This window comes from Tasmannia lanceolata, unplaced genomic scaffold (assembly GCF_043159265.1).
Source record: "Tasmannia lanceolata isolate RefF3 unplaced genomic scaffold, GAP_Taslan_0.1 ptg000011l, whole genome shotgun sequence".
Lineage (NCBI taxonomy): Eukaryota > Viridiplantae > Streptophyta > Magnoliopsida > Canellales > Winteraceae > Tasmannia > Tasmannia lanceolata.
In genome coordinates this window covers 24,288,559-24,360,169 of record NW_027518688.1, presented here as the reverse complement: position 1 = coordinate 24,360,169, position 71,611 = coordinate 24,288,559, and the positions used below count along the sequence as shown (strand labels likewise).

Here is a 71,611-nt window from a genome sequence, read left to right as displayed (position 1 = left end):
CATAAAAAATGCTTTTCTTTTCATTTTTGCTTTGAAAACTTCAAGTCTGTACAGATATGAATTGAAAATTTCAAGTCTGTGAAGCGATTAATAGAACACAAATGAAGCTGTTATTACCAAATTGAACCAAATTTATCAAGACTGGTCAGAAATGCCAACCACGGCCCGTGGGGCTGCAAGATGTGATGCCTTAGGTCTTCCAAATCTCCGGTCGAGGATGACCTAGGTGGTGGGCGGTATTAAGGGAATGTGTTGTTTTTCGTTTTCCCCCTTTTGGTTTCTGATTTAGAGGTGAGTCGATTAGCCCTCTTCTTGTAATTTTGCAAATTCTATATAATATTTTGAGGTCCTCGCCGGGGCCGCAATCTGTTCCGGGTTTTAAAAAAAAAAGTGTGTGAAGCGATTGGTGTTCTTAAGAGCTATAGGGTTGGCATGGTCTACTGTTCATTTGAACTATATCCTTAGTTCAACTGTGACCTGATGATCGAAAGCCGCCTATCGTCACCTTCATCGGCTCCCTTGACTCAAGATCCTAAAGGATGCCTTCATGTTTAAGATTGCACACAAGTCTGTCTACTTTAGAGGAGAAATGATATATGTACTCCCTTGTCTTGATAATGGTACTTCTTAGTCCTTGCTTCATTGAACACTTCTTTGATTGGTTGTTGATTTTTTTTTTTTTTTTGTGAATTGTAAGAGCCTAGACATCTAATGAGCTCTCAATCCAAGGAGAGAAAAATGATCTATTATTTATTTTATTTTTTGAACGATAAAAGGGCCAAATAGATTACTTCCCTTTATATAAACCACCAATCATGTGGTGGTATGCAGTCCGGTTAAAAAAAATGTGGTACGCGATAAAAAGAATGTGGTAAGCGATCCGTTTGATGGATTATTTTCTTTCCTAGTAGGTCTATGCAAATAATATATGGCTTATTCGTTGGTTGTACGGTATAGACTCGGAGAGTAGTAGAATATGCAGTCAATAGGAGAATGGTGGAATAGAATTCACCTCGGTGAATGTTTGTGAGTAATAGTAAGTGTTGTTTGGTTGTCAACCTTGTAGAGTAGTGGTAGGGGGTGTTATTACCAATCTAGAGAGAGAAGAGAGAGAAAGATAAAGAGAAAAGGCATCATTCCTAAGAAATCCAAGCTACCTTTTGTGGTTTAGGGCTTGGATTTCTTGTGAAACAACCAATTACTCCAAAAGCTTAAGCTTTTATAGAGTTGGTGTTATTTAATCATTTATACTTAAGCTGTTAGTGTTGGTGTTATTTAATAATTTGTACTTCAACATTTTATAAAGAGAGGGACAAGGGTGATACATGAGCATACATGCAATGGTTAGCCAAGAGGCATCTCTGGTAGTCTCCAGAGATTTCAATGCTATATTGGCAACCAAATAAGGAGCTTTGCTGACATGGCACCTAAATGCCAAGCCAAATCTCAAAGCCATCTTGACTTTTGTGCAGCAAAACACATATAAGGAATTTGTTAGGCAATTTGGCGGAAAGCCATTTCGCGACTCACCTTTGCACGAGAACAGCCGCCTCAGATGAGTTAAATGCAAAAGACAAATTCTGCTAAAAAGTCAACCTGTGTGTATGTTATCTTACCCAAAAGTGAGCCGCGAAATGGCTTTCCGCGAAATTCCCTAGCAGAGTTTGGCTCACATGTCTATGAACAACAACAATGGAGGTGGTGGTGATGGGCAACAAGATGGAGTACAAGCTCACTCTTTCAGGTGTTGGAGATAATGTGAATTTTGCACTCCCTGATAATTTGACAGATTTGATGGAACAGTGTAATGGGGGGATGTAGCGAATTGTGGCCTTGTTCTCCATGTTGTTCTTCGTTGATTATCTTTCCTTCCCCTGAACTAAACTTCTCACCAATAATGCTTTCTTTTTCATTTCCTTCTATAACTTCTGCAGAAAGATTAGTGAGTCATTTTGTTAAGAATAAATGAGTTTTCATTTTTTTCATTGCTGTAAGAATAAAAACAGGGGTAAGAATTTTATTCATTGCTGTAAGAATAATACATCAAAGGGGAGGAGACATCCCACAAATATAAAAACCATTATATCTCCAGTCAGACCCATTACTTAGAGCAGACTCACCGAGCTCCCTCCACTCGCCTTACCCAGCTCAAGCACGATTTTTTATGGTGATTTTGCCATGAAAATATGTAGAAATATGGGGGAAATGGATTTGAATTTGTATTTTTATCTTATTTACAGCCCCATCTAAAGAATAATCATGATTTGAATTTGAAAATACGCAGAAATATAGTAAAAAAGGATTCAATGAATGACTTGATTGATTTGAAAAAATGGATTTGAATTTGTATTTGAACTTGATGGCTATTGTTCATTAGGGATAAAATGGATGGCATAGGTGGAGATGGTGGGCCCCACCCATCAAAACCTGAGGTGTAAAATGGTAGGCCCCATCCCATGATAAAAAGCATGAGGTGTAAAATGGTGGGCCCCACCCTATGAATGGGATTGAGGGGAGATAGTGAGCCCACGACATTGAAACATGAGGTGTAAAATGGTGGGCCCAAGCCTGAGAAATGGCAGACCTCTTATCGGAATTCTTACATACCTCTCTCCACCCCTGCTACAAATCATATGCAGACACAACGCCGACATTGGGAAAGACCTTTGCCCAGGAGATGGTTAACGCTACCGTCTTAATGTAGAGAAACTTTGGAGATTTCACTAGCATTTGAAAACCCTGGCGTTTCTTTCCTTCCAAAGCACCCAGCCTCCCCTTGTGTATTTATGACTACGATCTTTACATCAAATGGGCTGTCCTAAGTAAAAGACGGGGGCAAATATATCAATTCCCTAATTCACTCCAGCGGACCCATATCATTTGTCTTTGTCCCGCTACAGCAGACCCAAATCATCTGGATCCTTCGGTTCATCCATGTCCCTGTTGACATTCTAGGAATAATACACAAGAACGAGGGCATTGTGGAATTAATAAGGTATTTTTGTCAAAGGGAAATGATATATTTGCCTACTTTTCTTCCCCGGGCCACCCGCTTTTTAACATAAAGTAGTCATAAACACACTAAAGCGGGTGGCCCGGGACACTTCCCTTTGTGAAACGGGGAAATATAATTCTCATACTTGAAGGTGTGAGATTTCACAGCTTCTCCATTTAAAACCTTCAAGTTACTAAAATGACTCACACTTCATTTACAATGCTGAAAAGCAAAGGAAAATGTTTAAAAACAGACATAGGAGTGTATCTATCAAATAGGGGGTGGTAAATACCAGTTTCCATTTTGCAAATGAATAAGGGCATTTTAGGAATAGACTATATAAATCCTTTCACATGGGTTGATTCGCGACAATTTCAAAAGAGATGGTCGAAAACGCAAACGACCAAAAAAGGGACAGAGAAGAAAAAGGAACAAAACCTTTGAAAAAATTTACCCAATTTGCATGCAATAAACCATCTCAACATATAAATAAGACTATTCTTCTGTACAGGAAGTCAGGAATTCCACAATCAAGAAGAACACAATCAGAGGAACCACTGAAATCTTGGTGTTCTTGTGGATGTCTTTACTTTTCAATAATTTCCCATTCTTTAACCAACCAGTTGAGACGACTTTGAGGATTAGAGGGTGTTATATCTAGATATATGAAGAAACTCCACAATGAAGAAACATACATGGAAGCTTCTTCTTATCATTCAGTAATCTCTCATCTTTATCATGTTAAATTAGCACTTAGAAAAAGTCTGCACTACTTGTTGGTATTATATATCTTCATGCCAATTGAGTTTTTATGAAGATTAACCAGCCAAATTGAGGGCCAAGGAAGCTGCTTCTTCTCATCCGGTAATCTCTCACCCTTATCATCTTTACATAAGAAAGTTTGGATAAGCTGCACCAATTGTGGGTGTGTTAATCTTCCTGACATTTAAATTTCTTTCTAACAGGAAGAGTGGAAGAGCTCCTTGATCAGTTGGGGGCATTCAAAAAATAGCTTCTAATGGCATCTGTCGATCATTTCCGATGTTTTTCTCGTTGTTCTAAGGCTCTTCAGATGTTCATTTTTCTGGGTTTTATCAGTCAAGTACCTTGCCTCCAGTTCAGCTATCCCAAATTTGACACCAACAGTGTGGGGGATTTCACTTTCATGGGTACTGCAAATATCGCTTTTGATGCTCTGCAAATTACAGCGGATTCAGTCAATCTTGTTTTCATGGAGAACCAAGCTGGAAGGGTTGTATACGAAGATACATTCAAGTTGTGGAAGGGTGGTCAAATTGCATCCTTCAACACTTCGTTTGTGATTAATATTATGCCTATTAACGGATCTGCTGGCGAAGGCTTGGCTTTCATCCTCACAGAAAATAAGGAGCTTCCCACCAACAGCTATGGGCACTGGCTTGGGATCACGAATGAAACTACAAATGGGTTGTCTAAAATAGTTGCAATTGAATTTGATACAAGGAAAACCTCTGCAGAAGATGTCGATGATAACCATGTGGGCGTGGACATAAATGGAATGTCCCTCAAGCAGGTTTCATTAAGTAGCTCTGGTGTTAAGCTTTCGAATGGATCCGATGTGCAAGTTGATATTCGGTATGATGGCAAATCGAGAAACATGATAATCGATGTTTCCAAGGACATTAATTCGAAAGCTTCGATTTCGTTGCCCATCGATCTATCTCAGTACCTCCCAGAGGATGTCTATGTAGGATTCTCTGGTTCCACAGGTATTCTCACCGAATTAAATTATGTAAAGGAATGGAACTTCACCAGTGACGAAGGTACAGTGTGTCCGGACAGGACAATCCAATGGATTTTGCTTGGAATTCTATTGACATTCCTCCTCAGTGTTGGATTTATGTATTTCTTTTGGTGGAGAAAGAAGAACACCGGAGGAAGTCGGGCAAGCCCCGACATAGAATCGTTGCTCAAGGATTCGACAAAAGGGCCACGCAAGTTTAAATTCAAGGAACTCAAATCTGCAACTTCGAATTTTGACCCCAATAAAAAGCTTGGAAAAGGAGGGTTTGGAACAGTGTACAGAGGATTTTTGAAAGAGACCAACGAGGAAATCGCTGTAAAAAGAGTGACCAAGGGATCACGCCAAGGCGAACAAGAATTTATTGCGGAGGTGATGACAATTGGTCGTCTCAATCACAAGAACCTAGTGAAATTAATCGGCTGGTGCTACAAAAAAGATGATCTTCTTTTGGTATATGAGTTCATGCCTAATGGAAGCTTAGACAAGCTCTTATTTTCAAACCAAAGCTCAAAGGAAGAGGTTATATTGAGTTGGGAAAGAAGAAGTAGTATAATTTGTGGGGTGGCTTCTGGTTTGAGTTATCTCCATGACGGGTGCAAGAAGAGGGTGTTGCATAGGGATGTTAAATCCAGCAATGTGATGCTAGACTCTGTATTCAACGCTCGATTAGGCGATTTCGGGTTGGCTAGAATTGTTCAACAGGACGGTGACACTCACCATACTACAAATGCGATAGCCGGGACGCGTGGTTATATGGCACCGGAATGTTGGCTCACTAGTAGAGCGAGCATGGAGGGAGATGTTTATGGATTCGGAGTTTTCGTCATGGAAGTTGCATGTGGACAAACGCCTCGTAACAACCTTTGGAACCAGTCGAACAATGGGACCATCGATTGGTTGTGGAATTTATACGGGCAACAACGGATCCTCGACGCAGTTGATCCTCAATTACATGGGGTGTTCGATAATGAGCAAATGGAAAGAGTGCTCATGTTGGGTTTGTCTTGTTGCCATCCAAACCCTGGTGAGAGGCCGGCCATGAGAGTGGCTTTACAAGTTCTTACTGGGGAAGCAACTCTCCCTCTTCCACCTATTGAGAAACCTGCTTTTGTGTGGCCGGTGGGGGCCATTGCTTCCGAGGGGAACCCAGTTTTCATAGAAGGTTCGTCTGCAAATGGGGGTTATCTCTCTCTAAGTGGTGAACTCAGTGGTAGATGATGGGTTTTATGCATTGTTTCACAATTCCCTGCATCACTATAGTGGCAGTCTCCACTTTTCTCTGCCATGTCAATCAAAACTCGTTTGATTCTCCCGAGTTATGATGGAGTCAACTGAGTACTGGGTCACACTATGCCTAGTCGACCAAGATTTACTTTGGCCTATGTTTTGGCCCAAATCTGCATTTTGAAACACTGGTTTTATGTATGTATTAATCCATTCTTGTACTTCAAACTATCTTGATTTTCTGGTTCGATTGTAGTATGGGTTGATTTCTTAGTGAAAAAAATGGCATCTAACAATCAAGAAATACAATGATCAGGTCCACGAATCTTGTAAAATGGCATCAAGACTTGTAAAATGGCATCTTTACAAGTCCTTGTAAAGATTAGGGTAATTTATTTCTCCTTTGCACAAGTTGAATTTGGATACTATACAGACTAAAGACACTCATTTGATTATGTTGTAAATTATTAAACCATTGGTTCTCCTAAACTCCCCAACGTGCACACTATCCTCAGGCAACTTCCCAATAAATTACATCTATTAAACCTTCATTTTGAATTGAATTAAACAAAAGAATTTTTCACGTTTTTCATTTATTTCCACACTTCAATTCAAAATATTCCTCGACTTGATCAACTAAAATGTTTAATAATTTTGTAAATTTCCACAATGTAATTATTTGAGAAAATAAATATTTAATAATACACTAATTTTACAAGAAATAGATTGATTATTTTTCTTTAAAATATATTCTGATAAAAATAGTGCCCAAGGACTTACGCCAAGGCGAACAAGAATTTAATGCTAGGAGATAGTGGGTATGGGAAAGTGGGGACTTTAATACTAGGATAGTGGGTTTAGAGTTTCAAGTAGGGTTTCAATTTGAAATAGGAAGTAGTGGGAAAAGTTGTAGCAAACATGTGTGGCTCACACATGTGCAAGCTAGGCCAACAAAAGACTAAAATGCCCGTGGACACAAAATACATATTTCTCCTCACTACTTCTCTCAAAATAAAAATAAAATAAAAGCTACCCAAAAAATACACTTTATACAAAGGTGCTTATGTAAAGTTGATGAGGGTGAGAGATTATTGAATGAGGAAAAGAAGCTTCATTGCATCTTCTTTTTGGAAATTTTGCATAAAACTACATTAATAAAACACCCTCGAATCCTCATAGTCGTCGTCAACTGGTTATTTAATTTTGTTTTGAATGGCAAACTGGTTAGTTAATCTTCATAAAAAATGCTTTTCTTTTCATTTTTGCTTTGAAAACTTCAAGTCTGTACAGATATGAATTGAAAATTTCAAGTCTGTAAAGCGATTGGTGTTCTTAAGAGGTATAGGGTTGGCATGGTCTACTGTTCATTTGAACTATATCCTCAGTTTGACTTTGACCTGATGATCGAAAGCCGCCTATCGTCACCTTCATCGGCTCCTTTGACCCAAGATCCTAAAGGATGCCTTCATGTTTAAGATTGCACCCAAGTCTACTTACGGCTGGCAACGGGGCGGGGCCGGGCCGGGCCGGATGTTGCATTCCCCGTCCCTGCCTGAAGGAAGATATCCCGTCCCCGAATCCCCGTCCCTGTCCCGCACAAAAAATCCCGCCTCAAAAAGTGCTTTTTAACGCCCATGGAGAAGAAAAGACAAGCCATTTTTGTGCACTTATCAAAATATAGTAGTGTCAATAGCACTAACCTAAAAGAAATGTTTATTGTTCACAAAAAAAACACTAAAACAATACTAAAATAAGAGGGTATTCATAATATCTTGCATATTGAAACGGGGAGGGGCGGGCCATCCCCATCCCCGCCCGGTCCCCATCCCCATCCTAGCTGAGATTGGGGAATAATACACAAGAACGAGGGCATTGTGGAATTAATAAGGTATTTTGTCAAAGGGAAATGATATATTTGCCTACTTTTCTTCCCAGCCCACCCGCTTGTAACATAAAAGTAGTCATAAACACAATAAAGCGGGTGGCCCGGGACACTTCCCATTGTGAAATGGGAAAATATAATTATCAACCTTGGAAGGTGTGAAATTTCACAGCTTCTCCGTTTAAAACCTTCTAGTTACTAAAACGACTCACACTTCATTTACAATGCTGAAAACCAAAGGAAAATGTTTAAAAACAGACATAGGAGTGTATCTATCAAACTGGTACTAATATAAGAACAAAACTTGGCTCAGGTCGGGGTCTGAGGAACTTTCCTCAGAACCCTATAATAGCAAAGACTGTGGGGGTCAGAAGTAATTGATATTTCCACACCCCCTGCTATTAGACTATCAGCAAGGGGTCCGAGGCAAGTTCCTCAGACCCCGACCTGAGCTACTTTCCTTATACCACGACCTGAGCCAAGTTTCGTTCCTAATATAAATCCTTTCACACGGATTGATTCGCGGCAATTTCTCGAGAACTCAAACGACCAAAAAAGGGACAGAGAAGAAAAAGGAACAAAACCTTTGAAAAATTTTACCCAATTTGCATTAAACCATCTCAACATCACCTAGATAAATAAGGCTATTCTTCTGTACATGAATTCCACAATCAAGAAGAACACAAGCAGAAGACCTACCGAGATTTACGTGGTTAATCCTGAACCACTTAAATCTTGGTGTTCTTGTGGATGTCTTTACTTTTCAATAATTTCTCATTCTTTAACCAACCAGTTGAGACGACTATGATGATTAGAGGGTGTTTTATCTAGATTTATGAAAAAACCCCACAATCAAGAAACATACATGGAAGCTTCTCCTCATCATTCAGTAATCTCTCATCTTTATCATTTTACACTAGCACTTTGGAAAAGTCTGCACTACTTGTTGGTGTTATATATCTTCATGCCAATTGAGTTTTTATGAAGATTAACCAACCAAATTGAGGACCAAGGAAGCATCTTCTTCTCATTCGGTAATCTCTCACCCTTATCATCTTTAAATAAGAAACTTTGGATAAGCTGCACCAATTGTGGGTCTGTTATTCTGTTAATCTTCCTGACATTTAAATTTCTTTCTAACAGGAAGGGGGAAGGGTGGAAGAGCTCCTTGTTCAGTTGGGGGCATTCAAAAAATAGCTTTTAATGGCCCCTGTCTATCATTTCCGATGTTTTTCTCCTTGTTCTAAGGCTCTTCAGATGTTCATTTTTCTGGGTTTTATCAGTCAAGTACCTTGCCTCCAGTTCAGCTATCCCAAATTTGACACCAACAGTATGGGGGATTTCACTTTGATGGGTTATTTGAGAAAATAAATATTTCATAATACGCTAATTTTACAAGAATTACATCGATTTTTTTTTTATTAAAATACATTCCGATAAAAATTCTAATTTGGGCTGATTGATTGTCAAAAGTATACTTGGGATAATTATATTTAATTATCATGCCTCTGTTGGGTTTCCTAAACACACTCAAACTAAATATAATTAAATATAAAATAATTGAGAATTATATAGTTGATTCTTCAACTTCAATCGGTGCATTGCAATGAGACACGGGTAAAGACCGAAAGGGCATAACCGAGACACCATGAGGCAAAACAGAGCAGAACTTGATGAGATGGCACATGGCAAAGACATCTTCAACGAGACCTAATGGGATCATGTTTTCATGAATTCTTTGCAAATCTTTCCTGGTTGAGAGTGCTTCCTATTAGGAAAGGTCCCTTTTTTTTTTTTTTTTGATAGGTAAGCTGGGGTTAGGCAGACCCCGACCAGATATATTAGAAGAAAAAAGGTATTACAATGAAAACATAGAGACAAACCCACCTAGACAAGGGGGCAACACAGCACGAACAAAATAGGCTCAAAAGGGCAACAAGAGAGTAAACATAAACAAAACCAACAGGGGTTAGAAACAAATTAACTTCCATCGGTGAATGAAACCCACAGGAGAGGATCTCTACATTAGAGCCGGCACACGCCCTTACTTAATTTGGAGGTGGCTTTGAAATCGAAGGCAGAACAAAAGAAGGGGGAGGCCGGAGGAGGATGGTCGATTGTTTCCCTTTCTTAGCTTTCTTGTTTTGGACTTCCTTCCAGCTTCCATCACCCGTAGGAGGCCTCCCGAGGGAGGGTGAAGAAATTTGAGTAGACTCAATGGGGGATTGCTTCTCGGGGTCATAAATCGATTCATCTAACACTGAGAATCTGTTTCGACTGGGAATAGATGGAACTTCAGGAACTGGGTTCTCCATTGATAGATTACCCACAACACAACTGGCAAGAGGAGCGGTATCCAACCTTTCAGTAGGCTTGCTTTGAATCGGTCTCCATTCCAGTTTTGTTTCCTTTTGAGGCTCTCTTTTGGGACAATCAGCAGTCTGATGATCGAAAGTTTTACATGAATTGCAAGATGGAGGCCGCCATTCGTAGACAAGTTTCTGGTGGGATGTGCCCGAAGAAGTCTTGAGATCCAGGAACTCAGGGAGTTGCTTACCAGCTTCAATTTCCACACAAAACCTTGCATAACCTAGCCTTGTGCCATCAGTGGTATGAGCATCCATGTAGAGTGGTTTACCAAGCTTGCTGGCTATTTTGCTTATCCCTTGTTGGGTCCAAAATTTTAAATGCAACTCAGGAGCCGGACCCATAGGAATAGTGGACAAAGAAAGCTTTTCAAGGCAGATATCCGGCGTCCATCGACGAAGCACAAGAGGGCGGCCACCGAAAGTTGTATTGGTCTCTAAGATCGTCTCACAATCCTCCGCAACATTAAATTGGAAAAGAAAGAAACCCCCATGAATCCATATGATCTGAAAAGATCCTTTTAGCTTCCATGTTCTATGAAGGTGATTACTTAATGCGATGAAGTAAGGCTTTTTCCCAAGAAAATATCCCACGAGAGAGTTCCCCCATCTATTTTCAGATTTCTGAATAATCTCATCTTCAAAATCAATCTCAGTTTCCTCTGGATCAGTATCTTTAAAAGTGTCCAGATTGGAGGAATGGCTTTGCAGGGGATGCGCAAAGAGGGAGCTCCACGGAGTGTTTTGCATTCTAGGAGGAGTCCCCAAGATATGAGGGTCATTGGCCGAAGAAATATGAGGGGAGCCATTACCAGCAGATATGGAGTTTCCAGCTTTTTCGCTTGGGAGGCCTCTAATTTCTGAGTTTGGGTTTGAAGAACAATCTGCGAGGAGGCCAGGGGCGCATGGATTAGCTATGCCATTCTCCTTGGTACTAATATCATTTAGGTTGGAGTTAGCATGGCGGGAATTGAAATTCAAATTTTCAGCTGGATTGAGAAGGCCTTCATAGCTGCAATGTATGAAAATGTCAGTCAAAGCCTCTGAATTTGCCTGGGACAGCTCACCCTTCCTGCTAACAGTGGACAACACATCAGCACTGTCCATTACCTTTGAAGATTCCAAAGCATTAGAGACTACATTCTCTTTAATCATGGGGACAGCACTAGCTGTCAAGGGATGGGAAGGTGTGGGCCCAGCACAAGACTCTACAAATTTTTCCACAGACTTTTGGGACTTAGGTGGGGACGCATGTGAAGTCTTCTTTTGTAGGGTAGAAAGATGAGGGTGGCCTCCTTTGAAAATATTATCTCCAAGAGTAAAGTCAGACTTAGGGACAGACACAGCAACCGAGGAAACTGCACCAATATCAGAGGCATTTAATGCCTTGCCCCTTTTGGTTTCAACAGCAAGCACTAAGGAGGGAAAACCAGAGGTGGTATTAGAACCTAAAACCGGGGTGGTATTCCCATCCAAAACCGTGATGGTTTTTGCTGAACTGACGTGGGGCTCTTTTGCATTTAATACTGATTTATCTTGCCCAGCAGTAAGAGAGGCTGCAGGTTTTCTTTGCAGGCATGGCCCACTAACAGGATGCACACCAGAGGGAGCACGACCCTTTTCTTCTTGTCCCAAGGTAAGGAGGTAGCTGGCCTTTCCATCTTTGCCTCCCAAGACATTTAATGCAGACAATTCAGGGGCTGCATTTAATGGAGGAGAGGGCTTGCAGGTGACAAGAGAGGGAAAGCACTGCTCCATCATCCCATCAGCAGTAACCAAAAACTGCTGGTTTTCCAGGATGGCGGTTTCGTGTTCTTCTTCTGGATTTTCAGAGTGCTGAATGCAGAATTCATCTTCAGAAATGGACGATTTGGTTTTACCTAGGAACTGCTTCAAACGGTCATCGAAAGAGGCAAAAATGTCTTCTCCATCTTCAATGTGCTGCTTAATATGGGATTTCGCCATTTTCCTTGACTTTTTCGCACCTTTCTTCTTCTTAGTTGAGGAGGAAGACAGTTGAATCTCCTTATCAACAGCTTTTAAAAATTGCATTTTCTCATGAACTGAGGCTTCAATGCAATTGAGCTCCCCATTGGAAATTTGGGTACGAAGCTTTTGAAGAGACCTAGATGGGGAGGGCGTGGAGTCAATTTTGAGCTTTACCAGTTGAGGAAATGAGAGAGTTTCCAGGTCAGATTCGGAGGAGCTGCATATCTCTGGATTCTGAGATATTGCTTCTTCATGAGCCAACTCGGCTTCAGTGTTGACTGTCATGGCCCCTTCCTTGTTCAGAACAAGATGAAGCCCCGGGGACCAGTTGGTTAAACCTCCAAACTGATGAGGAAGGGAATCCCCATCAGAACCATCAAGAGATGAGGGATCGAGAGCATCCATTAAGGAAAATTTCACAGAAAGTTACTTTTCATTGAAAACGAGTCAAAAAAAAGGGAGGAACAAGAAGGGCTTGGGCCCTTGCTACTTCGCCGGCCGCCGCCGGCTCTCGCCGGAGAGAGGGGGGGAAGAAGAAGACTTTTCTCTCTCCACAGACTTTTCTTCTCTAACACGGTCTTGCCAGAGGACCCGGACAGATACTTCCAACTATCATCCTTTACAAATCATTTTTGATTGTGAGAAACCGGGACCGGTTGGAATGAGTGGTCTTATCTTAAGATGAACCAGGAAAGTTCCCTTGTTTCCTGTTACAAGATTGTTACATTTTGTGAGGGGAAATTAATTAAGAACGGTTTTTTAGGTTTTTGGAAAACCAAGGTATGAAGCCCACCTTTCTTTCAACGAGAAAGAGAGTGGGTTGGCTCAAGGCTCTTTGTGTGTCGGCTGCAAAGTGGAGGGAAAGGAGGGTGGGGGAGTGCTTTGGGTTTAATCCGTTGTAATCCTTGTATATTATTTTTCTCTTGCCCGTGGACTATGCATTGACCAAACGATGTAAAATATCAGTATTCATCTTATGGCTTGTGTTTATTTGTACTTTTCCATTTATTTGTGCACAATCATATCGGATTTGCCCGATGGATTTCCTCGACACTTCCAAGGAGGAGAGAATTTGACAATCGGCCTAATCGTTTTGACACTTACAGGTACAAGGGAAAAATAAAAGGCACCACACACACAAAAAGATCCCTAATCTCATCCATCCCATAGGCCCTGTTCGTTTTTAGTAGTTTTTATATGGTGGCCGCCGTGAAGTCCTCCGTGGTACCATCCTTGAAATTTGATCTATGTAGGCTGGTGTTGGATCAAATATCGAGGATGGTACTTTCCTCGTACCGCCCACAAAGGACTTCACACCTTCAAGGGCGGTCCAATACAATTTCTCCATTTTTAGATTGCCGCATTAATCCCTTAGGCCCTGTTTGTTTTAGATTGCCATAATCAGTTTGGGGCCCACAATCGGTTGTTACAATCTAAAATGTATGGGGGATTAGGCTATAATTAGCCAGAGCCCATTAGTTTCCTTTGTCTCTTCCTGAGCAATGTATAGAAGACGACTGAGGTCCCAGTCGAATGAAGGCAATGAGCTGGCATAGTAGTGGCTTACCCGATCAACAGAGCTCACTGCCATAAAGTAAAAATGCAAAGTAGACTATGAGAACCTAATAGATCGATTTAGCCATAAAGTGAACAGGCACGGTAGACTATGACTACCTGATAGATTTATTTAGCAAGCAGAAAGTTGAAAGCTTTCAACTCATCTCTACAGAGCAGAAGTTAAAAAAACATTTTATGAAGACTAACCAAACAGTTGACGACAACTATATATGAGGATTAGACGGTGGATTTTATTGAGAAATTCCACAAACAAGATGCATGCGATGACACTTGTTTTCCTCGTTCAATAATCTCTCACTTTTTGACCAGTGGCCGACAGTAAAGAAACTAAGTTTTGGGAGAAGAGAAGTCTCTATACATTTAATTGATTTGAGTCTTGTTTTAATACAAGGGTGAATAGGTTGCCGTACAACCCTCCTGACAAAAGGAAACTACACTAGTCAATTTAATAATAAAAGGGAAGACAATAAAATAGCAATGAAATAAGAAATCCTAAAGAGAGATGCAATAAACAAACATGTTTTGAACTCGAACATGTTTTGATACATGCGTGACTACCTTGTCTTTTAATATTTAAAGAGCTGTGAAAAACAACTATTTGAAGAAATTTATTTTATTATTTTATTAGACAACTATGATCATCAGTGGGGTCTACCTAACCCCAGCTTACTTACCCCCTCCCCCCTAAAAACAAAAAAAATCCCACATGCCTCCAATGCACTGCGGTGCATAAAAGTATTGACTCCAAGTCAATAAAAAAGGTCATAAAAGTGGCTCTGAAGTAAAAAAATTCCCCACCTCCAAAATAAAATAATGAGGATTAGAGTATGTTTTATCTAGATTTTTGAAGAAATTCCACAATCAAGAGACATACAAGTAAGCTTCTTTGGAAAAATCTGCACTAATTGGTGTTATCTTACTCCCACTTGAGTTTTTTTTACGAAGATTAACGACCCAAATTGACGACTAAGGAAGATGCTTCCCTCATTCAGTAATCTCTCACCCTTGTCATCACACCTTTGGGTAAGTCTGCACTAACTGTGACTGTGATATGTTCCTTCCATTTTAACTTTCCTTTCTAACAGAAAGGGTAGAAGAGCTCCTTGTTTAGCTGTGTGTGTGTGTGTGTGTGTGTGAGGAAGGAATTCAATGAGACTTCCCTTGGAGAACCAAGCTGGAAGGGTTGTATACAGAGACACATTCAAATTGAGGAAGGGTGATCGAATTGCATCCTTCAACACTTCGTTTGTGTTTGATATTAGCCTTGTGAATGGATTGGCAGGTGGCGAAGGCTTGGCTTTCATCCTCACAGAAAATAAAGAGCTTCCCATCAACAGCTATGGACAATGGCTCGGGATCACATATGAAACAACAAATGGGTCGTCTAAAATTGTCTCAATCGAATTTGATACAAGGAAAAGCTATGCAGATGATCTAGACAATAGCCACATGGGCGTTGATGTGAATGGTATGACCTCCCTCAAGCAAGTTTGAATGAGTAGCTATGGTGTAAAGCTTTTGAATGAATCCAATGTGCTAGTCGATGTTCAATTTGATGGTAATTCGACAAACTTGACCATTGATGTTTCCATGTATAATGGTACAAGGCCCAATCACTCAAATGCATTTATTTCATTGTTTTTAAACCTGTCAAAATACCTCCCAGAGGATGTTTATGTAGGCTTCTCCGCTTCGACGGGTGATCTCACCTCATTAAACTATGTAAATTTATGGAACTTCACCAGTGAAGACTTAGGTACAGGACATGACAAGACAATCCTATGGATTTTGCTTGGAATTCTATTGCCAATCCTCCTATGTGGGATTTATGTATTTCTTTTGGTGGAGAAGGAAGAACACCAGCCAGCTCTGAGGAAGTCAGGCAAGCCCCAGCATAGAATTGTTGCTCACAGATTCGACAAAAGGGCCACGCAAGTTTAAACTCAAGGAACTCAAATCTGCAAGTTCGAATTTCGACCCCAATAACATGCTTGGGAAAGGAGGGTTTGGAACAGTCTACAAAGGATTTTTGAAAAAGACTAAAGAGGAAATCGCACTAAAAGGAGTGTCCAAGGACTCACGCCAAGGCGAACAAGAATTCATTGCGGAGGGGATGACAATTGGTCGTTCAATCACAAGAACCTGGTTAAATTAATCGGCTGGTGCTACGAAAAAGATGATCTTCTTTTGGTATATGAGTTCATGCCTAATGGGAGCTTAGACAAACTCTTATTTTCAATCAAAGCTCAACCAATGAGGAGGTTATATTGAGTTGGGAGAGAAGGCATAGTATAATTTGTGGTGTGGCTTCTGGTTTGAGTTATATCCATGATGGGTGCAAGAAGAGGGTGTTGCATAGGGATGTTAAAGCTAGCAATGTGATGCTAGACTCTGCGTTCAACGCTCGATTAGGCGATTTCGGGTTGGCTCAAACAGTTCAACAGGATGGCAACACTCACCATACTACAAATGTGAAAGCCGGAACGCCTGGTTATATGGCTCCGGAATGTTTAGTAGAACGAGCGTAGAGGGCGATGTTTATGGATTTGGAGTTTTCGTCATGGAAGTTGCATGTGGACGAAGGCCTCATAACAACCTTCAAGAACCAGTCAAACAATGGGATCATCAATTGGTTGTGGAATTTATACTGGCAAGAACGGGTCCTCGACGCAGTTGATCCTCAGTTGCATGGAATGTTCGATAACGAGCAAATGGAAAGAGTGCTCATGTTGGGGTTGTCTTGTTGCCATCCAAACTCTGGTGAGAGGCCCGCCATGAGAGTGGCTTTACAAGTTCTTACTGGGGAAGCAACTCTTCCTCTTCCACCCATTGACAAACCAGCTTTTATGTGGCCGGTGGGGGCCATTGCTTTAGAGGGGAACCCAGTTTCCGTGGAAGGTTCGTTTGCAAATGGGGGTTATCTCTCTCCAAGTGGTGAACTCAGTGGTGGATGATGGGTTTTATGCATTGTTTCACAACTCCCTGCATCACTTTAGTGGCAGTCTCCACTTTTCCCAGCCATGTCAATCAAAACTCCTTTGATTCTCCCGAGTTCTGATTGAGTCAACCGGGTACTCGGTCGCACTATGCCGAGTCGACCAAGATTTACTTTGGTCTATGTTTTGACCCAAATCTGCATTTTGAAACACTGGTTTTATGTATGTATTAATCCGTTCTTGTACTTCAAACTATCTTGATTTTCTGGTTCGATTGAAGTATGGGTTGATTTCTTAGTGAAAAAAATGGAATCTAACAATCAAGAAATGCAATGATCAGGTCCACGAATCTTGTTGTCTGTCAGAAGTCCTTGTAAAGATTAGGGTAATTTATTTCTCCTTTGCACAAGTTGAATTTGGATACTATACAGACTAAAGACACTCATTTGATTATGTTGTAAACTATTAAACCATTGGTTCTCCTAACTATCCTCATGAAACTTCCAAATCAATTACATCTATTAAACCTTCATTTTGAATTGAATTAAACAAAAGAATTTTTCACGTTTTTTGTTTATTTCCACACTTCAATTGAAAATATTCCTCGACTTGATCAACTAAAATATTTAATAATTTTGTAAATTTCCACGATGTAATTATTTGATAAAATAAATATTTAATAATACGCTAATTTTACAAGAATTAGATTGATTATTTTTCTTTAAAATATATTCCGATAAAAATAGTGCCCAAGGACTTACGCCAAGGTGAACAAGAATTTAATGCGGAGGTGATGACAATTGGCCATCTTAATCACAAGAACCTGGTTAAATTAATCGTCTGGTGCTACGAAAGAGATGATCTTCTTTTGGTATATGAGTTCATGCCTAATGGAAGCTTAGACAAACTCTTATGTTCAAATCAAAGCTCAACAAAGGAGGAGGTTATATTGAGTTGGGAGAGAAGGCATAGTATAATTTGTGGTGTGGCTTCTGGTTTGAGTTATCTCCATGATGGGTGCAAGAAGAGGGTGTTGCATAGGGATGTTAAAGGTAGCAATGTGATGCTAGACTCTGCATTCAACGCTCGGTTGAGCGATTTCGGGTTGGCTCGAACTGTTCAACAGGATGGCTGAATGTTTGCTCACTAGTAGAGCGAGTGTGGAGGGCGATGTTTATGGGCTTGGAGTTTTTGTCATGGAAGTTGCATGTGGACGAAGGCCTTGTAAAAACTTTCGGAATGAATTGAACAATGGGAACATTGATTGGTTGTAGGATTATACGGGCAACAACATATCCTCAACGCAGCCGATCCTCAATTACATGGAGTGTTCGATATCGAACAAATGGAAAGAGCGCTTATGTTGGGGTTGGCTTGGTGCCATCCAAACCCTGGTAAGAGGCCCGCCATGAGAGTGGCTTTACAAGTTCTTATTGGGGAAGCAACTCTCCCTCTTCCACCCATGAGAAGCCTGCTTTCGTGTGGCCGGTGGGAGGCATTTCTGTTGGAAAATTTGCTGTGGAGATGATGGAAATAGAGAATAGAAGAGATGCTTCATGGCACGACGTTGCTTTCCTTAAGACAATATTCACCCCCGCTAGTAAGTGTGCAAGGGGTATCACGAATTTGCCTCCAAGATACAATGAAGCCTGGTGTTGCATGCACCAAATTGTTGTTGACGTTTTGCACTGAGTGGAAATTAACCTAAGAATCACCTTTAGAAGAACAAGTATTTGAGACCCTAGTTACTGTTTCTACAGAAAACAGGCTTTTCAAGAGTGTAATTTCTTTGGAAATTCTAAAATTCAAGTCCCATGAGTGAATTTTCGAATTTTGTCAAGAATGAAACGATTCTGCTGTTTTTATACACCACTGACACCCTTTTTGCTTGATTTGCACAATTATAGAGCCCCTATTCAGAGCGGGTTTGATTCTGGCCGTTTGATCTTGCCCATCTGCGACTCTACGGTCAAGAACATCCTGGAGCGACTGTTGGTTTGAATAAAACATCCCTTGAACCCCGTAACCGCTAGATCAATCATCCACGGTGCGGATCACACCCTTTGGCCTTATGACCGTTGGGAAGATGGGACACTATCTAATGGTCCTCATCACACTCGATCACCACTAGCCGTTACTACACAATCTGACGAACCAGATTGCACGACCGATCCAATCAACGGTCCAGATCTAATCTGGAAAAATTAATGTGCTCCAATTGTTCCTTGTGACGATGCATCATGCGAAGTGCAAAGTGCGCAATAAAAAAGCACCACTAGCGCCCTACAGCCCATAGCCGACGCCGCGCGTGTGCGAACGGTGTGTTGCACCATCTTGCGGGTCCACGCAATGGGGACCTGCAATGGCTAAAACCCATTGTGCCATAAAGCAATAGAGAGAAGTTTCAAAAGCTATATAAACCTCTGTCCAACTTTTTGCCTCCCAGATGTGAGACTATCTTTTCAAAGCTGCTTTACTCTCTTTCCTAAAAGCACCCACTTTTACAAAACAAAAACACCTTTCTTTATAAACTCTTTTCAAAAGGTATTTATATTTTGAAAATACATTAACAATTTCTTCAGAGGTGAACCAACTTTTCTTAGAAGGGTCATCTGCAAATGGGGTTATCTCTCTCCAAGTGCAGAATTTAGTGGCAGATGATGCATTTTATGCGCCGTTTCAAAGCTCCTTGCATCAATGGTCGACTCTGTTAAGATTTGTCAGATCTAGACCGTTGGATTATCTTGGAGTAGATTAAGCAAGTTGGTTGGATTTTAGAATAATATCAAATCTTCTAAGATTTGATTGTTAGGTTGATTGGGTTAGATTAAGTATTTGGATTAGATTAGGCAAGTGAATTTGATTAGGATAATCTCTTTCTATTATTATATTTATCTTTCATTGTTTATCCCTTGAGTGATCTATATAATCACTCATTAGGGTTGATTGTATGGCAACCAAAGATTCATGAAATCTTCATTATTTTACAGACTCTTCTGAGTCAGGCGTGGCATCGTCATGCCGTGTACCCGATGGACTTTGCATTGGGCTCCAAGGCCTTATCTTCGATGTATTCGTGATGCAGGCTGATCATGAGTGTGGATATCTAGAAGCGCATATCAAGATCTGAGCCAAGTAGCTTGTTGAGCAGCTTAGTGAGTCTCCACTTTTCCCTACCATGTCAATCAAAACTCCTTTGATTCTCCTGAGTTATGATTGGGTCAACCAAGTACTCATGCCGAGTTGACTAGGATTTGCTTTGGCCTATGTTTTGACCCAAATCTGTATTTTGAAACACTGGTTTTATGCATGTATTAATCCATTTTTTTTACTTCAAACCATCTTGATCTTACGGTTCGATGGTAGTCTGGGTTGATTTCTTAGTTTTAAAAAAAACTAATTGTCGAACAATCAACAGGTTCGGTGATCGAGTCCATGAATCTTGTCGTCTATCACCTGTCCTTGTAAAGATTAGTTTAATTTATTTCTCCTTTGCACAAGTTGAATTTGGATACTATAAAGATTAAAGACATTCATTTTATTATGTTGTAAACTATTGAATTATTGGCTCTCCTATAAAGCCACAATATGCGCACTATCCTCTGATAGCTTCCCAATCAATTACATTTATTAACTCTCATTTTGAATTGTGTTAAACGAAAGGATTTAACCGCATATTTTTTCCAATTTTTTGCTTATTTCCACACTTCAATTCAAAATGTTCCTCATCTTGATTCGCTAAAATGTTTAATCATTTTGCAAATTCCCCCGTCATTATTTGAGAAAATAAATATTTCATAATACGCTAATTTTACAAGAATTACATCGATTTTTTTTTTGATTAAAATATATTCCGATAAAAATTCTAATTTGGAATGATTGATCGTCAAAAGTTTACTTAGGATAATTATATTTAATTATCATGCCTCTCTTGGGTTTCCTAAACACACTCAAACTAAATATAATTAAATATAAAATAATTGAGAATTATATAGTTGATTCTTCAACTTCAATCGGTGCATTGCAATGAGACACGGGTGAAGACCGAAAGGGCATATAACCGAGATACCATGAGGCGAAACAGATCAGAACTTGATGAGATGGCACATGGCAAAGATATCTTCAACGAGACCTAATGGGATCATGTTTTCATGAATTCTTTGCAAATCTATCGTGGTTGAGAGTGCTTCCTATTAGGAAAGTTCCGTTGTTTCCTACTACAAGATTGTTACATTTTGTGAGGGGAAGTTAATTAAGAACGGGTTTTTTAGGTTTTCGGAAAACCAAGGTATAAAGCCCACCTTTCTTTCAACGAGAAAGAGAGTGGATTGGCTCAAGGCTCTTTGTGTGTCGGCTGCAAAGTGGAGGAAAAGGAGGGTGGTGGAGTGTTTTGGGTTTAATCCATTGTAATCCTTGTATATTATTTTTCTCTTGCCCAGGGACTATGCATTGACCGAACCATGTAAAATATCAGTGTTCATCTTATGGCTTGTGTCTATTTGTTCTTTTCCATTTATTTGTGCACAATCATATCGGATTTGCCCGATGAATTTCCTCGACACTTCCAAGGAGGAGAGAATTTGACAATCGGCCTAATCGTTTTGACACTTACAGGTACAAGGGAAAAATAAAAGGCGCCACACACACAAAGATCTCTAATCTCACCCATCCCATAGGCCCTGTTCGTTTTTAGGAGTTTTTATATGGTGGCCGCCGTGAAGTCCTCGGTGGTACCACCCTTGATATTTGATTTGTGTAGGCTGGTATTGGATCAAATATCAACGGTGGTACTTTCCTCATACCGCCCACAAAGGACTTCACCATTCAAGGGTGGTCCAATATAATTTCTCCATTTTTAGATTTCTGCGTTAATCCCTTAGGCTCTGTTTGTTTTAGATTGCTTTGGGGCCCACAATCGGTTGTCACAATCTAAGATGTATGGAGCTTAGGCTATATTAATAGCCAGACTCCCATTAGTCTCCTTCGTCTCTTCCTCCGCAATTGTATAGGAAATGACCGAGGTCACAGTCGACCTGAAGGCAATGAGCTGGCATTGTAATGGCTTACCCGATCAACGGAGCTCACTGCCAAAAAGTAAACATGCAAAGAAGACCATGACGACATAATAGATCGATTTAGCCATGAATTGAACATGCACAATAGAGTAGTAGACCATGACAACCTGATAGATAAATTTAGCAAGCAGAAAGTTCAAAGCTTTCTAGTCATCTCTATAGACCAGAAGTTTCAAAGCCAAAAAAAAAGAAGCAAACATTTATGAAGACTAACCAAACCATTTGACCACGACTATGAGGATTAGAGGGTATTTTATCTTAGTTTTATAGAGAAATTCCACAAACAAGATGCATACAAAGAGACTACTTTTCCTCCTTCAATAATCCCTCACCCTTTAACCAGAGTTTTGCGGAAGAAAAGTCTCTATTCATTTCATAGATTTGAGTTTTCTTAATACAATGGTAGGGTTGCCGTTCAAATCTCTCATGACAAAAGGGTTGTACAAGGAACATACAAGGAAGCTTCTTTGGAAAAATCTGCACTACTCCTACCCACTTGAGTTTTTATGAAGATTAACCAACCAAATTGAATACCAATTGATAGGGGAGAAAATGAACTACCCATTCATAAAGGGACAGCTGGCGAGGGCAATCATCCCTCAAATGTGACTAGAGGTAAAAATGTAATCTCCTCTCCAAAGAAGCTTCCAAAAACAAACTCTGCCTAACCACAGGTTGACATAGGGGTGCAAGTTTGGCCCTGTCAGCCCTTACCCGCCCTGAGCCCGAACAGGGTCAAGGCTGGATTTTCTAACCCTGAGGGTGGGTCAGGGTTCATTTTTTTAGACCCTGACTCAGGTCGGGCGGGTTTTGGGTTAATGCCTCGGGTACCCTGACCCGGCCCGACCCTGAGTTTTCTATTATAGAATTGAACCATCTATGTATGTTTCTTTTGCAAATGTTTTCTATTATCTTGGATTCATGTTTCTATAGATTATTATCATTAATTGTCTTTGTTGCCCGTCATGTTGTTGAATTCATATTGTCTTATTTTGTTCCCTTTCTCTGTTTATTGATCATTTTGTTCCATATGATAAGTGGTTGCTTTATTTTTGACACTCTTAACAGGTATTTGCACTAGGGTCAATTAGGGCCGGCCCGGCCCGGCTCTGCCCAATCAGGGCCAATCAGGGCGGGCCAGGGCCAGCACAATACCCTGTAGGGCGGGTAATGGGTTGAGGTTTTCCGGCCCTGACTCAGGGTCAGGGCGGGTCAGGGCCGAGATAATGGGATCCAGGGTTGGGCTAGGGTTTTGAAAAACCCAACCCTGTTGCAGCCCTAGGCTGACACTTGTCCCAAGGGGTAAAAGGGTAATCTGATACCCAAACATTCACTATAAATAGCCCTCATAAAGACAAGGTAAGGGACCGAATCCCAAAAAAATCACTATTCATAGCTTTGATTTCCTTATTTGTGCCCAATACTGACTTGAGTGTCGAAGGGCTCGTCCGGAGTTACGACTCCGGGTTCGTCTTCTGACTGGGTGCTCATCCATGCAGGGCATATTCTCCTAACCAGTTTAGCGACCAGAACTTGCCAGCTCATCAGATTTCGGGCGTAACACCAATTAAGGAAGCTGCTTCTCTCATTCAATAATCTCTCACCCTTATCATCTTTACATAAGCACCTTTGGATAAGTCTCTAACTGTGGGTGTGTTATCTTCTATGCATTTTACCATTTCTTTCTAACAGAAAGGGTAGAAGAGCTCCTCGTTTAGTTGGGAGGCATTCATAAAATAGCTTTCAATGGCCTCTATCGATCATTCATAATTTTCAGTTGAGAGGGCATTTTGGTCATTTCCACCTCGCCGTCTACTCCGTCCCGTTAAAAAAACTTCAGGGGGTGTACTTGTCACGTTTTGAAAGTCTGGGTTAGAATTGAGTGTGAGAAACTGGAGGGGGTGTATCTATTTTTTCCTAACAAAAAAATGATCATACATGAGAAAAAAACCCAAAACAAAACAAAATAAATAAAAGAGTTCATAGTCACTAGTACATATGAAATAGAGAAGTAAATCCACGAATGAATAGTACCAAATTGGAATCAATGTAACTCTTGATTTGAATTTTGGAATAGAAAAATCCCTAATCTGCCACCACTGCTGTACTTTTCTTCCTCCCCTTCCTGTTTTTGGTTTCACCCGAAAAAGCGGGGATCCACCCCGCCCCGCCCCGTTTGGGGAGGGGATTCCCCGATTTGAAAGGGAAGGGGAAGGGGATGGAGTTGTCCCCGCCCCGCCCCGCTAATCAATGCCATTTTTTTGCAAATTTTTAAGTGTTTTTTTTAAGGAAAACTACTAGAAACTCTGTGGATCGGCTACAAGATTCCCCCAAACATAAACTTAGCTTGTCTTTTTCTTTTAATTAGCTTCTGAGAGCATTTTGGGAACTATAATAACCTTTTCACAGATGTTGAAATAATAAAGACAAGCTGAGAGCCTGAGACGCTGAGTGTATGCAATTATCAAAAAATCGTAGTGCCAACAGAATTTTAGGGTTGGATTGCAGGTTTTAATTTTCAACAAGAAAAATTTAGCTACTAAAAATTTGTTTCATGTCAGCACTAGACTGAATTGCAGTTAAAGAAATAGTCATTTGTTGATTTTGTTCTCTTCTCCATTCTCATTTCTCATGCTCATCTGAGGGTTAACATGCTATACAGAATGAACTAATGAACATTATTTTGCGTGTGTGAGCGCCCACTTATGGACTTTTAAAGTTCATTGTGACTACTGAAATAGTTACTTTTTGCACATTGGCTGCATGTTAATGAAGGTAATCCTGGTGCTCATTTCCTATTTATCATTCCATAATTTATGCAGAAAATTGCTGAAAGATGAGGTCCTGTTGTTATTTATGTTTGTTGTCTCATCCATGCATTTCTGATTTTGTCCATCTATTTGTTGATCACATGAATAGAATCATAGCATTCATCACAATATTGTCTGTAATGGACGTAGAAGAAAGAAGCTCTGTTTGCTGGTTTGGTTGGGTTCCAAAGAGGGGGCGGGGCGGGGATTTTGTCCCCGAAGGATGCGGGGAGGGGAAGGGGAAGGGGATTAGATATTCCCCGCGGGGAGAGGAAGGGGATTCCCCACCATCCCCGCAGAGGGGAAGGGGAAGGGGAGGGGGAAAATTCCCCGCAGAGGGGAAGGGGAAGGGGACCCCAACATCAGGCCCCGACCCGCCCCGTTGCCACCCCTAATCAATATAGCTAAAATCATTCGAATCTGTATTTGCAAAAAAGCATGAGCAACTCGTGCATAATTGAAGTACTAGATTAATTAGGTCATTCAGACGGATCCATGGATCTTACTAGGGGTGCAACTTGGGTCGGATCGGGTTGAGCTTTTGCGAAAAAATAAATTGGAATGAACCTGAACCCGACCCGTTCTTAAGGTAAAATCTCAACCCGAATTCCAAAAAATAAACCCAAGTTGCTTCCACCCCTAGTCCCTAGATCTTACATTTTGTGTGTGTGTGTGTGGTGGTCCCATTAAGAATTAGAGCGTCGGATCCATGGATCTTACTATGTGTGCGTGTGTGTCGTGGTCCCATTAAGAATTAGAGTGTCGGATCCATGGATCTTACTTTGTGTGTGTGTGATCCCATTAAGAATTACAGCGTCTTTGACTTAAATAGGGGTGTATCTATCAAAAGGGGGGGGGGGCATAAATACCAGTTTCCATTTTGCAAATCTATTGGACGAGGGTATTTTAGGACTAGATTATAGAAATCCATCTCAGATGACTGATTCGCGGCAATTTCAAAAGAGATGGTCCAAAACTCAAACGGGCGTAAAAGGGACATCCAAGACAAAGGAACAAAAGCTTTGAAAAAATTTGCCCAATTTGCCTATAATTCTGAAATTCCTCGTAGAGGAATTTTTATGGAAATGGTCAATAAGCCATCTCAATATCATATAGATAAATAAGACTTGTTCTGTACAGGAATTACACAGTCAAGAAGAACACAAGGAAACTTCTCATCTTAGCCCATTCAACACATATTCCTTGTGGGTATATCTGCCCTTCTTATAATTCTTCCTATTTGTAAGCAAAGATCTCTAATCTCATCCGTCCCATAGGCCCTATTCGTTTTTAGGAGTTTTTATATGGTGGCCGCCGTGAAGTCCTCGGTGGTACCACCCTTGATATTTTATCTATATAGGCCTGTGTTGGATCAAATATCAAGCGTGGTACTTTCCTTATACTGCCCCCAAAGGACTTCACACCTTCAAGGGTGGTCCAATACAATTTCTCCATTTTTAGATTGCCACGTTAATCCCTTAGGCCCTGTTTGTTTTAGATTGCCATAATCAGTTTGGGGCCCACAATCGGTTGTCATAATCTAAAATGTATGGGGCTTAGGCTATGTTAATAGCCAGACTCCCATTAGTCTCCTTTGTGTTAGATTTTGATTTTCAAAATCTTATTTTTTGGTCAAAACAAAGTGTTTGGAAAATATTTTCTAAGTGTGTTTTGGAAAAGGAAAAACTTTTCTTTGGAAAGATTTGATTTTTTCAAGAGAAAGAGAAGAGTGCAAGAGAAGAGTGCAAAAGTAGTGTGAAAAAGATAGTCCGGTACCAACTCATAAAAAAAGAAAAATTGGGCTTATAAAGCTTTACCTTTTTCTCTTATTTATTATGGTGCACAATGGTCTTAGCCTTGGGTTGAACCGCGGGATGGTGCAACGCACCGTTCGCACACGCGCACTCGCGGCGTCCGCTATGGGCTATAGGGCGCATAGTGGCGCTTTATTGGCGCTTTTTTAGGCGCACTTTGCCCACGCCGCTTTTGGAGCCTTTCATTTTCTCGATTTGATCCGGACCGTTGGATCAAGATCGACTTGGATCGGTCAAGTGGGTAGACAGAATGGTTCGGTCGGGTTGGGCCTGAGTTCGAGCCCAACGGTTGGCCTAGCAAGCCTAAGGGCTCCAATGGATAGTGCGTGCCATCTGAACCGTCGGATCGTGGTGTAACAGCTAGTTGATGATGACCATTGGATTGTGTCTCTTCTACACAACGGTCAAGTTCCTAAAGGGTGCAATCTGCGCCGTGGATGGGAGATCTAGCGGTAATGGAGTTGGAAGGGTTTTTACATAAGCCAACGGTCACTCCAGGATTGATCTGAACCGTAGAGTCGCGATTAGACGCGATCTAACGGTCAGAATTCAAACCCGCTGAAAGGATGTCCAGAAAGGGTGTTTTCCAATGGGAAAAGCCACCAGAAGCTTTATAAAAACAGTAGAAAATACTCATTCTATACAGAGTTCGGATTTCTACTTTGGTATACCCAAAATTGCTATTGCCAGCACAATTCTCTCTCTCTAATCCCCTACAAAGTTTCTGTTTTACTGTTTTTGTTCAAGTGTTCTGTTTTCTGCAGAAACAGACACTTGTGTCTCAAATACTTGCAAAATTCAAAGGTGATTCAGGGTTTGATTCCGTTCAGTGCAGAACGTCGTCAAGCAATCGGTTTGGAACCGGGCTTCATTGTATCTTGGAGGCGAGTTCGTGGTCCCCTTTGCACACTAGTGGTGGGGGCGAATATCGTCTTAAGGAGAGCGTTTACGCGCCTTAAAGCATCTTCCTATCTTCTTCTCAACCACTACACATATTTTCTCCAACACTTTGTCTCTTCCTAAGCAATTGTATAGGAAACGACCGAGGTCACAGTCGAACTGAAGGCAATGAGCTGGCATTGTAATGGCTTACCCTATCAATGGAGCTCACTGCCATAAAGTAAACATGCAAAGTAGACCATGACAACATAATAGATCGATTTAGCCATGAATTGAACATGCACAGTAGACCATGACAACCTGATAGATAAATTTAGCAAGCAGAAAGTTCAAAGCTTTCTACTCATCTCTATAGACCAGAAGTTTCAAAGCCAAAAAAAAAACATTTAAGACTAACCAAACCAGTTGACCATGACTATGAGGATTAGAGGGTATTTTATCTTAGTTTTATTGAGAAATTCCACAAACAAGATGTATACAATGAGACTACTTTTCCTCCTTCAATAATCCCTCACCCTTTAACCAGAGTTTTGCGGAAGAATAGTCTCTATTCATTTCATAGATTTGAGTTTTCTTGATACAATGGTAATGTTGCCGTATGACAAAAGGGTTGTACAAGGAACATACAAGGAAGCTTCTTTGGAAAAATCTGCACTACTCCTGCCCACTTGAGTTTTTATGAAGATTAACCAACCAAATTGAATACCAATTAAGGAACCTGCTTCTCTCATTCAGTAATCTCTCACCCTTATCATCTTTACATAAGCACCTTTGGATAAGTCTGCACTAACTGTGGGTGTGTTATCTTCCATGTATTTTACCATTTCTTTCTATAGAAAGGGTAGAAGAGCTCCTTCTTCAGTTGGGAGGCATTCAAAAAATAGCTTTCAATGGCCTCTATTGATCCCTTTCGATGTTTTTCTCCTTGTTCTAAGGCTCTTCAGATGTTCATTTTTCTGGGTTTTATCAGTCAGGTGGCTTGCCTTAATTTCAGCTATTATCCTCAATTCAATGCCGGCGATTTGGGGCATCTCACTTTCAATGGTACTGCAAATTTCGCCAGTGATGCTCTGACAATTACAAGGGATTCAATGAGACTTCCCTTGGAGAACCAAGCTGGAAGGGTTGTATACAATAACGCATTCAAATTGAGGAAGGGTGGTCGAATTGCATCCTTCAACACTTCGTTTGTGTTCGATATTAGCCTTGTGAATGGATGGGCCGGTGGCGAAGGCTTGGCTTTCATCCTCACAGAAAATAAAGAGCTTCCCATCAACAGCTATGGACAATGGCTCGGGATCACAAATAAAACAACAAATGGGTCGTCTAAAATTGTAGCAATCGAATTTGATACAAGGAAAAGCTATGAAGGTGATCTAGACGATAACCACATCGGCGTGGATGTGAATGGTATGACCTCCCTCAAGCAAGTTTCAATGAGTAGCCATGGTGTAAAGCTTTTGAATGAAGCCAATGTGCTAGTCGATGTTCAATTTGATGGTAATTCAACAAACTTGACCATTGATGTTTCCATGTATAATGGTACAAGGCCCAATCACTCGAATGCATTTATTTCCTTGTCTGTAAACCTATCAAAATACCTCCCAGAGGATGTTTATGTAGGTTTCTCCGCTTCAACGGGTGATCTCGCCGCATTAAACTATGTCAATTCATGGAACTTCACCAGTGAAGACCTAGGTACAGGACAGGACGGTACAGGACATGACAAGCCAATCCTATGGATTTTGCTTGGAATTCTATTGTCAATCCTCCTATCTGGTGGATTTATGTATTTGTTTTGGTGGAGAGGGAAGCACACCTGCCAGCTCCAAAGAAGTCGGGCAAGCGTCAACATAGAATTGTTGCTCAAAGATTCGACAAAAGGGCCACGTAAGTTTAAACTCAAGGAACTCAAATCTGCAACTTCGAATTTCGACCTCAATAACAAGCTTGGGAAAGGAGGGTTTGGAACAGTCTACAGAGGATTTTTGAAAGAGACCAACGAGGAAATCGCTGTAAAAAGAGTGTCCAAGGACTCACGACAAGGCGAACAAGAATTTATTGCGGAGGTGATGACAATTGGTCGTCTCAATCACAAGAACCTGGTTAAATTAATCGGATGGTGCTACGAAAAAGATGATCTTCTTTTGGTATATGAGTTCATGCCTAACGGAAGCTTAGACAAGCTCTTATTTTCCAATCAAAGCTCAACAAAGGAGGAGTTTATATTGAGTTGGGAGAGAAGGCATAATATAATTTGTGGTGTGGCTTCTGGTTTGAGTTATCTCCATGATGGGTGCAAGAAGAGGGTGTTGCATAGGGATGTTAAAGCTAGCAATGTGATGCTAGACTCTGTGTTCAACGCTCGATTAGGCGATTTTGGGTTGGCTCGAATTGTTCAACAGGATGGCGACACTCACCGTACTACAAATGTGATAGCCGGAACGCCTGGTTATATGGCACCAGAATGTCTGCTCACTAGTAGAGCGAGTGTGGAGGGCGATGTTTATGGATTTGGAGTTTTCGTCATGGAAGTTGCTTGTGGACGAAGGCCTCATAACAACTTTCGGAACCAGTCGAACAATGGGATCATCAATTGGTTGTGGGATTTATACGGGCGACAACGGGTCCTTGACGCAGTCGATCCTCAATTACATGGAGTGTTTGATAACGACCAAATGGAAATAGTGCTCATGTTGGGGTTGGCTTGTTGCCATCCAAACCCTGGTGAGAGGCCTGCAATGAGAGTGGCTATACAAGTTCTTATTGGTGAAGCAACTCTCCCTCTTCCACCCATTGAGAAGCCTGCTTTTGTGTGGCCGGTGGGGGGCATTTCTTCAGAGGAGAACCCACTTTTCTTAGAAGGGTGGTCTGCAAATGGGGGTTATCTCTCTCCAAGTGCAGAATTTAGTGGCAGATGATGCATTTTATGCACCATTTCAAAAACCCCTGCATCAATGGTGGACTCTTCTGAGTCATCTTGGCCTAGCTCTTGTCCGAGTCTCCACTTTTCCCTACCATGTCAATCAGAACTTTTTTGATTCTCCTGAGTTATGATTGGGTCAACCGAGTGCTCATGTAATTCAAAAGTATACTTAGTGTAATTATATTTAATTATCATGCATCTATTGGGTTTCCTAAACACACTCAAACTAAATATAATTAAATATAAAATAGTTGAAAATTTTATAGCTAATTCTTCATCTTCAATCGGTGCATTGTAATGAGTCCTGATGGGGTCCGAACTCAGTACTAATGGGTCCGGACTCAGTACTGATGGGTCCGAACTCAGCATTGATGAGGTCCGAACTCAGCAGCCAATTGGTTATTGACGAGTGGCCCTCACAGGGACCGCTGGAAAGCCAACACCTGTCCCTGCTAGGTGTGACACCTGGACCAATCAGGGACTTCCACCTACTCTTCCTAGGTATGAGACCTGGTCCATACAGAGGCCACCACCTGTCCTGGACAGGTGGCTTAGAACTACCACCTGTCCTGGACAGGTGGCTCAGAATCACTATAAATAGCCTTCACTTGTGCTAAGGTGAGGGATCTGAAAATCAAAGCCCTAAGCTTTTGCTCTAACATTGCTTTGCACTCCTGCTCATACTGACTTGAGTCTCGAAGCGCCCGTCCGGAGCACCACTCCGGGTTGGTCCTCTGACCCTTTTTCTTCTTGTTACCAATTTTAGACCTAACAAGTCCCTTTGTGGACATTCGTCACTCTATCTCGTGTAGTGCTCTATGTCCCATATGAAAGAGTCATCAAAACGATTTCTCTAGTTAAGTATATTATATACCCACTCGCATTACCGTGCACGTAATTTAACGTGTTTTAAAAAAGGGAAATGATAATTACCCCTTTTATCACCAGGGACACCCATTTGCTAGTGTACTTTACAATCAAAGCCACTGGATTTTCTGACATTAAGTAGAGTAGCCCCCTTTTTGCCATTGATACACTGACGTTGGGTGTCCCTGGTGATCAAAAGGGGCGTAAATATCACTTCCCTTAAAAAAATGTACATAGGCCCAATTTCGATGAATTACTTGTCGGATCCCTCGCACATGTGTGTGAATGAGTACATTCCAATGTGAGACACACCAACACACATTCCATGTGCTTCCGAAAACACATAGGGTCAGCAATATTCAGAGTTGATCCCTTTCAGACAAACCCTAGCTAGCAAGTTCAAGGGCTAAAATTCCATCTCCAAGTTTCATGATCCCAGCACCACTGCAATATGTTATATGGTCTTATCCTGGCACTAACTAGCTCAGTTCACACTCCTAACACTCTGCTTACTGTGGCAATATAGGTCCAAGTAGAGCAGATTTATCCAAAGGTGCTCATGTAAAGATGATAATGGAGAGATATTACTGAATGAGGAGAAGAGGCTTCCTTGTATGCTTCTTGATTGTGAAATTTCTTTATAAAACCAAGATAGATGACCCTCTCTAATCCTCATAGTCATCGGCAATTTGGTTGATTAATATACGTAAAAACGTTTTTTATTTTTGGTTTGAAAACTTCTAGCCTGTAAAGGTAAGAATTGAAAACTGAAACTTTCTACCTGGTGATATGTCTAGTGTGGCACATTTCAAATGTGAACTGATTGGTGTTCGTAGGAGCTATCAGGTTGGCATGGTCTACTGTAACTTTGTACTTTATGGCGATGAGCTCCGTTGATCTGGTAAACAAGGGTGGAGGAACATATAGCGTGCGGGTGGCCACAGCCCCCCAATGACTTGCAAAATCTCTTTTATAGTACTGATATGTGCAGAAATTATTACAGAAAGTTAGTAAGCAGGATGGTACAAGCTAAACTTTGATGGATGCTCTCTCGTAAATCCAGGTAAGGCGGGCATTGGGGGAGTCATTCGAGGCTCAAATGAGACAATTCTGATGTCATATTCGGGACCGAGGGGAGTGTGTGATACGAATGAAGTGGAGGTAAGAGCAATTCTTTTTGGATTACGATGGTGCTATGAACACAATATGGGACCGCTCATTGTCGAAGGTGACTCTTCAAATACGATTGCATGGGCATCCACAAATTCCAAATGTCCATGGTGGTTCCATGTCCTAATCCCGGAACTTAGGGACCTCATACATGTTATTAAACCTACACTAGAACACATGAGGAGGTCGGCTAACGAGATGGCAGACCAATTGGCGAAAAAGGGTGCCACAAGGGAATCGATGGTAATCCACACGGCTCCGGCACAACCAGATATCTAAATTTTGATACCTATGTTGTAAAGACCTTGGGATTGGGACGGTTTAGGGACATCTTGTCCCTTACTATGTAAACTTTTTGGGAATAGTATAAGTCAATTTTCAAAAAAAAAAAAAAAAAGGTAAGCGGGCACCCCAATGACCAATGCAGGCAAACTGTAAATTAGTCCGATCCCCAAGTGTAAATTCCTGGCTCCACCCCTGCTGGTAAGGCACTACTTTTCCTGCCCATTGCCTTCAGTTCGACGTGAACTGCGACCAGACGATCGAAAGCCGCCCAACGACACCTTGATCAGCTTGTTTGACTGACGAACCTGAAGGGATGGCTTCATGATCAAGGTTGTACAAAAGTCCATTCATACCGACACCGAAATCGCTATTACCCGAAATGGTATTTTATTTCGGCCGAAATTTCACCCAAAAAACCTGTTTTTTTTTAATTATTTTAATATTTTACCGAAACTTCGGTAATTTCAACCGAAATTTTATATCAAATAAAATACTATTTTTTGTTTCGCCGGAATCTGGCGGCCGAAATTTCAAAAATTCATTTTTGGTGGGATCCGAAACCGTTATTGAAACCAAAATTTAAAACCTTGCTCCTTACTTCATTGAACACATCTTTGATTTAGTAGTTTCTTGTGAATTGCAAGAACCTACAACAAAGGCTTTAAATTTTGGTCCGAAATTTCGGGTTTCAGTCGAGAACGAAACTGAAATTGGGTGAAGTTGAAACGTTACAAAATTTCGCCCGAAATTTCGATCTTCATTTTCCCAAAAATTTCGGGCCGAAATTTAAGGAATATCACCAAAAAAATCTGGATTTTATTCATTATTTAATATTATCCTGAAATTTCGGTAATTTCGCCGAAATTTGCACGAGATATGAAATTTCGAAATTTCGGTTTCGGTGGTTTCGGTGAGGACCGAAACGCATCCGAAACCGAAATTTAAAACCTGGTCTACAACATCTATTGAGGCATGTGCAGGAAAAGTAGTGGCTTTAATTAACCTTTGGGCCATTGACAGCGACTTATAAAGTCGCCGTTGTCTTATAAAGACGCTGTCATTGATCAAAATATCAAGGCGGTGCATTGATTACGTGCAGTTGCACCAGACTGTAGTTTGAAAACTCCCTCACGTCATCTTTGAATTGCCAGTCGATTCTCTTTTACCTTACCCCATTCTTGCCGAGTCTGCATTTTACCTAGCAAAGTCTATCAAAATTCCTTTGACTCTTTCTATTACTTGATCGCTTCAACCAAGTACTCAGTCATGTTAATCGATTAGTCGGCCGCGCCAACCAATTACTCAGCCGTGTCGATTTGATTTTGGCCATGTTTTGACCTGCATCCGTGTTTTAAAATACGTACGCGGGTCAAAATAAAAACTTCGTTTTATGTCGGGCAATGATATATTCACCCTTTTTTCTTCCCCTTTCCACCCTCTTACAATGTAGAAATGAGTAGTCACAGATAATAGATAGTACAGCTGAGCCATTCAAAAAAAAAAAAATCATACAAGAGAAAAAAACCCAAAACAAAACAAAATAAATAAGAGATCATAGTCACTAGTAGATATGAAATCGAGAAGTAAATCCACAAATAAATAGTACCAAATTGGAATCAATGTAACTCTTGATTTGAATTTTGGAATAGAAAAATCCCTAATCTGCCACCACTACTGTACTTTTCTTCCTCTTCTTAACTGTTTAGAATTTGAATATGGAAAAAAGAAAGACCAACTCGCCCATAATTGAAATACCAGATTAATTAGTGACTATGTCGTGGTCCCATTAAGAATTAGAGCTTTTGCCCATTTTGGAAATTTATTGCACAAGGGCATTTTAGGAATAGATTATAGAAATCCATCCCAGATGACTGATTCCCGGCAATTTCAAAAGATGGTCGAGAACCCAAACTGCCATAAAAGGGACAGCCAAGAAAAAGGAACAAAACCTTTGAAAAAATTTACCCAATTTGCCTTTAATTATTACATTCCTCAGAGAGAAAATTCCATGGAAATGGTCAATAAACCTTCTCAACATCATCTAGATAAATAAGACTTGTTCTGTACAGGAATTACACAGTCAAGAAGAACACAAGGAAACTTCCCATCTAAGCCAATTCAACAGCTATTCCTTGTGGGTATATCTGCCCTTCTGAGAATTATTCCTATTTGTAAGCAAATAGTATTAGTTTCTCTTTGTTGGGTAATTCAGAAACTGCTTATCATGTCATCTCTCCATCATTTTGCTCTTAGGGTGTTCATGCTTACAAGCATCTTCATTCAAGTGTACAGCCTCCAATTCAATTATAACAATTTCAGTGATGGTGATTTATCCGACTTTAAACGGAGCGGTGATTCAAATATACGCTTTGGAGCTTGGCAAATCACGACGGATACAAACAATCCTAACGTTTCAATGGTGAATTCCAAAGGGAAGTTTCTATACAAAGACACCTTCAAGTTATGGAGGGACAATGGATCTGTTGTTGCATCCTTCAACACTTCCTTTAAGCTGAATATTGTGCCGCAAAATGGAACTGGCGCTGAAGGCTTAGCTTTTATCCTCACAAAAGATGTGGAGGTTCCAAACAACAGCTACGAGCAGTGGCTTGGAATCACGAATGAAACAACAAATGGGTCGTCTACCATAGTCGCAATCGAATTTGATACAAGGAAAAGCTATGCAGATGATCTAGATGATAATCATGTTGGTGTGGACGTAAATGGAATGATCTCCCTCAAGCAAGTTTCATTGAGTAGCTATGGTGTTACACTTTTGAGTGGGACCGAAGTGCAAGTCGATATTCGGTACGACGGCAATTCGAGAAACATGAATATTGATGTTTCCATGGCCAATAATGCCTCGAATGCGGTTTCGATTCCGATGTCCATCAATCTATCTCAGTATCTCCCAGAGGATGTTTATGTAGGATTCTCTGGTTCCACAGGTAATCTCACTGAACTAAATTGCATCACGTCATGGAATTTTTATGGTGATGATATAGGGATGGTAAATAATAACTTTCCATTTATATGGGTTTTAATTGGGATTTTGCTGCCAATCCTCTTCTCTATTGGACTTGTATTTTACCTCTGGCGAAGGAGGAGAAGCATGGACCTCCGAAAACATAGGCCAAGCCTTAACATAGAATTGATGCTTCAAGATTCAGCGAAAGGGCCACGTAAGTTTCAACTCAAAGAGCTCAAATCTGCAACTGCGAATTTCGACCACAAGAACAAGCTTGGGCAAGGTGGATTTGGGACAGTATACAAAGGAGTCTTGAAAAAGACCAATGAGGAGGTTGCTGTAAAAAGAGTGTCAAAAGACTCACGCCAAGGTGAACAAGAATTTGTGGCAGAGGTGATGACAATCACTCAATTGAATCACAAGAACCTGGTGAAATTAATCGGGTGGTGCCACGAACGAAACGATCTTATGTTGGTATATGAGTTCATGCCCAATGGGAGCTTGGACAAGCTCATATTTTCCAACAGAAACTCCACATTGAGTTGGGAGAAAAGGCACAACATAATTTCTGGGGTGGCTTCTGCTCTAGGTTATCTACACACAGGGTGCAAGAAGATGGTGCTCCATAGAGATGTGAAATCTAGCAATGTGATGCTTGATTCCAACTACAACGCGCGGTTAGGAGACTTCGGGTTGGCTCGAACCGTCCAACAGGACGGGAACACTCACCATTCTACGAATGTGATAGCTGGAACAATTGGTTATATGGCACCAGAGTTTCTTCATACTGGCAGGGCAAGCGCGGAGACGGACGTGTACGGGTTTGGGGTTTTTGCCATGGAAGTTGCTTCAGGAAAAATGCCTCAAGACATCAACATGGTTGATTGGTTGTGGAATTTGTATGGAAGAGAGAGAATCCTAGATGCAGCAGATCCACAATTGTATGAAAAGTTTGATAAGGAGCAAATGGAGTGTGTGCTCAAGTTAGGGTTGGCTTGTTGCCATCCAAACCCAAATGAGAGGCCCTCCATGATGGTGGCTTTCCAAGTTCTCAAAGGTGAAGCTCCTCCACCTACTCCACCCAGTGAGAAGCCTACTTTTATGTGGCCAGCCTTACCAGTTTCCCTGGAGAGCTTCATATCCATTGACCTTGATGATTGCTGATTTATGTCCATTTGAGGCCATTTCTACTTTTCAAATTCTCTTCATAGTAGTCTGTATTTGTTATTAGCAGATGAATTTATTTCTTTTCTATTTGTGAAGATTACCGTATATGTAAAAACAAAAGTTCATTTTTGTAAGTAAAGATTACACTAGTTACTTATAAGAACATGTTCCTTTTCCTTTTATAAACAAGTCACTCAAAATCTTGTGTGTGTTATTAATAAGAGACCATTTGAACTGACATATGTTGCATCTCCCTGTGATTATATTATGAACTTTCATAGCCTTCATAAAAAAATATGAAATTCACTGTTATAGAGCTAGCGGTAAGGATACTCTTGATTGAGGGTGGTTTGCTTTATGCTATTTGATGGATAATACAGGTGTTCAACAGTCCAATCTCTCTTGGAAATTAATTAAAAATTTCTTAGAGATGAAGGGAAATTTTCCCTCATACTCTATCAATTACAATACGAGTGAAGGAAATGAGAAGGCAAGAAAAACTCGCAAAGGGAGCTGACACTTGACCCCTTTGTTTTGATACCGTAACCTCTTCTGTTCTAAACTTACCTCATTAACAATTGGCAATTTGTTTGGAATTGTAACAGCCAATGAGAAAAGTTTCACTGTAAAATAGTATAAGGGGTGCCATATCCAAACAAAGAGAGTATACATACTAGTTTCAATTGGGAAACAATGGTGTTAGTTGCCACTCAGGCGTTCAGTAACGCAACTAGGTTCATGCAATACTTTCGGTTGTCCTGTAACAATGCAAGTCATCCGAGAAAGTTTGCAGGGATTTAACCTACAAAGCAAGCATAGAGGGAAGAGCACACAAGAAACCAAAGGGGCACATGTGAGGGAGAGGAAAACAAACAATCTTTAGTTTGAACTTGATCTATGTACTAGTTTCCAAAGCAATAGGCTACAACTCTTAAGGGGACCTAGTCACCCATTGACTAGAATAGAATCCTACTAGGTGTGCACTAGCAAGCATCACTCAGATGGCCAAGCAAGCTCTTATGTTAGTAGGTGGAGGTACCTTCCTAACATTAACCGGAGTGCCCACCAAAGGTGTTGTATAATCATACTACTTTTTGGTAATACGTGCACCGGAGTTCCAAATCATTATTTGCAACCTTACATATAATATAATCCATGGGTTATAGGTCATGCGAATCGCTAGACGAAATGGCCTCATGACACTTCACCACCCGATTTGGTTGACACCCTTTTCGATTTCTTCAAATAAGCATTAACTTGATTTTCTGATAGGTATATCTTTTTTCGGATCCTCAACTGGCTTCAGAGTTTGTCTTGCTCTTCCACTTCATGAGGTACTTTGTTGTCAGCATCCCTTCCTCGTGCCAATATGCAAACGACCAATATGCTCACCACCTTTCTTACAAAGGACATTGCATATGACTCGTCATGCGTTCTTGTCTGTCTTCTTTATCGGCTTGACAAGGCTTCAAACAGCTTGCATGGAAGACAGGACGGATCTTCAGTCATGTCGGGGGTTGGACTTTGAAAGTGATTTTCTCAACTTGTTCAATGATAGGAAGTGGACATTTATACTTTCGAATCAAACCATTTTATGCCTTACATGTGAATCTAAGCTGGTTTGGATTGAGGTTCACTAGCACCAAGTCTCCAAACTTGAAGTTCATTATTCTTCGATCTTGATCTGCTCAGATTCACGAAGTAGGCTCCAGCAATGTCTATACTCATGTGTCATTCCTTGGGCAAATGATAAGTATAGAGATGCTTTCAATACAAGCTTGGGCAAGGAGGTTTTGGCACTGTCTAGAAAGGATTTTTGGAAGCGATCAACAAGGAAGGTTCCATAAAAAAGGGTCGAAGAATTCACGTCAAGGCATACAGAAATTCATAGCAGAGGTACCAACAATCAGCTGCCTCCATCACAAGAATATGGTAAAATTAATCAGGTGGTTCTACGAAGGAAATAAGCTGCTTATAGTGTATGTGTTTATACCTGGATTCTTCTGAGTCAGAGACGTACCCGTGTCGGATTCCCACTCTAGGATTCACTACGATACTTAAAGATCTCTTTAATCTATCTAGATCTATACTCAAAATACTACAGTAAATTTACAACTATAACTTATTTTGAGTTTTATCTATCCAAGTAGTAAGTTTTTTATATGAAAAACAATTATATTTACTGAATCTACCAAGATTTTCAATATATAACCATACATCTAAAAGAATAGAAATTAGCCGAATACATGAATCCTTTTTTGAGCTTAGCTGAATCCGACATTCAGTACCCGTGTCAGGTTCTGACACTGGTATCTGTACTCATGCAACATAGGCCCAATGGAAGCCTCAACAAGCTCATATTTTCAAATGAAAAACCCACAGAAAAGAAGGCCTTGTTGGCTTGGGAGAGAAGTAAAAGGATAATTTGTGGAGTGGCTTCCGCTGAGTTTTCTTCACGTTGAGTGTGAGCAGAGGGTACTGAATAGGGTTGTGAAATCCAGTAACGTGATGCTTGATTCTGAATACAACGTCGGTTAGCTCAAACTTTCAACTTTGATAGTGAAACTCACCATTCGACAAACCATTTCAAAAAAAAAAAAAACCCTCGCCATTCAACAGATGCGATAGCTGGAATGCCGGGTTATATTGCACCAGTGTTTACTTTGATAGTGAAACTCACCATTCGACAAACCATTTCAAACAAAAACAAAAAAAACCCTCACCATTCAACAAATGCGATAGCTGGAAGGGTTTTCTGTATGGAGGTTGCATGTGGATGAAGACCAGGTAATAATCTTCGGAACAATGACAACAACATCATTGACTGGTTGTGGAATTTGTATGGAAGACAAAGGATCCTGGAAGCAGTGAACCCACGGTTACATGGGGAGTTTGATGAGGATCAAATGGATCATGTAGTCAAATTGGGATTGGCCTATTCCCATCCAAACCCAAATGAGAGGCCTTCCTTCATAGTGGGGATGCAAGTTGTCACTAGTGTAGCTCCTCCATAATCCCACCCACTGAGAAGTCTACTTTATGTGGCTAGTGGTCACTATTTCTGAGGTTGATCCAGTTCCTCAGAGGAGTTTTCTGCCAATTGGGGTCATCTCACTCCAAGTACAGCTCTTAGTGGTAATCATAGAAGTAAATGATCTCTATCCATGTTAGTCCATTTCAATCCTTGGTTGTCATTCTTAGCATTGGTATTCGTCTTCCTTTAGATTTTCAACACAAAAACCCTCTTGGTTAACACATGCCAACTAAACATAGCAAAGACAGTGAAGCTGTCCTTTAACTCACAATTCCAATATTGAGGACAATGGTTGTTCCACCTATTTCTTTCTTCAATTCAAACTTAGAAGGCAAAGATACAAACATAGTTTCAAGGAATTCTACATGCACAAGCAGGTTCCAAATTCAACACATATTGTTAGGCCCTTTTAATTGCAACTGAAATGCCAAAAGCCATGATCACATTGCAAATCGAGTTTTTTTTTTTTTTTTTTTGAATTGTCAATGAAGTGTGTGAGTCATTTTGGTAACGAAAAAGTTTTAAACAAGGAAGCTGTGAAATCTCCCACCCCTCAAGGTTGAGAATTATATTTTGCCTTCTGACAAATGGAAGTGACATAGGAATTGATGGTCAAGCTTTGTTCGTTCAATCCCAGCTTCCTACCAAAACAAAGAGGGAAGTGACGTATTCACCCAAGTTTCTTACCTGCGCCACCCCTCTTTAGTCCTTTTATAACAGCTTTTACACTAAAAGTAGGTGGCCCCGGAAGGAAAAGGCAATTTTGCCATTTTGTGGCTGACTTTTGCATGAGAGAACAGCCAAGCAAGCTCAATTTTGTGTGGTTCACTTTTTAGCCGATTTTGTCTTATTAATTTAATTCAACTGAGGCGACTATTCTCTCATGCAAAAGTCAGCCACAGAATGGCTTTCCAGGAAATTGCCTAGCAAATCCAAAAACCAAAGTAAAATGTTTAAAAACAGACATAGGGGTATATATCTATCAAACTGGAAGGGGGTAAATACCAGTTTGCATTTTGCATTTTAGGAATAGATTATGTAAAACCTCTCAACTGGATTGATTCACGGCAATTTCAAAGATAAGGTTGAAAACGCAAATGGCCAAAAAATGGACAGCCAAGAAAATATGAACAAAACCTTTGAAAAATTTGCCCAATCTGCCTTCAATTCTCACATTCCTCCAAGAGGAAGTTTCGTGGAAATGCTCAATAATATCACCCACCTAAATAAGACTTCTTCTGTGCAGGAATTCCAGAGTCATGAAGAACACAAGAAACTTCTCATCTAAGCTAAACCCACGCTCCTTGTGGCTATATCTTCCCTTCTGAGAGTTCTTCCTGGTTTGTAAGGAAAGAAGATTGAGTTTCTTTTGTTGGGTAATTCAGAAGTTGCTTATCATGACATCTGTTCATCTTTTCCCATCATCTTCTGCTTCTGCAAAGGCTCTTAGGGTGTTTATGTTTTCAAGCATCTTCATTCAAGTGTACAGCCTCCAATTCAATTATAACAATTTCAGTGAAGGTGATTTACCCGACTTTAAACGGCCCGGTGATTCAAATATATACCGTGGAGCTTTGCAAATCACGACGGATACAAGCAATCCTACGATTTTGACGGAGAACTCCAAAGGGAGGATTCTATACAAAAACATGTTCAAGTTATGGAGGGACAATGGATCGGTTGTTGCATCCTTCAACACCTCTTTTGTGTTGAATATTGTGCCGATAGATGGAACTGGGGGAGAAGGCTTAGCTTTTATCCTCACAAAAGATGCGGAGCTTCCGAACAACAGCGATGGGCAGTGGCTTGGGATCACGAATGAAACAACAAATGGGTCATCTAAAATAGTCGCAATTGAATTTGATACAAGGAAAAGCTATGCAGAGGATGTGGATGATAACCATATGGGCGTGGATATAAATGGAATGATCTCCCTCACACAAGTTTCATTGAGTAGCTATGGTGTTAAGCTTTCGAATGTATCCGATGTGCTAGTCAATATTCAGTATGACGGCAAATCGAGAAACATGAGCATTGATGTTTCCATGGTCAATAATTCGGCCTCGAAAGCTTCGATACGGTTGCCCATCAATCTATCTGAGTACCTCCCAGAGGATGTTTATGTAGGATTCTCCGGTTCCACAGGTAATCTCACCCAACTAAATTGCATCAAGTCATGGAATTTTTCTGGTGAGGATATAGAGAGGAAAAACAACTTGCTATTATGGATTTTAATTGGGACTTCGCTGTCAATCCTCTTCTCTGCTGGACTTGCATTTTACCTCTGGCGGAGGAAGAGAAGCATGGACCTCCGGAAGTATCCGTCAAGCCATGACATAGATTTGATACTTCAAGATTCAGCGAAAGGGCCAAGTAAGTTTCAACTCAAAGAGCTCAAATCTGCGACTGAGAATTTCGACCCTAAGAACAAGCTTGGACAGGGTGGGTTTGGGGAAGTATACAAAGGGGTCTTGAAAAAGACCAATGAGGAGGTTGCTGTAAAACGAGTGTCGAAGGACTCGCGCCAAGGTGAACAAGAATTCGTGGCGGAGGTGATGACAATCAGCCAATTGAAACACAAGAACCTTGTGAAATTGATCGGGTGGTGCCATGAACGAAAAAATCTTCTCTTGGTCTATGAATTCATGCCCAATGGAAGCTTGGACAAGCTCATATTTTCCAACAGAAAATCCATGGATGAAGAGGTAAACTCCATGGATGAAGAAGAGGCTGCATTGAGTTGGGAGAGAAGGCATAACATAATCTGCGGGGTGGCTTCTGCTCTATGTTATCTTCACATGGGGTGCAAGAAGATGGTGTTGCATAGGGATGTGAAATCCAGCAATGTGATGCTTGATTCCAACTACAATGCGCGGTTAGGAGACTTTGGGTTGGCTCGAACTATTCAACAGGACGGGAACACTCACCATTCTACGAAAGTGATAGCCGGAACGCCTGGTTATATGGCACCAGAGTATTTTCTTACTGGCTGGGCAAGTGCAGAGACCGACGTTTACGCGTTTGGGGTTTTTACCATGGAAGTTGCTTCAGGAAAAAAGCCTCAAGACATCAACATGGTTGATTGGTTGTGGAATTTATATGGAAGACAGAGAATCCTAGATGCAGCAGATCCACAATTGTATGAAAAGTTTGATAAGGAGCAAATGGAGTGTGTGCTCAAGTTAGGGTTGGCTTGTTGCCATCCAAACCCAAATGAAAGGCCCTCCATGATGGTGGCTTTCCAAGTTCTCATAGGTGAAGGTCCTCCACCTACTATACCCACTGGGAAGCCTGCTTTTATGTGGCCAGTCATGCCAGTTAGCCTGGAGGACTTATCCATTGACCTTGATGATGGCTGATTTATGTCCACTTGAGGTTATGCCGGTAGTCTGTATTTGTTATTTGTTGATGAATTTATTTATTTTCTATTTGTAAACATTACTGTACATGTAAAATAAGTTCTTGTTTTTTTTTTTTTTTTTTTGGGTAAAGATTACACTAGTTACTTGTAAGAACAAGCTCCTTTTCTTTTTGTAAGTACCAGTCATTCAAGAGTCTGCGTGTTATTAATAAGAGACCATTGTACTGCTATCTTTGTAGTAACAGTCATTCAGGAGTCTTTCGGGCCGCGTTTGAGTGCTTTGACTATCTACCTCCTTGAATTATTGTACTGCTATCTTTGTTCCTTCAGGACCACCTCGGTTCTGTTTTTACATATATATATATATATATATATATATATATATATATATATATATATATATATTCTGTTGCCCTTTTCAAAAAAAAAAAAAAAAGAGACTATTTATGTTGTCATTGTAACCCTGAACTGACATATGTTGCATCTCCTTGTGCATATATCATGGACTTTCAGAGCCCTCATATTGAAATATGAAGTCTGTTATAGAGCCATGGGTTAAGGATACTCTGGAGTCTGGATTGAGGTTGGTTTGCTTAATACTATTTGATGAATAATAGGGGTGTTCATAGTCCAATATCTTTAGTAAATTAATTAAAAAACTCTAAGTGGTGAAGGGGATTTTTCTCTCTTACTCATATAGTTGCATCTTACAGTGAGAGGGAAGGAAATGAGGAAGCAAGCAAAACTGGCAAAGGGAGCTGGCACTTGCACCCATTTTGATATTGCAACCTCTTCTTCTATAAACGTACCTCATTTACAATTGACAATTTGTTTGGAATTATAATAGCTAATGAGTAAGTTTAAACTTTAAAAAAATTGACTGCCATGTGTAGATATAAATATAAGTTTCAGTTGGGAAGCAGTGGTGTTAATTGCCAGCCACCTATACCACGGGGTTTCAGTCCTGTGACTTGGTTCATGCAGCACTAGTGGTTGTCTCGCGGCAAGGAAAGCAGCCTAGAAAGTTTGCAGGGCTTTAACCAACAAAGCAAACATATGGGAAGCTAAGTTTTTTTTTTTTTTTAAGACCTGTAGACACCCCATTTTGACTGAACCCTAAAACACTTTTTTTTTTTTTAATAAAAATCCCATCAAACAAATGAATTAGTGTCCCGGACATTACTTTATAATAGTCTAGAATCCTAAATAGGACCTTGTAAATTTTTGTAAAAATATGCTTAAAATAGGATGAGCTGTGTTTGTGTCACCTTTGCATTGTTGATAAAGACAGGAAGGGGAGTGAATTATACACAGGGGGGTGCGCCTGTACCAATTTGATAGCCACCAAAGACTTCTTTTATTTGCTCTCCATTTTTACCCCAAGACCACCCCGCTGTAGAGTAAAATGAGTAGCTTTTGAATGTTTAAATGACTTTGGAATGAACCATAGCTGATCTTGCCCAAACACAAAACTTACAACTAAACCCAAGTTGGAATTTGAATTTGCATATCTAATACACTGTGGCCAGCAGAAATCCCACCACTTCTATAAATGATTCAACCATCAATCAGAGAGATCCAACCCATATTATAGGATAGATGCAATCAGATTATTACCGTGAGAGCTCCATCTTATGGGATATCATGATTGGGGCCACCTCCAGGACATCAGTATGATCTGGACCATTCATTCAATGGGCACCACACCATTAAGATCTCATAGCCCAAGAAGCACACCGGTTAGATGATCCTAACCATTCAACCACTACTCCACAATCTGGACAAGTTCCTGTGATCGGAGGGTTAGGATGAAAGCACCCACAACCCACACTCTCCCACAAACAGGGGAACCCCAAATAGAATGACACCCTTGAGAAGTAGCAAATAACAAGCAATCCCAAAAACAAAACAAAAAATTATAACTCTAGCAGAAAATAAAAAATGGTCAATGTACCCATATAAATATCAACGTCGAACTCATCGTCACGCCATGTAGATGATGACAAGGAATCTTCAGCCCAAATAGGCAGGCTGTTGATTGGAGTAGCAATGACAGAACCCCATTTTCCACCTAAGTGTCAGTGCTGACATTTGGTCGCTTTACCCGTGACTCATTCTTCCTCCCAATGGCAAAAAATACAACTCATTTCAACAATGCAAATGATAATCCACAGCAAAACCGCGGGTATCAGAAGGGCCTGCGCCTGGTCTGCCAAACATGACAAAGAAACAATCAGAAACACAATTGCTATAGAAGTTTACAAGTACTGAGTGCAAAAATAAAAATTAAAAAAAAAATAAAAAAACCCAGCTCTTTTGACTTGTTTTTTAAGTGGTTGCACAAAATTTTGAGACTGGCCTCAATAGCAGTGCTCGCTAAGAATTATAATCATCAGTTTGTAAATAGCACGAGACCAATATTTAACAAAAAAGTTATAACATTCGAGAAGCGAAAATGCTAACACAAACTGCGATGGACCTGGCTCCCGCTTGTCAAATTAAAGAAGCACTACAAATCAAGCGACCAATAGTCCATGCAAACAAACACGTCCGAGAACTGCTCATAAAAGTGAAGGATAATGAACGTTCTAAGACCGCACTTGCAAGTCTCCAACGAGGATGCCTCCAACATTAGAAAATTGTTGACTTCTGTTTATTGTGTAATAGGGGCATAAAAGTATAACTTTAATCTTAATTAAAGTCAAAGAGTAGGGGATCACCCTCTAACTCTCATTTTCCCAAAGCTCTCTCTCTCTTTCTCTCTCTTTCTTCTCTTTTACTATTTTTTCTTTTGAAATGATAAATATTTTATCAAAGCAAAAGATAAGGGCCAGTGACCCCTAACTCTTTGACTTCAACAGTCATATGGCCTTGTAGTTGTCTCCTATTAAATTTTTACACTTAAGTTCCCTGACTAATAGAAGTATGAAGATCTAAAAACAAAATCAGATATTGAGGTCTAGGTTCAGATGTAATCAATCTGAAACTTTTGGTGATGATTGTGGTTTAGATCTGGATATATTGCAACCAGTTATGGAATTTCCCATTCCCCACCATGGCCAGTTGCTTGACAAGGATACTTCATCCGATTGAGAGAAACATCGAAAGCAGGTACAGCAAAATAGGATTTTCAACTTCCTAGCCACACTGAACACTGAATATGAGATGACAAAGTGTGCAGATTTTGGGAAGAGATGAACTTGATCTTGATATGATCTACTTTTTCAGGATGAGATGAGCTTCTCGCCCGATCAGGAGTTGATAGGACAAGATTGGAGATTTTTGACGTTCTCCCTCCTCGATTCCTTCTGTTTGTATTTTGTCTCTTAGCTCTGTTTCTTTCTTGTAGTTTCAACTACCTCAGGCCCTTCACTTTTCCTCATTAAGAAAAGTAACATCATTTCAAAAAAGGTAATTTTTATATCTCATAGGATATGTGTTTTGGATTTGTTGAGGGAGACTCGAAAGATAGGTGCCCACCCAGCAAAGACTCCATTTGATCCTAATCATTAGCAAAGTGAAAATAGTGATCTTCTTCCAAATAAAGGATCCCATGGAGAAACAAGATGATTCGATTCAGATTCAGAAAAGTCAAAAAAATGGGGGCAAAGTCAACTTAACCGCTTACCATTCCGTAAGCCGCGCACTTCAGGCCAGGCCTTACTATAACTAACCTCACCAATCTCAATCAATATTTTACACCAATGTATCATACTCTCTCGACCTTTGATATACTTGTCTGTAACCCGACCTTATATTGCCTATGTAGTAAGTGTGGTTAGTCAATATATGCATGCCCAAGATCATCTCAACTTGGGCCACAAAGATGGTAATGAGATACCTGAAAACTTATCCCTGGAGAGGTAATAGACGGGGCTATGGCTCAAGGAGTTACAGGGATTATCTAGTTGAAGATTTTGTTATGTGGGATAAAGATGAAGGCAGGTAGTCCTTTGAAGCTGTATTGTGATAATATAGTTACCATAAGCATCACCACAATCTAGTTCATTATGATCGAACGAAGCATATTGAAGTGGAGATGATGTTCTTACAAATGGGGTGATAAAAACAAAGTTGGGCAAATTCTTAGGCAAGCTAGGCACGATTAATATATATGTCCCACTTAAGGAGTGTTGAGTTATGTTTATTATGTAATCGGGGATTACTTGTCGTTATAACAAGTAGGACTTGAATCCTAAGAAAAGTCGAAGAGTAGGGTATCTCCCTCTAATTCCTGTTTTTCCAAAGCTCTCTCTTTCTATCCTTTCTTCTCTTCTATTCTTCTCCTCCTTCCTCTTGCCCTTTCTCTCTTAATCATATCATCAGAGATAACAAAAAATTATTTAGTAATAAACAATCCATATTATTCTAGGACAAAGGCATTTTAGAATCAAATTGGGGTTGTGCATCGGAAATATGTTGTTCCTACTCGGTGTTTAAAAACTCCCCAATTCAACAATCGACTTTCAGCAGTCAAGTCAGTTTTACTCGGCCAACTTTTCATCCAAATCCGAGTTTGACCCTACCAACCCAACCTAAAAACTTCTTTGACTCACCCAAGTTACTAAAAATTTGGCAGTGCCAATCATTGACTCACCCGAATCAATTTGTTTTTACCATGGTTGCAAAAAATATCAACTTATAGCAATGAAATCAATTGATATTGGTCATATCTACCAATGTTCAACTGTCATTATCTAGGAATGTGGCAACATTTCACCAAAATCAGGTTAACAAGAAGAGGACCCTGGAAATTGTGGTCCACCTGTTCTTATTGCTGGAAGTGACAAGGCCCATACTTTACAGGGGTCCCAAGGCTTCCACCAATGTGAGCAGACCAACCACAATTTCCAAGGTCCCAGCGGAACACCTGCCATTAACTAGGATCTCAAAGAAACAAAAGTGAAGGTGCATTTTTTTATTTTTTTTTAATAATAAAAGTGCATTTTGTTAGTCCTTCAAAACTAGAAATGAATTTCAACTTCCTCCAAAGAAGTGACTTTAGTAAAACCAGAAATATGTTTATATGTAAAACTGTATACCTCTTATTTATGATACAGTAATGAGATCTAAATTTGCCAGCCGTGACATCTTCAATGTACTGCAGCCACAGAAGATATGAACAAATAGAATAATCGTTAATCTTTCTGTAAGGAACTTCAAAATACATCCATTTGTTATCTTTTCCTAGTTCAACTTTACAATTTCAGGAAATGATAATGCAAGTATAACAAAAGCAGAGGACTGAACTGACCCATGAGATCATCACCAAAAACCTCATGAGACATGAAATCCAAAAAAAATGTATTATGGTAGGCAACGAAATAAAAGGAGGGTCGCATTCAAATCACCACATACCATTTTTAAGGTCACAACAACTGACGAAAATGCCAAACAATCAAATGGTATTTCATCCAGAGAAAAAAGTGCGCACTCCAGAGACTCGGGGCCAGGCGAAAAAAGGGGCTTCTTCAGCTTTGCTCGGAAAATGATGTAAGTCTGTACTGCATACAACATCCAGAATTACACAAAAATCTTCACAAAGTTCATATTAAGCCAAATATATCAAGTGGTAGGAAAATGTAAACAAGTTTCTCACTTGGCCAATAAGTGGAATATCTAGCTGAGCAAATGGTGAAAGAATTTCCACTTCAGCGTTTGCTTCTTCCAATGTTTCCCTGGTTGCCCCTTCTGCTGCTGACTCACCAATTTCCATGTAACCAGCAGGAAGTGTCCTATGGATATATAGTGATCACAAGCAGAGTGTCGACTGTGAGGATAAGATTAGAAGGTTTTTGAGTAATCAATATAGAAATCGACCCAGTATTTAGAAAGCCAACCTTGAATTGGTACCAAAACAAGAATGGATTTGGCTCTCAATGGGTAGTACTAATATGGTAATACCCAGTGTTTGAGAGGGGAGTAGAAACTGGAAAGGTATACAATATGAAAGCACTTGATAGATAATAGCAAGGAAAGGAAGCAAAATGTTTAATATAAATGCATTTTTCAATTTCCTAATTTAAAGTACTCCAAGAGTAAGAATGATTATTCTTCTCTCTGGAAAGGTATACAATTATTACAATACCAAAGAAATGGTGGATCAAAGCAAGGAAAGGAAGCAAAATGTTTAATATAAATGCAGCTTTCAATTTCTTATTTCAAAGTACTCCATGAGTTAGAATTAGTATTACAGGGTACTACACAATACAAGGTGTTGGCATATCCGATGGTAGCAGACTCTGCAGTCTTATGATTTCCTTTAGCAAACTCACATGGGAGTATGAGACAGTCAAGAGCAGACAAATATGCCAGCTTAAATTCTAAAGTTAAGTTTAAGTGATTGTTGGGCCCATTTTCTTTCTTAGACGACTAGTGTTTGCAACCACACCCCAAACCCACCAGCAACTGTAACTGAGAACCGATAAGTACGGCGGAGCTATTTTGCCAAAAATTTTACTCCACAAATACATGTATACCCATCCTGAACGGTGAAGTTATTTGACATATGACAGTATCTGCAGACAAATGGGATGAATGATGATGACCAGCAGCAGAGTATTACTGTTATATAAGTTGATAATAAATTAAGATGTTAGACTCATTTGTGTTTAGGTATGGATCGCCATTCCACTAAAACAAACTGGAGTGACAAAACTAAAGTAGGCTTAGGGAAAACGGAACAACCCAACCCGTGGTAAGTAATTCACAATGGGATAGAGACTGATTGTGAAGAGTAAGAAAGCCTTTTTTTTTTAATGGCAAGTAAGGAAGCACAACTGTAAGAGCGCTGAAATTGAGTTTGATTTGGAAAGCTTGGTCACATGACTGGTCCGATCGCTCGTAATGGCAATAGCATACTAATCTTCTCTTAATTGGGCATCTTTAAATAGATGGCAAAGCATCCCTTGATCAATGGACACACCCCTTTTGCAAGTAACATGGAGAAGACATTATATGCAACCAGTAGTGCCTTGGGCAGTAGGGCGCAACTCCTCATTGTGGTTTTACTACCATTTTCACCTATGGCCGGTGTGCAAGGCCAAAGTAGTCATTCACAGAAACATAAACTGAGACTTATCGAGGACAACTACAATGACGATTGAACGAGATTTTAAGCCACTAGATAAATATATGTAAAGATAGCTATATAAAACAATTGCATATGATACTATCAGCTGATTCATTTTCTAGAGGTACGATTGTATGAGTTAATTTCTAATATTGAAAGAGAAATAGCTATTTCTTAAGGTCTGTCCCTATTCAATCACATGTCGTATGTATGTGTTGATACATTATTCAGAAAAATGTAACTTGGTTCTCATAATTTCTCTTACAAATCAAAACCGAGCTGATTATAGTTACTTGCTGAATCTAAAAAACAGAAGGGGGAAAGGACGATGATATATACCAAAGGCCATAGGATGGCTGGATCTTCCGTTTGCAAAGAAGAACCTTGTTATCATGTTCAACTAGGCAACCAACAACCTGTAGACATATTTATGAGGGTACAATGTTGCAAATATTAATGAAGTATCTAGGGGCAACGGTATAAATATTGAATAACTGAGAAGCATGTGAACCACAGATTTATGAGGGCACACTGTTGCAAATATTATAGAAAAATATCTTATCTATGCTTGTCAATCAGAGAGGAATATATGCAAATGCTGTATCCATTAGTGTCAAATGCTTCCAAAATAATAAAGAAATATAAGTGCTAATATGAAAATATATCCATGTAATCATGAATCTAGTGCACAAATAAAATCAATGTGATCCGGATGGAGATAACAAAGTGAGAGATATAAATATTATCTTCAAGCTTCAATCACTTCTAACATATTTTATCAAACAATGATCAGCAAGATCATAAAAAGTTATTATAAATTCTCTTATATTGAAACTGTAGCCAAAGTAGACACATAAAATCATGAGTAAATAGCATGAAATTACGATGCAAGACCAATAAACTAATGAGAAAGATGCCCATTCAATCATGCATTCCTCTTAAGTGAAATATGCAAGGAAAAAGGCAGTCTGGAGTAATTTAGCTTCAAAGGTAAAGTCGTAGGCGTATAAACACATCATCTCAGATTCCATCAAGCTTTCCAAAATCTCCAGTTTTTTCAGGAGGCCCAATGGTTCAGAGAATGAAAGAGTTACTTTGGTCTCTCAGCAAAGGCCCAATGGTTCAGGAGGCCCAATGGTTTATATAAATTGCATATGAAATGTGGTATGTACTGAATTATCCTGTATACGCGACAGCGCATGTCACTAGGTGTTCGATGTTGTCAAACCATTATGAATTGTTAAGAAGAAAAGAAACAAAGAAAAGATTGTTTTCTTTCTTAGGGTTGATCTTGTAGCTCAATGGTTGAGGCTTTGTATCTCAACCTTGAGGTCACAGGTTCGACCCTAGCTTACCTAACCAAAAAAAAATATTGTTTTATTTCTTATGTGATGGTTTCTAATTGTGTATTTGTTCTTATTCTAACATTTTTTGAACTTTCATCTCAAAATTCTATCGTCTGCATATGGTTCCATATGTTTTCATGATTTTACAGGATTTCTACCAAAATTTCCAACCAAAACCGAAATGTTCCATTTCCGTAGCAATGAAAACCAAAATTTAAAACAGAAACACAAAAGACCTAGTGCGTTTCGTATAGATCGAGACTTGTAGCTTGATTCTTGACTCATTCTATACTGGGAAGAATTGAAGGAAATTGAATTAGCCATGAACAAGTGGAAGGAAATTTGTTTTACTGCTAGTAGTACCTCAGTTTACAATGTAGGAATCACTTGAAGAAAATTTCTCCTATGGATAATAGTAACTCAGCCTATAATGTAGGAATCACCGGCTTAAAGTTGACATTACAGATAATAAGAATACGTGAAACAAGAAAACAAACAGTGGAGAAATAAGACGACGTGAGATGGTTATACAGGATGCCAAAGAGAAATGTGGAAATCATAGCTACAAATGGATACACTGTGCTTAATCAAAGGACCCCACCATATAGAAGCAGGACAAGACAAACAAATCAGAGACTAAAATAACTCCGATGACAACTAATATAAAATAAGCAATTCAACATGTCATTATTTTTTTTTGAAAGATGACAATTTTATTGATACTATGGAGATTACATTGGGGACCAGAGGTCCCAACTAGCAAAACATAGAATCAATTAAGGATGGCCAGAAGCATACTCCTAGACCAGTTAAAACAAAAGAAGAAAATCTACTAGTTCATCAATTACAGTCAGGACCACCAATCCATGCACTGCCATCATGCCGAGTAACTAATTTACCTCCCCTACTATCTAGAAACACAGCCTAGAGAGTCTTCACCACTCCCCGAACACTCCAAAGCATTACCCCAAGGCCTTCAGCAGATCGGAACCAACGAAAAGTGCCATATTTGGGGGCTTCTCATGCAAGGCTTTCCTCAAAACAGACTTGTCATCACCATTTAGATAGTCATTTAGTTTGGTGATTTAGGCAAGCCATCAAAGCCAGGAGAGACTCAACCATACTATGCTGAGTCAGGGACTCTAGCAGATATACAACCCCAGAACACGGGATCAGGACATCCAGACGGTCGGTGATCACCAAGCTTTTCTCCACCATACAGCTACCCACCGCCTTAGTGTGGAATCGTTTATGTCTCCATCCAAAGCAAAATCCGATCCCCCAAATCCTGGTGTAATCCCAGAGCAAAATAAAGAGAGAGAGCTGGCTACTTAGGGAATCTGATCTTCCCGGCTCCTCAAGGGAGGCCATTCCTTCTTTGTTAAGGATCATGTGTTCATAACTAGATGGAGAGGGCCTCTTAATAGCTAAATTAAGGAGAATAGAGCCTTGGAACCTCCACCCCTAGGGAGAAGAGCTAAGTATGACAATACGCCTCCCTAGCTACCAAGAAATATAAAATACAATACATCTAACTACTTTTAATTGTCATAGCCTTTTCCTACCCCGGGAACCCCAACTATAAAATTAGGTATAGGTGGGGCCAGATCTAGGAGGCCAGGAATAGGACTTTAAAAGTCTAAACAATCTGCTAAATTTCTTCTTTACACCCGGTTTGGAGCCCAAGATAGAGCTCATCTTATTCGTAATGAGTTGATCTTGGGAACTTAAACCCCTAACTGGGAAGGTTGAATCTTTGTAAAAACCGTCGGGGGCGCGATTGATATAATTCTTCCTGACGTATGGAGCATGCTTCCGTCTAATGTGGAGGGTAGGTTTATTGGGACTCACCAACGATCCTAAAATATCTTCATACCTCTGATCCGGTCCCATCATACCTTTTTCTGAAATAGCTAATGGCTCCATCTCAGGCCTCCCAGCAAAGACGTTTGAATTTGAATTTGAATTTGAATTTGAAATCCCAAATGGGATCCAACGGTTCGCCAGGCAAGGGTCTTGGGGTCGCAGGAGGCCGATCCGCCGCTAAGGAGGAACCTAAATTCTGGATGGCGGATTCAGGGGTTTCCTTCGAGAGCTCAACCCCAATGGGATAAACCTGGTCATAGATTTTGAGCTTTACACCAGAGTTAGGGAAGAGCCATCGAAGCGCTAGGTTCTTAGCCGAAACGAAGCTCATACAATTTTAATGGTTGCCCTCCATCTTGGTTTCTACAACCTTGCCAAAAAGGCCCCCTAAAGCCTCCACCGTAGAAACAACCCAGGCATGCAAAGGAATGCCATAAAAACGAATCCAAAGCGCCTCCTCTCCTTGAATAAATTCCTTTTTCCATGGTTAGAGGGAGAGAAGATGGTTGTCCAAGGCCATAGGTCCCTTAGCAATGATCTATGAAGCCTACAATTCTGAATCAAACATAAAAAGGACTTCATCCTTTGGGAATAAAGACGGGCAATGTAACGATGGGAGTTCCCAGGACACTTGTGCCCACTTCCACAGTTCCTGCAAAGACTCATTATGGTTTTTCTTTTTCCCGATCAAACAGGATCGGAGAGAACTTAATAGCACATCTAATTCCTGCCCTGAAATAGATAAAATTGGAATAGCGGAGTTTCTGTTGCGAGAAATTTTGCCCGAATCAGGCCACAAGCTATCTCCATCATCCTTAGATTGCGCCCCAAGTCGAAGGATCCATTTTAATGATGATCTGGTCGAATGACACCAGCGACATTCAACCCGCCATTTATAATTTAGGTATTGACAAGGAGAGCAAAACCATGCCCCAAGCCTTTTATCTTGGACATGGGTGGGTCTCCCTGGAAATACTCCTTTCCCACTCCAATGAGGAAGAGGGGAGGAGATCAATCTAGCCTGTGGGCATCTTCTGCATCTAAACCGTCATCCAAAGTTGTGATATTAGAGTGAGATGCCCTCACAATATGTTACCCATCTTCAATATATTCAACAAAATTCATCCAATGACGTATAAATTCAGATCACAAAGTCAATAATGTTTGAGTTGGAATTGGTAATAGAACTTGTAGAATCATGCAGAAAAATGTTATAATATGGAAGTTGTGATGTTTGTATTGAATGATGGAATCTAATTTATTGTCACATGAAATTGACTAGACTGTATTATGGAGAAATGTTCCAAGAATATTGTAACTATTTCACTGAATGAAGGAGAAAACAACTTCATCAAAACAAAGTATGAGCAACTTGGATACCATTTTCGGGTTCTCATAGAAGACCCTCTCACAAAGTGTGCAAACGGCTCTCATCCTCTCCTCTCCTTCTGGTATAACTTGCTTCGTAGGGCCTCCACAAGATTGACAAAAGCTGATTTTTGGTTTATGTGCCTACAATTAAACAATTTAATAGTTTCAACTCATGCAGAATTTAGAAACCAAATGACAGCCAGCAAAATAGGTTAAGCACATGGTTCAATTCATCTTGTAAGGATTAGTTATTGTATTTGGCCTTTTCAAAGGGTGCATGAATTGGTCTCATATGGCAAAGAAAAGCCAATCCAAAAGGAGAAAAATAACATGAGAAAAGCAAAAACCCAGTTCCATTCTAACACATTTCTTTCTGATCATCAAAGAAAGAAACCCATTTTAATGATAAGCATGGAAGTCCACTTCCCCCAATATGTAATTAAAAAAAGTAAAAGATCAAACCCATGAAATTGAATTTAAACAACCCAAAAGAAATTTTTTTTTTTTTTTAAAAAAAAACCCATTTCACTACAGGCACAGAACTCCATCTTCCCTCACTCTCCAACAAAATATTTAAACAAGATCAAACTCACAGAACTCAATTGACAATAACCCAAAAGCCAGAAAAAAAAATCAAAGAAATTCAAAGCCATATAACTAATAGGACTTACCGTTGAGGGCAAGACAGTTGATGAAGAAGAAGCAACATCTGAATCTAGGTTCGATTCTGAAAGACATGCAGACATTTGAAATGATCTAAAATAACGGCTAGATTGAGATGAAACAGTGGGAAACACTTCAAAAGGGGCTCCTTTTGATTTGGGTGAGGACACGATCTTTGGCAATAAGGGTAGGGAATTGGGCTTCCATTTGTGGAATGGAGAGACCCCAGAACCAAGAAAGTGAAAAGCTCTGAGCATGTTATGATAAAATCTAGCTTTTGGGTTTTTTCAACTAAACAAAGATTTAAGAGATTGTGGTTGCAGTTTTTTTTTTTTTTCCACCAAAAAAACAAACTGCGGTATAGACCAGATGGAATTACTAACCATTTTTTATTGCGTCTTTTCTTCATAGCTTATTTGGTCAGCTTGAGCTGGCATTATCCAAAACGTTGGTGAACCCAACCCATGGGCATATTGCTTTCTAGCCGTCCATTCTTAGGCCATTGACGAGATGGTTATGATCTTTGTCATTAACTATTGGTATGCACACCTCTCTCTCTCTCTCCAGTCCCTACATACTACAAGACCAGCCATTAAACCAGCAAGACCAGTCGAGGCTGCAGTAAACCTTTCACGAAATGACAAAAATACCCTTCATCTAAGGGTATGTTTTCAAAATAATACTAATGGTTATAAGCTATTTTATTTTAGGTATTTGCTAGGACCATCACACAAGGCATTTCGTGGACCGGCTGTTGCATGAGACAGCAACCACATAGGCCTATATTTTGCCTCATTCATTTAATCCATCTGAAGTGGCCGCTCTCTCATGCAACAGCCTGTTCACAAAATGCCTTCTGTAATGGGAGCTAGCAAATCCCTTTATTTTAGATTGGCTTTCGCATTTTTTGTGGAGAACTTTTCTTCAAAGAAGACAACATGGGCTCATGAACGCACACCTTTGGCTAATTTGATTCGATGGAGGGATAAATCCATGGCAGCGTGGCTCTTTCCATTGTACCCTCACTCATTACTTATTACTCTACCGATAGGTTCAGGTCATTGATTTGATTTATCAATTGAATCAAATTAATAGTCAAATTCAATTGTAAGATTCATAACTTCTCAATAATATCTCATGATCTAGACAATTGGTTGAATCCTATGAAACTTTATTTTTCATTATGGAACTCGAATCATATTGAATTTGAATGTGTCTCACAACCCGAATTCCTTTGGGGGAGGGGTGAATTTTGGATCTGGGAAATGCCGAATATGTTCGAAATGGAAGTTTAGGCTCTAGAGGATTTGGTGTTGCTCATAGCAGACTTGGTTCCTCGGCCCCTAGCTATTTCTCCATTCAGTTCTCCTAGTTGGTCCATGCTAATGAGATGTGGGTTCAGTCCATTTGTGGTTAAGGCAGTTTAGACACTACCACTATTTGGAAACATTCATTTTTTGATGAAATAAAACCCATACTTACTATTCCCACACCCCCACCAGGGAGGAGCTTTTGATTGATAAGGAGAAACATCCACTTCTTTCCCCTTATGCTAAGGGTCAATAACGCTACCAATGCATTTGTTCCTCTACTTGTCCACTACCCCTAATAATGCCTTTCGCCAATGAGTGAGCCTAACTCCCGTCCTTCCTAAACAGCAATGGTTCTAATAAATTCAGCACTGTCACGGCTTGTTAGAGTTAGAATTCATAAAGGTCGACAGAGGCAGTAGACTCTTCCTACCACTATTTCAAAATCCTTCATGTAAATCAATCATGAGTCGACTCTTTTTCACCTTGGCTGAGTGCCCGAGTTCGTGTTCTGTTCTATCAATTCAATCAAAACTCCTTTAACTCTGTCATATTATGACCATATTCTACATGCTTTCCATTTGATGCAAAAATATCCAAAGCCTCTAAAGACCCATGAGGACCTCCAATCTCTCTCTTCCTCGTTCTTCCCATAATCTCCCCCGCCTCTCTCCCTTTCCTTCATTTACACCTCGCAGGTATATTGATTTGGGGGGTGGAAATATCAATATCATCTCCCTGAAGAAGAAAAGCACAAACCCTTTTAGTTTTTCTCTCTCTGCTTCAAGTTTTCTTTTTGAATCTTTGGCTCTTTGAAATTGCAGGAGGATTATCTCAATGTCTACAACAGACATCAGAAACCCTAAAATTAGTTTGGAATCAATGGCCATAAAGCCTCCTTCTCACCCCACATATGATCTTAAGGCCGTTATCGCTCTCGCCCTAGCTGAAGATGCTGGCAATCTAGGTTTGATTCCCCTTATTCGAATTCTATTGCCTTGTTATTACCCAAAAGAAGAACTGAAATGACTTTGAATTGCATCTATGTTTTTATTTGCTTCTGTTTTGATGAAAATTATTGAATTTTAAGTGCTTTATTTCACTTGGTGATTTGTTAAAATAGCAGGAAATCAACGCTTGCCTTGTGATCATACAGTTTCTATGTATTTCTATTAATTTGGATGCATTTATTATATATTGCATACCTGTTTAGACTGATAAACAGGTTGGAAGTGGTCTTAGACATCTCATTTTGAGTCTTCAAGCCCAGTTATGAATTTATTTTCATTGGATATAAATAAATTGGATACTTCAAATCTTCCAATTGAGTACTTGGAAACTCGATTGAGTACTCGAGAGATACGAAATATTCAGATTAGAGATAAGCTTAAGAACCCAGTTGAGTTCTAGGCTGAATTTTGATTTGATTTGGATTGGGTTCCTCATTAAGTCCAAGTTGGGTTTTGATACTGCCTTTCTTTTTGTCATTGTTCAAAATTCAGATTAGACATAAGCTTGAGAACCCAGTTGAGTACTCAGACTGAATTTTGAGTTGATTTGGATTGGGTTCTTATTCAAGTCCAAGTTGGGTTTTGATACTGCCTTTATGTTCATCATTGTCAAAATTCAGATTAGACATAAGCTTGAGAACCCAGTTGAGTACTCGACTGAATTTTGAGTTTATTTGGATTGGGTTCCTCGTCAAGTCCAAGTTGGGTATTGAGACTGCCTTTCCTTTCATCATGGACAATGCAACTGGTTTCATCAGCATTCAATCATCTTTTTTCAAGCCCCAATTAGTTTGATGGCATACTTTTTTAGCCGAATTCACATATGTCGATTTGTTTTAATTGCAGGGGATGTCACTTGTATGGCCACTGTTCCAGCTGATATGGAAGTGGAAGCTCATTTCTTAGCGAAGGAGGATGGCATCATTGCAGGAATTGCTCTTGCAGAGATGATTTTTAATGAGGTTGATCCTTCACTACAGGTATAACTTTTGAGTTTGGGACTATTTTGATCCCCGAAATCTGCTTCCTCTATATTTTAAGGTTAGAGTTTCTAATTTAATTGGAACAGGTCGAGTGGTCTCAGAAGGATGGGGACTGCACCCGCAAGGGCATGCAGTTTGGCAAAGTATATGGTAAGGATCTTGTTGTAGGAGTTGATTACTGAATTTTATTAGGTTTCAGTTGTACTGATTTTCCTTTATTCTTTTGTTTCTGTTTATAATCTAAAGGGCTTGCACACAAGATTGTCGTGGCAGAAAGGGTGGTGCTCAATTTTATGCAGAGGATGAGTGGAATAGCGACACTAACGAAGGTACATTTCTTGTGGATCTTTTTAGAACAAATGCAATGAGATATTGTTTAGCAGTCTATGTGATGTTATGATGTATGATATCAAAATGGCTGATACTCTGCTGATTTGAATCAAATGATTGAGATTCAATCAGGGATTTCCATTACCATTCAAAAAAGAAAAAAGAAAAACGTCAGGGATTTGCATGAGAAACATTTTGTTCATACTGGTACATTTATTAAGTCATGCAATTTCCATGAAAGGATGCTAAGGCCAATCATATTTTCTTGATTTCATAGACACGGGTTACTTACTTTACGCTAATATGCTCCCCTTGCTGCAAGGACAATGTGAAGGCTGTTTGTTTAAGATTACGTAACCGATTGTTAGTCCGAAACCAACTATTGGACTCAGAAATTACCTTTAATTTTGAGTCGAATAATTGGTTTTGGACTCACTATCAATTGTCATAATCTTAAACGAACAGAGCCTAAATGTTCATGTTGAAAATGAAACAACTGAATATAGATTTGTCTTTGCATTTCTTTTCTTGTCATCAGATAAAGTCACTGGTCAGAAATCTTTCCTGGTTAGAGAAGTTACTCATCAAGCTTAAATATTTTACAATATTTTCCATTCACTTTTTGTGGGCTGTTATTCTTTCCACACATATTTTACTGTCTTCTCTAAGGCTTCTCTTTTTCAATAATTGGGTTCTGTAATTTCTGCAGAATATGGCAGATGCTGCACATCCTGCACGTATTTTAGAGACAAGGAAAACTGCTCCAGGTTTACGTTTGGTGGACAAATGGGCGGTGTTTATCACTTCTCTTCCTTATGATTCCACTAGCTTACCATTTCAAAAAAAAAAAAAAAAAAAATTTGATTCCACTAGTTTATAGTGTTAGTTTTCTACATCTATCAAGTTGGCCTTTCTGGAACTTCTTAAACAGGTACTAATTGGCGGAGGACAGAATCACAGAATGGGTTTATTTGATATGGTAATGATAAAGGATAATCATATTTCAATAGCCGGCGGTGTCACAAATGCCATCAAATCTGTAGACCGGTTTTTGGTGCAACAGAATCTTCAGATGGCCGTTGAGGTACTGTGCTCATGACTTCTTAAAGTTGCATTTGGATGTACATCCAAATTGCAGTTTTTATGTACACCCTAAGTGAAAGCTTATATTTTCTGAATTGTATGATAAAAGAAATATCAAATATGTCCTTCTTTTACTTATTTTTGATCTTCAACAGCCATAGGGATTGTTTGTTTCACTTGTTTTATATAAATGAATGTATCCATTGCATTAAGAAAAGACAATGTACGGAAAATGTACGGAACGGCTAAAAATAGCCCAAGAAAAAACTACAATTGTTGTAGAGATTGGCCCTTAAAGAGAAACACCCACCTCACACCGTCTTTGGCCAAAGAATCAGCAATTACATTGGCCTCTCTGGTTGTGTATCTAAATGTGGTATTTCCATTCCTTGCTATGTCAACCATCGCATGTCACCTATCTCAATAATTATAAGTCCCAAGCCTTTAATCTTTTTGGCTCCCCCATCAAACCACATTTTGCAAGTCACCTTCAAAGCACGAGAGGGCTCTCAAACCTTGACCTGGAAATTTTCAGCATAGTTCTTTGCAGTATGTCTCTGATGCCACTGATTACTTTTATCAAGTTGGAATAAATTCTTAATTCAGGTTGAGACCAGAACACTAGATGAAGTGAAGGAGATACTACATTATGCATCACAAACCGAAACTTCATTGACCCGGATAATGTTAGACAATATGGTTGTCCCACTGCCAAATGGAGATGTGGATGTGTCCATGCTTAAGGAAGCTGTGGAATTGATCAATGGAAGATACGAGACTGAGGTATTTCCTGATCTTTAGTTCGTATTTTCATTCTTTATAGAATTGCATGTATGCAACTTTACCAAAATTGTCATTGATATTAACTTCCCACACTGAATTTCATTTAAATATCTAAGCCTTGCATTTATTGTGCCAATACCCAAGAAATGGCATATAATGTAACAGGTCATTTTCTTATGCATTTTGTTTACAACTAGAGAGCGTCCTTGCTCCTTTTGACACTCTCATATAAGATCAACTTATCTTTCTTGGCCATTTATTTTTCTTGATAGATAGTGTGAAAAAGTTGAATCATTCCCATCTGGGTAACATATTTAGCCTCCCTGAAATTGGTACAACCTTTCCTGGGAATAATTGATCCTTGTTATTGATGACGGTATACCCATATTCTTCTTTGTTTTATTTCTTTCTGCTTTCCTTTTGTGAAATGAGACCAAGGAATGTTATTGCTGCTTGTCATCTTGAAGTATCAGACACGTGAAATTTGATCAATTAAATAGTTAAAGCAAAGAATTGGGATGCAGTAGCAATAACAACTGATATTTTTATGGATTGATGGGAACTCGAATCATTTTGCAATTAGTTTTTGAGATGTGTGTTTGGAACATGATGTTAACATCCGTAGTGGGCCCCACCAGATTTTGTTTGCATGAAAGTTGGCCAACATAGTTATAATAATTTTTGTATATTTTTAGTGATTTTTATATATTTATTTTGATAAAGTATATAGGTTTTTTCGGAGGGAGGTGTGCTACATAAAATAAAATAAATAAATAAACATTGTGAATGATGTTTTTAAGATGAGGAATGATAGACTGAAGGGCGCCATTGCAAAAAAACAGTTACAAGGGCACACTTTGCTTTTAAGGACCATTAGTAGTGCCCTTGTAAGTTGTAACTGGTTTTTTCAGGGGCACCCTTCAGTCTATCATCTCGAAGTATTAGACATGTGAAATACATCTTCTCTTTTAAGATAGCAACATGTAATTCCCTTTCTATTTTTATTGTGTGCTTCTTTAAAATAAAAGTTAGGCTTTATTTAAGTTGATCTAAAGGCTAAAATTGATATTATGCCAATAGTTAGGATTAAACTGGGGTTTTAATGTATTTTTGGACTATTCGGCTACCATTATCAAAACAATTTGTATTTTTGGACTACTATGAAATTTTGATGCACTTTTCAGGAGGTTATTGAATAGTTATGAGTTTTTTCTTTGAGGTTTTGAGTTTTACCGTTCTTCTTTTTTTTTGAAAAGTGAGTTTTACCCTATGTTAATCATGTTTTGATCAAATGTATTGTTGTTTTATCTTTCTCTGGTATTGTTTGTAAAGGTTTGATTATTTATGTGATTGTTTAATTCTGTAGCGAGTTTTCTACTGTTGTTCTTTTCCTAGTAGTTGCATCAGATTAGGTATATGTCCATCAAAGGAATTATATGTCCATGAAAGGGATTGAGCCTCTAGCTCAATGGTGAAGGCTGTGTTCTCCAACTTGGAGGTCAGAGGTTCAATCCCAGTTTACCTACCCCCCAAAAAAACTATGTGTCCATCAAGCTGACACTTTTTTTTTACTTCATACACAATCTCTATCCTACCTAATTGAACATGCCTACTTTAATTCCTCTGTCTCTTAACTTTGGGCTGTCTGGCGATTACCGATGTTAGGAGATTGCTAGTGGAATTATCATCATCAAAGAACAGTTCTTGCAATGTCACTGGGAACATAAATGTTCTAGTCTTAGAGGAGTGTGATTGAATCCCGATTTGATTACATTTGCTTCTTTCAACCTGTTGACCACTTCTTTTCATTTGATCTTTATTTAGATTTTAATGTACACTATTGTTAATGCATTTTTATGATAACAGGCATCAGGTAATGTTACTATTGAAACCGCGAAGAAAATTGGGCAAACCGGAGTAACCTACATTTCCAGGTAACTAAACCCCTTGCTTGTATTTATCCAACGACCACTAAAATCTATTACTGTGCATTTGGATGTAGGGGTGTGTACTATTCGGTGGTAACCGACCGAACCAACCGAACCGAATTATATTTCGGTTTTGGTTTCGGTTAATTTTTATTTCGGTTCGGTTATCGGTTTCGGTTTCGGTTTCAGACAATAAATTATTCGGTTAGACCGAATAACCGAATTTTACTTTGGTCGTACAAATATCAGCAGTGGGTCCAGTTCCACACCACACGGCACACATGACACGCCACTCACTAAGTCTCTTAGTCTCCACTCGAATACTTTATTTTGTAATTTGTTTGTATGACTTATATTTGATTTGTTGCCAAGTGGGCCCAACCCAAAGACCAAAAGATGAAAAGAGAGGAAAAGAATCGATTTCAATGTTTCATTATTCAACTCGTTTTCAACTTTTTAGTTCTCATTATTTCCAGTGAAAAGATCAAAAGAGAGGCAAAGGCAAAAACCAGACCTAGCTAGGGTTTCTTCTTTCTTGAGCTTCTTTCTTCTCTCCAAGTGATTGCTCCGATGGGCGACGGCGACGGCGAACATTCTTCTCTCTTGAGTGATTGCTCCGACGGGATTTTTCCTTCTCTTCATCTCTCTCGACTGAAAGTGAAACCCATTTTCTTTTTTGGGGTTTTTGCTCCAACTCTTTCTCCAAGTTCCAACCCTTCAAGCCTTCAACTCCGGACAAAATACCCACTTCCCAGAACTCAGAGGTATCATAATCATTTTTGTTTTCTGATCTTAGACTATTAGGGATTGTATGCATTTTTTAGGTTTTTGGATTTCGATTGATATTTAGAGTTTTGGTTTTGGTTTTGATTTTGAAAGTGTTTTTTTTTATTTCAACAAGGATTGCGATTTAGCCATTTAGGGGTCTGCATTTTTCATTTTTTCCCCATTGAAACAGTGTTTTGTTGTGCTATTGCTCTGTTTTTTCCCCATTAAAAATTTGAAATAGCTTGAATCAATTCATTCGGTTAAACCGAACTAACCGATTAACCGAAATAAAAATTCGGTTTCGGTTATATAAAATTTCGGTTACGGTTTCAGTTATTCAATTAAGCTAACCGAATTTATTTCAGTTATTAATTTTCGGGTAATTCGGTTCGGTTAAACCGAATGAACACCCCTATTTGGATGCACACCCAAATTCTAATTTGGGTGTATTTCCGTCCACACCCTAAAAGCCTATTTGGAATACCCTTGAAAAGATTATTTGCATAGAGGTTATTAATTATTATCTAGAAATGAGATTATAGAAGTCATAACCTCATTTACGAATAATAGTTATAATGGATTTTATATTTATCTTTAGTTGTTATTGTTAATGGCTTCCACTGGCCCCTAATGTTCTATTGCAAGTTAGATTGGCTTAAAATAACTTTATCTACAAATAAGACTGTATTTTGGTCATACCCAAAGAAGCCCTCAGGTCTGTCAAATGGCTACTTTCTGCTCTTTCAGTTCAGAAGGTACTTTCAAATTATTATGTGAATTGCAATGCAGGATTAATGTGATTGACTTTGTGCCAATAACTTTCAGTCGTGGAGATGTTAGCTTTGAAATATTGCAGAAGTGTTTTCCTTTTACTTTTATAATTATATGTAGTTTAAATTGCTTTACTCATCAGTATTGAATATTTAAAACTGAGTAGATTATAAAACGGTGACTGCATAAATTCTGCATGTCTCAAATCTTCTCTTGATTGTAAATTATGTGCCTGAAATCTATTTTTAAGAGTGGATTTTAAATTTGAATAAAACTACGTCAGCCAAGTGTTCATTCTGAAGTTGGGTTTTATGCATTTGCCGATTTTGCAGTGGGGCATTAACACATTCTGTGAAGGCGCTTGACATCTCCCTCAAAATTGACACGGAACTTGCCCTTCATGTCGGAAGACGGACAAACCGGGCATGACCACACATCGGTAAAAGAGGCAATAAAAGCTGGATGAAGAACCAAGATCCTATGGTGCCACCCAAATTTTAGTTTTTAGTTTTTTGTTTCCAGGTATAGTGGTATAGTATGAAATATTGTTGTTCCAAGGTTTTCATTCTCCTTTGACTTTTAACAGTGAGTACATATAAGAGAATCTTGAGATAATGAAATAATGTTGTTCCAATTTTTGAAATTAATATAAGAGAATCTTGAGATGGTTCGAGTTGGTGTCGGGAATGAAAATCAATTTCTACAAAAGTATGCTTGCAGGGGGTGAACATGGAATTAGTAAAGGCAGAGAAGCATGCAGAGACCCCAGGGTGCCGTTGTGAGAAGCTGCCCATCGCGTATATACCCTGGTTTTCCTTTGTGGACACGCAAGCCAAAAGTGAGTCAATGGGATCCCGTCTTAGAATGAATCGAGAGGAAGCTATCGTCATGGAAGAGGCAATATTTATCACTTGATGGGGCGCATCACACTGTTAAAAGTAGCTCTGGCAAATATGCCTGTGTACTTTATGTCTCTCTATAAGATATCGGCGAAGGTGGCAACGCGGATAGAAAAAATACAAAGGGATTTATTATGACAGGGAATTGAAGCCAAGAACAATCTTAAACATCTCATGCGATGGAATAAAGTATGTAGGTCGAAACCCCAAGGTGGGGAGGGGATTGGAGGAATAAAAGGGAGAAATGTCTGCCTCATGGGGAAGTGGTTGTGGAGGTATGGGGAAGTGGTTTCCCACAGATTTCATCTTGTATGAAGGTGATAAAGACACGTCTGAGCTCTTATGAAGTCGTTACATCTTCTATCTTTCAAAAAAAAGAAAGGATCCAGTGCATAACAAAGGGGGGCGCATACGTAATGCAGGGGGAGTGAAAATATCATCGCCCAAAACATATCATCAATCATCACCACTACCATTCAAAATAAAAAAAATCATCAGTCATCATTAAGAACAGAGCAAATACTCTTAAGTGTCTATCAATAGCAGCAGGAACTACCAACAAACACAAGATTAGCAAAGGCCTCTATTTCGAATTGACTAGAATCTTTGCACCTCATAAAGCATAAGAAACATAACAACTTTTTGATTGAAAATTATGATATTAGAGGAAAACAAAGAGAAGGAAGATTACTTTGTAGCCTTGAATACCATGAAGATTACCTGGTTTTTTTTTTTGATGGGTAATGAAGAATACCAGGTTTGTGGTAGGAAGGATACCAGTCACCCTTCGTAGTCTCAATGTACGGCCACAAGATCCCCATGAAATAATAGATCCAAAGAGCAAAGACACATTCGCAATGTAAGGGCAGAGCATCCCCACACCCACATAAGTAGCAGAGAAATCAAAGTAGAACCTGCTAGAAATTAAATTAAATAAAAAACAATGAATGTCACCGAAGAATATTTGGGTGTAGAGAATTTATTTTATGGGAAGTAATATTTACGCCCCTTTTGATCACTAGGGACACCCAGCATCAGTGTATCAATGAATAAAGTGAGGCTAATGTAACCCATCAAAAAAAAAAAAAAAAAAGTGAGGCTAATGTACTTGACGTCAGAAAAATCTAGCGGGTTTGATTGCCCCGTACACTGGCGTTGGGTGTCCCTGGTGATCAAAAGGGGCGTAAATATCACTTCCCTTTATTTGGGAATTTGAAAAACCGATTTCATGAGGGGGCGATTCTTCTATAGGAAGAGAAAGTAATGCATATAAATCTAGAACCATCATGGATATATAAAAATGTCAGAATTACAAAAGAAAAGGCGAGTACACATTTATTCTCCAGAAACAATAGCCTAGAAGCCATCATCTAAAATTACACTTATAACAATATAAAGATACTGGTTCATGTAAAGGCAGAACTGAAATATAAAGAGCAGTGATATTCGCCCCCCTGGAGGAGCAACCGTTAACTCTAAAAGCATTAAAAGTTAACGATTTCTGTCAAAGGAGGGGAACTATCACTCCCCAAAAAATAAGTAACTAAAGAAGATGGTAAGCTTATATTTGATTCTGAGTTAACAGCTTTTGTGGTCTTGAAATTTTGCTTTGATTGGATTCGAAAACCACCAAACAGGTCAGGTCATCTATTCTTCAGGAGATAATGTGCTTTCTATATGCAAAACAAAGTAAAATAGAAATACTCTATTGAAGGTATATAAATGTATAGGGAATTGCTAGTGTCCATCGCAAAAGGGTTTTCGTGGCCGGTCTGTCACACATCAGACCAGCCACCTTGTTAATGAAGACAACAGCTTTTGTCTTCATTCACGAGGTCGCTGGTCTGACATGCAACAGACCAGCCGCAAAAAGCCTTCTGCGATGGAGCTTAGCAAATCCCAAATGTATATCCTCATTTTATGGACTCGATATAGAATTACAATCACATGGGTTGTTTCAATTAATTGTACAATGCTTAGGTATTCAAGTCTTACTTCTGCGCATAGACTTGGAGACCTAGGGAAGGCCGTGAATCCACAGTCATCTCCACCAGTGAAGAACCACTGGAAGAGCAGAAGGATTTGAAAAGGGCAGACACTTGTTTCCTGCAAAATAAAAATGCAGCAATCTTGTAAAAAAATAATAATGCGACAGAAGTCTAAGAAAATAATAGTAATAAAAATAACAACTCAAGGATCATATGTTTTTTTTTATTGTTAAGCTGGGGTTATGCATGGACCCCTACTGGAATATTAATAATGAAAAAAAGGATATACATGAAGATCCAAACACAAGCCAACCCTTAAGACAAAACAAAGGAGAAGGCATAACACTAGAGGGACAAGATAATCCTTTTTTTTTTTTTTGATGGGTAAGCTGGGATTTGGCGGGGACCCTTACCGGTATATTAGAATATGAAAGATAATACATTCAGAAAACAAGACAAAACCCTATCATAAGAATAGAGACACATACTAAGAAAACAAAGGCAAGACTTATCCTTAGAAATGATATTAAGAAAAAGAATAAGCACAACAAATCTCAAGAACCACTAATAGCCAAGGGCGTCTATCATCCTCTTACTCAGCTTCCTAGCTCTTCTCCTAATAGCCAAGGGCGTCTATCATCCTCTTACTCAGCTTCCTAGCTCTTCTGTAGATTCTTATGGTTCTTTCTACTGACCTCGTGCCATGCTTCACTTTCATGCGGTTGCAAGGCGGCAATGGTGTGGTGACCAGTAGGTTCAGCAGAGGGAGCATCTGGATGTTCCTTTGAAAGATTTTCAACTTCATCATCTTTATCATCCTCATCATCTTTCTTCTCTTCTTCGTAACTATCAAGAATAGCATAGGAGTTGGAAGTCTGAACTTCATGGGTTTTTGCTATATGAACTTCTCCTAGATTAGGTGGCACTTCACTTCTTTCTCTGTTTGAAGGCTGGAGATCGTGGGGAGTTGAACGACTGATGTCTCTAGAGGGGCTATCCAAGGGAGGGTTATCATTTAGGTTTTAACAAGATCAGATTCATTACTCTTTCGAACAGGTTTCCACACCTTTTTGCCTTGTACCGGCTTTGGGATTGAAAGGAGAGTGCAATTCTCCAAAGAGTGGGAGAAATCTTTGCAATTTGTACAGGCTTTGGGTTTCCAGTTGTAGGCTATGTTTTGGACTATGTCTCCCGAGGAAGATTTGAGCGTAATAGAGTTAGGAAGCTGCTGTCCAGCACTAACTTGGACACAAATTCGAGCAGAATTCAGCCTTGATGCCTCAGCTGTTTTGGTATCCGTGTAGAGAGGTTTTCCAATTAGGTTGGCAATGCGGCTCAAACAATGCGAAGACCAAAATTTAAGGTGCAGCCCAGGTAGGCGGATCCAAACCGGAACTTCGGAGAGATGCCGTTTTTCCATGGGGAACTGGGGTCCCATCGTTGAAGGATTAGAGGCCTTCCTCCGTAGTTGTGGGATGTATCTTCATGGACCCGGGAACAATCTTCAGGATTTGAGAATTTGAAGAGAAAAAATCCGTTTTCAAGAGTATACAGTTGTAGATCCTCCATTAACTTCCACTTCCGAGAAAGGCTTTTCTTTAGGGCCATGAAATAGGGTCTTCTACCCAAGAAGATTCCCACCAAACAGTTTTCCCATAGATCCTCAGCTTCCTTTGTCTCCTCATCCTTGAATAAAAGCTCAAAGCTTTCTTTTTCTTTTTCTGCTGGAATGATATGCTTGAGCTTAGTGGAGACAGATGATGGAGGATGAGGAGAGAATAAGGATTTCCAAGGTTTGGGAGAAGGGCCATTGTAGCAGGTTCATGGCTTGCTTTCTTTACCCTTCCAGATTCTGTGACCTTGGGATCGTTCTTGATCAGATGAGGAGGATGCTCGACCAGGGAGCTCTGGTTTTTTTGAATGGCAGCAGTAGTCACTGCAAACTCAGACTTCTCCTCTCTCATTAATGCACTTTTTCCTTGAGTACCTTTCAAAATTTGAAAGCTACTGTCATGGGACATGATAATCCCGGCCACAAAAGGGAAGAGAAACAAAGGGAGAACATCTACAATGGCCAGCCACAACGAAGGGCATTTTAGAATCAATTAATTGCCCAAGGAATTAATGACCAAGGGCGTCTATAATCTTCTGACTCCATTTCCCTAGTTTTACCTCCTCCCATTGGTCGCTATTCCAGGAACCATTATCAGATGAACTAGTTATGATCCTCCTCCTCCGACTCAAGGATCATATGTTGGAGGTGAAAGGGGAGAAGTTACTTTACTAGGTTGGTTTGCTCCGTTTGGTTGCCGGAATTTTTTTTGGTTCTTGGGACTTTTGTGGAATTTCCGCAGGAAACCCACGTGTGATTGTTGGGCCCAAAATGATCCCAGGAACCAAAATAACTCCGCACGAAATCCTACCCTAGAAAACCAAAATAATCCCGGGAACCAAAAATGAGCTTGTAGAAGATTTTTTTTCTTCCCAACAGTTCAAGCAACTAAACAAATTTCTCCACGCAGAAGAGAAAGTTATGCAGTCATGTACATATATGCATCGAGTTATAAAGAATTGAATGCTCGTCAAAAGTTAGGCACTGATAGATGAACAAAACTTAGCTCCGAAACAAGACGGAGGAGGTTCCTCCGCAATTCTAGGTCGCCCTCTGCCACGTGGGGATGTTTTAGGCAGACTCTAAATTCTCATCACTATTCTTTGAAGGGAAGTGTTGTCAGCACTATTGTATTTTGATGAGGGCACTCTCACTTTATTAAAAGTACGGTATGGCCCGCACCATAGGATGATACAAACCGTCTATTAGTTGGGCCATAGCCTAAATAGGTTGTAACCAGGGGCGATGCCACATGAGAGGAAAGGGGGGCAATTGCCCCCCTTATTTTTTTGGAAAAAAAAATATGCCTTTATTTTTTAATAATTTTTTAATACTTACCCCCCTTTTAAAAAAATATGCCCCCCTTTCCAATCATCCCTAAGATAGAAAATAAGTTTAAAATTTTAATTTTACCATTTTTATCTCTCTTTTTTGTGCAAAATTTACTATAATTTTTGCCCCCTTGTGCAAAATTTCAGATAGAAATTTTTTCTATCTTAATTTCAAGATAGATAAAAAATTACTATAATTTTTGCCCCCCTTGTGCAAAATTTCTGGCATCGCCCCTGGTTGTAACCCAAAATTCATTTCGGTAGGTTGATCCTAACCCTCCGATCTATAGAGGGTTAAGATCAACCCTCTAACATTCAGATCGGAGGGTTAGGATCAGCCTATGGAAATGAATTTTGTGGCACAACCTATTTAGGCTGTGGCCCATCTAATGGACGGTTTGGATCATCCTATGGTATGGGCCATATGGTACAGTACTTTTAATAAAGTGAGGAGTGCCCTCATCAAAATACAGTAGTGCTTTTTTTTTAACTTGTACAAACCCCATCTAGAGTATGTGAGCTACGGATAAAAATTTGCTCCATAAATCAGAAGTAGAATGTAATTGAAACAGACCGATGGACAGATTCTCGGAGCAAATTAATCCTCAAAGATATAGAATTTGGCTCCGAAACCTTATGAAAAGGGAAGTGATATTTACGCCCCTTTTGATCACCAGGGACACTCAGCGCCAGTGTACGGGGCAATCAAAGCCACTGGATTTTTCTGAAGTCAAGTACATTAGCCCCCTTTTAGTCATTAATACACTGGCGCTAGGTGTTCCTAGTGATCAAAAGGGGCGTAAATATCACTTCCCGATGAAAATCAGGCAAGGGTACGATTGTCCTTAGGAAATTAAGTTTTTTTCGCTTAAAATATGCACCACGTGGCAGACTCTGACTGGGCCACATTGAGTTGCCAAGGAACCTCCTCCATCATATTTGGGAGCCAAGTTTTGTTGGTCATGATATACATGCATCTACATTTGAAGCATGGTAAGTGTGGAGATTTTATATGATGTATGCCATATAAACCCGTATTTTTCAAAAAACATAGGGTGTGGCCCACTCCATAGGATGATCCAAACCATCCATTCGCATTCAACATAATTAAAGGGTGCCTCAAAAATTCATTATCATTGGATGATCCTAGCCCTCCGGTCTATCCCTCGAATCTATAGAAGTTTTCATAAATTGCAGACCCTCGATAGATTGGAGGGCTAGGATCATCCTATTGAAAAGATTTTTAGGGAACCCTATTCATGTTGTGGCCATCCAAATGAACGGTTTGGATCATTCTATTGTGTGGGCCATACATTACTTTTTTGAAAAATATGGGATTATACGGCCACACATAATATAAAGGGCGA

The 71,611-nt window shown here is 39.7% G+C and overlaps 3 protein-coding genes, 1 long non-coding RNA gene and 4 pseudogenes across 7 annotated transcripts; 6 read left to right on the top strand and 2 right to left on the bottom strand.

Moving 5' to 3' along the window:
• Positions 1-3,392: 3,392 nt before the first annotated feature.
• On the top strand, positions 3,393-6,252 carry LOC143886299 (putative L-type lectin-domain containing receptor kinase S.5 pseudogene; annotated as a pseudogene). Its single transcript, XR_013253733.1, has 2 exons — positions 3,393-3,859; positions 3,961-6,252. The product of XR_013253733.1 is annotated as a putative L-type lectin-domain containing receptor kinase S.5 pseudogene (transcript).
• Positions 6,253-14,960: 8,708 nt separating this feature from the next.
• Positions 14,961-16,771, top strand: LOC143886064 (putative L-type lectin-domain containing receptor kinase S.5 pseudogene; annotated as a pseudogene).
• A 10,889-nt stretch (positions 16,772-27,660) lies between these two features.
• On the top strand, positions 27,661-30,522 carry LOC143886742 (putative L-type lectin-domain containing receptor kinase S.5 pseudogene; annotated as a pseudogene). 2 transcript variants are annotated; one of them, XR_013253910.1, is made up of 2 exons: positions 27,664-28,086; positions 28,323-30,521. The product of XR_013253910.1 is annotated as a putative L-type lectin-domain containing receptor kinase S.5 pseudogene, transcript variant X2 (transcript). The 2 variants fall into 2 exon arrangements; XR_013253909.1 differs by having other exon boundaries at positions 27,661-30,522.
• A 4,039-nt stretch (positions 30,523-34,561) lies between these two features.
• On the top strand, positions 34,562-36,969 carry LOC143886298 (putative L-type lectin-domain containing receptor kinase S.5 pseudogene; annotated as a pseudogene).
• A 3,901-nt stretch (positions 36,970-40,870) lies between these two features.
• Positions 40,871-43,385, top strand: LOC143886741 (putative L-type lectin-domain containing receptor kinase S.5). Its single transcript, XM_077390849.1, has one exon. The coding sequence runs from the start codon at positions 41,167-41,169 to the stop codon at positions 43,126-43,128; it is 1,962 nt and encodes a 653-aa protein (XP_077246964.1). The 5' UTR covers positions 40,871-41,166; the 3' UTR covers positions 43,129-43,385.
• Positions 43,386-44,922: 1,537 nt separating this feature from the next.
• NUDX23 (nudix hydrolase homolog 23) lies at positions 44,923-55,813 on the bottom strand. Its single transcript, XM_077390848.1, has 7 exons — positions 55,457-55,813; positions 54,795-54,926; positions 50,542-50,618; positions 48,730-48,865; positions 48,489-48,629; positions 48,173-48,231; positions 44,923-45,339 (listed from the first exon to the last, which is right to left on the bottom strand). The coding sequence occupies exons 1-7, from the start codon at positions 55,703-55,705 to the stop codon at positions 45,279-45,281; spliced, it is 855 nt and encodes a 284-aa protein (XP_077246963.1). The 5' UTR covers positions 55,706-55,813; the 3' UTR covers positions 44,923-45,278.
• Positions 55,814-57,042: 1,229 nt separating this feature from the next.
• On the top strand, positions 57,043-65,084 carry QPT (quinolinate phoshoribosyltransferase). Its single transcript, XM_077390847.1, has 10 exons — positions 57,043-57,456; positions 57,583-57,725; positions 58,615-58,748; positions 58,838-58,901; positions 58,998-59,080; positions 59,791-59,874; positions 60,013-60,165; positions 60,771-60,947; positions 62,814-62,881; positions 64,747-65,084. Exons 1-10 carry the CDS (start codon positions 57,374-57,376, stop codon positions 64,841-64,843), a joined length of 1,086 nt encoding a protein of 361 aa, XP_077246962.1. The 5' UTR covers positions 57,043-57,373; the 3' UTR covers positions 64,844-65,084.
• LOC143886740 (uncharacterized) lies at positions 64,754-69,722 on the bottom strand. The gene is made up of 3 exons (XR_013253908.1): positions 67,898-69,722; positions 67,309-67,419; positions 64,754-66,227 (listed from the first exon to the last, which is right to left on the bottom strand). It is a non-coding gene; the product is annotated as an uncharacterized LOC143886740 (long non-coding RNA).
• Between the last annotated feature and the right edge of the window lie 1,889 nt (positions 69,723-71,611).

What these genes read in the sequence shown, in the direction of transcription:
- QPT (XM_077390847.1), top strand. Translation starts at nt 57,374, where the DNA reads ATGAGGACCTCCAATCTCTCTCTTCCTCGTTCTTCCCATAATCTCCCC. An exon ending in CCTTCATTTACACCTCGCAG is followed by an intron (nt 57,457 to 57,582) that starts GTATATTGATTT and finishes TTGAAATTGCAG; the next exon opens with GAGGATTATCTCAATGTCTA. An exon ending in GTTTGGTGGACAAATGGGCG is followed by an intron (nt 59,875 to 60,012) that starts GTGTTTATCACT and finishes CTTCTTAAACAG; the next exon opens with GTACTAATTGGCGGAGGACA.
- LOC143886741 (XM_077390849.1), top strand. Translation starts at nt 41,167, where the DNA reads ATGACATCTGTTCATCTTTTCCCATCATCTTCTGCTTCTGCAAAGGCT.
- NUDX23 (XM_077390848.1), bottom strand. Translation starts at nt 55,705, where the DNA reads ATGCTCAGAGCTTTTCACTTTCTTGGTTCTGGGGTCTCTCCATTCCAC. An exon ending in CAGCCATCCTATGGCCTTTG is followed by an intron (nt 48,866 to 50,541) that starts GTATATATCATC and finishes ATATATCCATAG; the next exon opens with GACACTTCCTGCTGGTTACA. An exon ending in TTGTTGTGACCTTAAAAATG is followed by an intron (nt 48,232 to 48,488) that starts GTATGTGGTGAT and finishes CTGTGGCTGCAG; the next exon opens with TACATTGAAGATGTCACGGC.